This window comes from Phascolarctos cinereus, unplaced genomic scaffold (genome assembly GCF_003287225.1).
Source record: "Phascolarctos cinereus isolate Bilbo 61053 unplaced genomic scaffold, phaCin_HiC Scaffold_2;HRSCAF=192, whole genome shotgun sequence".
In the NCBI taxonomy this organism is placed as follows: domain Eukaryota; kingdom Metazoa; phylum Chordata; class Mammalia; order Diprotodontia; family Phascolarctidae; genus Phascolarctos; species Phascolarctos cinereus.
This window is the reverse complement of record NW_027555625.1, coordinates 296,446,327-296,518,415: the sequence shown is the minus strand read 5'-3', so window position 1 is coordinate 296,518,415 and position 72,089 is coordinate 296,446,327. Positions and strand designations below refer to the sequence as shown.

At 40.5% G+C, this 72,089-nt stretch overlaps 2 protein-coding genes and 1 pseudogene across 3 annotated transcripts; 2 read left to right on the top strand and 1 right to left on the bottom strand.

The window, feature by feature from the left end:
* Positions 1-16,143: 16,143 nt before the first annotated feature.
* On the top strand, positions 16,144-44,599 carry ZBTB34 (zinc finger and BTB domain containing 34). Of its 2 annotated transcripts, none has more exons than XM_020984947.2 (4): positions 16,144-16,240; positions 31,362-31,463; positions 33,252-33,336; positions 37,980-44,599. In XM_020984947.2, exon 4 carries the CDS (start codon positions 37,990-37,992, stop codon positions 39,502-39,504), a length of 1,515 nt encoding a protein of 504 aa, XP_020840606.1. In that variant the 5' UTR covers positions 16,144-16,240; positions 31,362-31,463; positions 33,252-33,336; positions 37,980-37,989; the 3' UTR covers positions 39,505-44,599. The 2 variants fall into 2 exon arrangements, with proteins under 2 accessions (XP_020840606.1, XP_020840605.1); XM_020984946.2 differs by having other exon boundaries at positions 31,362-31,480.
* A 12,409-nt stretch (positions 44,600-57,008) lies between these two features.
* Positions 57,009-57,607, top strand: LOC110207315 (adenosine 5'-monophosphoramidase HINT1-like; annotated as a pseudogene).
* A 4,113-nt stretch (positions 57,608-61,720) lies between these two features.
* On the bottom strand, positions 61,721-61,909 carry LOC110207318 (large ribosomal subunit protein eL39-like). Its single transcript, XM_078149076.1, has one exon. It carries the CDS (start codon positions 61,874-61,876, stop codon positions 61,721-61,723), a length of 156 nt encoding a protein of 51 aa, XP_078005202.1. The 5' UTR covers positions 61,877-61,909.
* Positions 61,910-72,089: the final 10,180 nt, after the last annotated feature.

The window sequence follows — 72,089 nt, the reverse complement described above, 5'->3', positions numbered from 1 at the left end:
AGTGAATGCTCTGCAAATATTGATTTATTTTGATAAGAGGAAAGGCTCATGAATCTCCACTCCCACAATCAGAATAACTGATTCACAGAATGCCTGAGCAAGAAGGGACTTGAGAGGTCATCTCAAAGGGACCTGAGAGGTCATCTAATCCAGGGTTTATTAAGTTGGGGTGTATGAACTTTAAAAAAATTATAGCTATTTTAATATAATTAGTTTATTATGTAATCCCATGTATTTTATGTTGTTCATTTAAAATCATTTTCCTAAAGGAGAGGCTGTCCATGGGTTTTACCAGACTGCACAAGGGGGTCCATGACCCAAAAAAAGGTTAAGGATTCTTGATCTAGTTCAGTCCTCTCGTTTTACATATGTGGAAACAGGCTCAGAAAAGTTAATCAGTTGTGGGAAAGTAACTGTGATGTAATAGAGAGTCCTAGATTCAGAGTCAGAAGACCTCAGTTTGCATCCTAGCTCTGTCATTTACTAGCTAAGTGACCTTGGGTCAGTTACTTATCATTCTCTGGAACCTCAATATTTTCTTATGTAAAATTGAGGCAATAATTTTTGCATGACCTACCTCGTATGGCATTTGTCTTATAAAAATATAAGCTATTTATTGTTGTTCTAATCAGATAAGGTCTTGTTTATTTTGGTTTCAGCACAGCCTTTCTAAGTCATGAAAGAAACAAGATTAAAAATCTAAAGTTGAGGGGAAATGGGTGTGTGTGTGTGTGTGTGTGTTGTGTGTGTGTGTGTGTGTGTATGTATGTATGTGTGTGAAATGCCAGTCCACAAAGTAGACAGGAACATTCTTTTTTTGGCTAAGAATTCCTTTGTATTTATATGGGGAATTAATTGAGAACTCCAGAACACTTAACACTGAAATGTACAGAGTTAACCACTTCCTCTTATCCCCTATGCAGTTAGCAGCAGAGCCAGAATATTGCATCTTCTTGTCTTTTGGAAAGAGTACTGCATGTGTAGTTAGGACCTGACTTCAAATCTTGACTGCCACATGCTATCTTTGAGAAGTTGGGAGAGTTCCTTACTTTCCCTGGGTCTCAGTTTCCTCCTTTGTAAAATGAGGGGGATGGTCTGGATGACTTCTTACAGCACTAAATTTGTGATCTTATAAATCACAGAATTCCATCTCAGAGTTGAAACAGACCTCAGAGGCAGCCTTCTGTAACCCTATCCCGAACAGCGGTAAACTTCAGCATCTCTGACAAGTGGTTATGCAGCTTCTACTAGAACACCTCCAGCAATGGGGACTTAGTCTGTCCTGAAGTAACCCATTTGCCTTTTGGACAGCTCTTTTTGTTAGGACTCCTTGTATGGAATTTAAATCTTTCTCCCTGCAATCTCTATCAATGGTTTGTAGTTTTAACTTCTGGGACTGAGCAGAACACACTTAATCCTTCTTTCATTTGGTAGTTGTTTATATCTTTGAAGATACTCCGTTTCCTTCAGCTGTTCTTTGTATGACATGGTTTCCAGTTCTCTTACCGTCCTGGTTGCCTCGTCCCCCCATTTTTTTTTTAATAAACTCTAGTTTGTCTGTATTACCATTAGGTTCTGACCAGGGTAGAAAGTAGTGGGATTTTCATCTCCCTATTATACTTTATACTTCAATAATGCAATCAAATATAGCTTTTTAGCTCTTAGATTATACCATTGACCTATACTGCACTTTCCTGGAGGTGAAAATCACACCATGGTATATTTCTGTGGTCTGACACTCCCCATTCCCATATCCCATTCACCATTCCTACTTCCCTCTGATATTATAATAACAGTTAATATTCTATGGTGCCTTAAGGTTTATTAGGTGGATTTCTCTACAGCAAGCTTCGTGAGACAAATGTACTCAACTTTATACTCTCAGTTTTACAGATGATGAAGCTGAGGCTGAAAGAGATGAAGTGACTTCTGTGGTGCCTTCCAACTCTGAAATTCCATTATTCTGTGACTGGAACCACTATTGGTCAGTGAGGTGATACAGTGGATAGAGTACCAGGCCTGGAGTCAGGAAAACCTGAGTTCTAATCCAGCCTCATACACTTACTTGCAGTGTGACCCTGGGCAAGTCACTTAACCTCTGTTTGCCTCAATCTCCTCATCTGTAAAATAGACATAATAAATAGCACCTACCTCCCAGGGTTGTTGTGAGGATCAAAGAGATAACAATTGTAAAGTGCTTACCCAGTACCTGACACATAGTAAGCACTGTATAAATGTTAGCTATTGTTAGCTATAATTCTTTGATTTGCATTTAGCTAGGGAACTGTTCAGGCAGGACATGCAGTCAGGTCTCCTTGCCCTAGATCCTGTGTTTTTGTACAATTTATTGAATGGTTTCAGCATTTGTAAAGCTCTTTTGAAAACATATCACCAACCAAGGCCCAATCCATAGGCCTTCATACAACTGTCATAACTGACATTTGCAAGTTTAAGATAAGAAACTGAATGTTTGCTTTCAAAACAAAGTATAGACCAGCTTTAGTGTATAATAGGTCACTCATCAGTAGCTGCAAGGGAAAATCAATACTCACCCCCACAGTAACTCTGGTTTTCTGCTTTACACTTCTTCCCTGCCCCCTTGAAAAACTGAAGCATATGGTAATGAGCTATATATTTTCTGTAATTAGTAAAATAAATTAAAAACACTGATTTAAAAAAAAATTTTCATTGCCTTCACTTTCTGATTCTCTTCTGAAAACTCTGCATTCTGGCTTCTGACCTCACTGTTCCTCAAAAATTGTTCCCTCCAAAGTTATCAATGATTTCTTAAGTGCTAAATCTAATGGCTTTTTCTCAGTCCTCATTCTTAACTTCTGTTCAGAATCTGACACTGTTGACCACCCTCTCCTCCTGGATATGCTCTTTCTTCTCTGAGTTTGTGTCATTTTTCTCTCCTATCATGTCACCCCCATCTCCAGTCCCCAGTGGCTCCCTAGTACCTCCAAGATCAAATATAAAACCCTCTGTTTGGCATTTAAAACCCTTCATAACCTGGCTCCTTAGTCCCTTTCCAGTTTTCTTACACCTTCATTATACTTTGCATTCCAGTCCATCCCCAGACTTCTGGCATTTTCAGTGACTGTTTCTTTTGTCCAGTACTCTCTCCTCATCTCTACCTCCTGACTTCCCTGGCTCCCCTTCAGTTCCCAGCTAAGCACTTAATCTTAATGCCTTCCCTCCAGTACTACCCCTAATTTATCTTTTATGTATCTTGTTTGTACATAGTTGTTTGCAAGTTGTCTTCCCCAGTAGGTTGTGAGCTTCTTGAGAGCAAGGACTATTTTTTGTCTGTTTTTTGTTTTCTTAGGACTTAGCACAATACCTGGCACATAGTAGTAGCACATAAATGTCAGTTGTATCTGTCTGACCTGCTCAGCCTTGCTGTATCTTCCTTCATGTCATACCCACTGTGGTGCACCCCAAAGTCCTATCCTGAGTCCTATTTATATTTCTTTCCCATTGGCTAACCTAATCAATTTTCATGGTTTTACATATCATCTTTAAGCAGATGACTATACATATCTATATATCCAGCTCTAATTTCTCTCCTGAGCTTCAGGCCCAAGTCACAAACTGCCTCTGGGCCCTTTGGAATTGGATTTCCCATAGGCACCCCAAACTCATCATGTCTACAAACTATTTATTTTTCCTTCCCAACCCATCCCTTTCCCAAACTTCCCTGTCATTGTTGAGGTTACCACCATCTTTTCAGTTACCCTAATTAGAAACTTTAGTGTCACCTTTGACACCTTGCTCTTATTCACTAGACATATCCAATCATTGACCAAATCTTATCATTTCTTTCTCCACAACTTCTCTCACATATATCCCTTTCTCTTCACTCACACACTCAATACTTTGATCCAGGAGTCCATCAACTCTCATCTGGACTATTTTAATAGCTACCTGTTTGGTCTCCCTCCTACAAGTCTCTTCCCTATTCCAATCCATCCTTTTCATATCCACTAATGATTTTCTTAAAAAATACAGGGCTGAGGGAGGCATAGCCAAGATGGAGGAGTAAAAGCAGTGACTTCCTTGAGCTCTCCCTCAAACCCCTCCAAATACCTGTAAAAATGGCTCTAAACAAATTCTAGAGCATCAGAACTCACAAGAAGACAGAGTGAAACAAATTGCAGCCCAAGACAACCTGGATGGTTGATTGGAAAGGTCTATTTCACCAGTCTGGGAGAGGAGCGCAGTTCAGTATGGGCCACGCGGGCAAAGACAGGGCCTCAGTGAACCTGGAGCAGGCCTCAGGGGACTGAATCAAGTGGGGAGCTGTGTTGATTTCCAGACTTCTCAACCCACAAATGCCAAAGACAACTTAGAAGGTCAGTAGGAAAGGTCTATCTAACCTCAGTGAGAGAGGAGCTCAGTCTGGCCCCAGTCCTGGTGCAGCCCTGAGATGGTGACTACTTCTAGGGCAGCAGCTGCTTCTGGAGCTCTCAGCCCACAGATGGAGGGAGGATCAGCAGTTAATCATAGGGGGATGCAGGGATCTCTTTGCTGGCACTGAGGTAGGAATCTCTTGCTTTGCCTGTGCTTGATCTGAGTCACAGTCCTGGGTGGTGGTCCTGGGGCAAGGAAGAGCACTGGCATGGTGGATTTTGTGGCAGCAGTGAAGAGTGAATCCTCCTCAAGTTCCAAGGCAGAAAAGAGTGCTTGTGGTCACTCATAGACCAGAGCACAGGCCAGGAAAGGAGTCAACACCTCATCCTTGATCATACCACCATGGAAGAACTGAAAATTTACAGGTCCCTAGAAGTATCTCTGAAAACCGCTGCTCAAAACCCCTGAAGCTTGGGACAGGACATTCTCCATACTGGAAGCAGACCCCTACCTTAACAAAGAGTTTAATAATCAAATAATTGGCTGGGATCATGAGCAAACTGCACAAAAAAAGTCAGACCATAGAATCTTTCTTTGGTGACAAAGAAGATCAAAACATACAACCAGAAGAAGAAAACAAAGTCAAAGCTCCTACATCCAACGCCTCCAAGAAAAATGTGAATCAGTCTTTGGCCATGGAAGAGCTCAAAAGGGCTTTTGAGAAGCAAGTAAGAGAAGTAGAGGAAAAACTGGGAAGAGAAATGAGAGTGATGCAAGAAAATCATGAAAAACTAATCAACAGCTTTCTAAAGGAGACCAAAAGAAATACTGAAGAAAATAACACCTTAAAAAATAGCCAAATGGCAAAAGAGGTGCAAAAAGCCAATGAGGAGAAGAATGCCTTAAAAAGCAGAATTGGCCAAATGGAAAAGGAGGTCCAAAAGCTCACTGAAGAAAATACTTCCTTAAAAATTAGAATGGAGCAAATGGAAGCTAGTGACTTTATGAGAAATCAAGAAACTATAAAACAAAACTAAAAGAATGGAAAAAATAGAAGACAATGTGAAATATCTCATTGGAAAAACAACTGACCTAAAAAAACAGATCCAGGAGAGAGAATTTTAAAATTATTGGACTATCTGAAAGCCACGATCAAAAAAAGAGCCTAGACATCATCTTCCAAGAAATTATCAAGGAAAACTGCCCTGATAGTCTAGAAACAGAGGGTAAAACAGAAATTGAAGGAATCTGCTGATCACCTCCTGAAAAAGATCCCCAAAGGAAAACTCCTAGGAAAATTATAGCCAAATTCCTGAGTTCCCAGGTCAAGGAGAAAATATTGCAAGCAGCCAGAAAGAAACAATTCAAGTATTGTGGAAACACATTCAGGATCATACAAGATTTTAGCAGCTTCTATTCCAGAAGTCAAAGGAGATAGGATTAAAACCAAGAATCAACTACCCAGCAAAACTGTGTATAATCCTTCAGGAGAAAAAAATGGATATTCAGTGAAATAGAGGACTTTCAAGCATTCTTGATGAAAAGACCAAAGCTGAATAGAAAATTTGACTTTCAAATACAAGACTCAAGAAAAGTATGAAAAGTTAAACAAGAAAGAGAAATCATAGGGGACTTATTAAAGTTGAACTGTTTACATTCCTACATAGAAAGATGATATTTGTAACTCATGAGACCTTTCTCAGTATTAGGGTAGTTGGAGGGAATATATATAGACAGAGGGCACAGAGAGAGTTGAATATGAAGGGATGATATCTAAAAAATAAAGTTAAGGGGTGAGAGAGTATTGTACTGGGAGAAGGAGAAAGGGAGAGGTAGAATGGAGTAAATTATCTCACATAAAAGAGGGAAGAAAAAGCTTTTACCATGGAGAGAAAGAGGGGGGAGGTAAGAGGGAATGAGTGAATCTTAACTCTCATTGGATTTGGCTTAAGGAGGGAATAACATACAGACTTAATTGGGTATGGAAATCTATCTTACCCTCCAGGAAAATAGGGGGCAAGGGGATAAGAGAGGTGGATGATAGAAGGGAGGGCAAATTGGGGGAGGGGGGTAATCAGAAGAAAACACTTTTTTTTGTTTTTTTAGAAGCAAACACTTTTGCAGAGGGACAGGGTCAAATGAGAGAATAGAATAAATGGGGGCTGGGATAGGATGAAGGGAAATACAGTTACTTTTTCACAACCTTGCTATTATGGAAGTGTTTTGCCTGACTACGCATGTATAATCTGTATTTAGTTGCTTGCTTTCTCAATGAGGGTGGGTGGGCAGGGAGGAAGGGAGAGAATTTGGAACCCAAAGGTTTAAAATCAATGTTAAAAAATTGTTTTTACATGCAACTGGGAAATAAGATATACAGGCAATGGAGTGTAGAATTCTATCCTGCCCTACAGGAAAATAGAAGGGGAAGGGAATAAAGGAAGAGGCGGGATGATAGAAGGGAGAGCAGATCAGGGAAAAGGGTATTCAGAATGAATGCCATGTTGGGGTGGACAGGGGAGAGATGGGGAGAAAATTTGGAACTCAGGAACACTTGTGGAAGTGAATGTTGAAAACTGAAGATAAATAAATTAATTTTTAAAAAAATACAGATACTGACTACACAGTAAACTCTAATAGCTCCATATTACTCTAGAGCAAATACAGACTCCTTCTATGTTTGTCATTTAAAGCTCTCCACAATCTTCCTCTTCCTTCCTTTACAGTCTTCTTGCACATGACTTCCCTTCCTATACTCTTTGGTCCAGTGATATTGATCTTATCACATCTCACACATGATATGCTGTCTGCTATCTCCATGCCATTACATTGGCTTTCTTCCAAACCTGGAATGCACTCCCTCTTTGCTACTGTCTCTTGGAATCCCTGGTTTCCTTGAAGACTCAACTCAAGTGGTGTTTTTTGCAGGAGAACTTTCTTGATCCCTCCAGGAGCTAGTGCTGTCCCTTCTAAGGTTATCTTATATCCATTCTCTATGCATGTTGTATATACAGATAGATATACATGTCTCCCTGATTAGAATGTGAACCCCTGGAGAGAAGAGACTTTTACTTTCAAATGCATATTTTCAGTGCTTAGTTTCCTGTATCTTTTTAAGAATAACAGTTTTATCAAGGTGAACAACCACACCTATATTCCTAAAGAAAAGCTAGAGCTGTTCACAGGTGGAGTAGAGTGCCTCAGGAGGTAATCATTTCCTCTCCCTAGAGAATGAGTATGTTACTTGACTATCAGGTATATTGAAAAGGGGCTCTGGCTCAGGTTTTAGATTAAACTGGAACTGAGATCCTCTGATGGATGGAGTCAGAACAGTCCCCTCAATGTGAAAGAATAAGTGGTCCTTTTATTTTTATAGTGACCCTGCACATAATTGGGAAGGATGTCTGTGTTCATCTTAGAACTTATTTCTAAATAATTGCCTGTTTTTCCCATTTCTAAGCATGGAGTTGTGCTATTCACTAGGTGAAATTTAATCACATCCTCAGAATACTTTGCTTATGGCATAGTAACAAAATGATTGCTAACTTTATTTTGTAGAACTCCTCCCCCCCTTTTTTAGGTGAGGAGAAGGAAAAGTTCCAAAAAAACCTTTTTGGCTGAGTCCAGACTTGTCATTTATTAGTGTAGTGAAATCCCAGTGAGGAAGCTGATCCCTGCAAATCAGCAGTTCTTTTGCAACTTATAGTCTTAGAGAGCTGCCTGAGAAGCTGAGGTTAAGTGACATGTCCAAGGTCACCTCACTGTTGTCAGAAGCTGCACTCAAATATAGATCTTCAAGACTCCACGGCCAGCTTTCCATCCATAATGTCTCTCTTGCAGAAACTTTGAGTACTAAGTTCTACAACCCTTTGAGATTTACTTTTTCTTTTGTCCTCTTCTGGTGCCTCATATCTCATGTTGATATGGAGTCACCTGGCATAGCTTTCATCACACTCAGAGTTTCTGTAAGAGAGACATCGTGGATGGAGGGTTGGCCTTGCAGTCTTAAAGAGCTACATTTGAGTAGTCCTATGGAAAAACCATTAATTATAGTTCTTTTACCTTCTAAATATGCTAAAATTGTATTCGATATTGTTCAGGAGCCACTATACAAGGTAGAAAACTTGTTCTGTTTGCTGAATTGTTCCTTGAGTAAAGAAAGCATTATTGAATGTAAACTGTCAGAGGTGGAAGGGACCACAGAGCTGGAGAGAACTTTGAAGCTTAGAAAATTAGAACAACAGGGTATCAGAGCAGGAGGGAAAGGATTTTTAGAATATATAGAAAATTTAAACTGGAAAGGATTTTAACAACATAATAACAGTTAACCTTTGCCTTAAGGTTTGGAAAGCCTTAAAATATTCTTAGAACATAGAATGTCTTTTGAAATCATGTTAGAATATAAAATGTCTTTTGAAATCATTTCTCTCAGCTCTCTCATTTTTTTGAAGCTTGGATTTATTAAAGGAAACATACCTTTGATTTCATTCAACAATTAAACAGATTTATTCAGTATCTCCCTTTTGCAAAGTTTTGTGTACAAAATGGCCCTTGCCTTCATAGAGCTTGCATCTGACTGGGAAATTTGTGTGCAGACAGATAAATATGAAGTAAGGAGGAATGGGAAAAAGCATTAACAATGGGGATAAAAGCAGATTTCACAGAGGCAAATGTAGTGAGTGAGGTAGAGAGAGTAGTCAAGGGTGACTGAGGTTATGCACCTGAGTGACTGGGACGGTGGTAGTACACACAGAAGAAACAGGGAAGTTTTTTGTTGTTGTTGTTGTTGTTTTAGCAGGGGGTGGTCATGGGAAAAAATGATAATTTCAGTTTTGAACCTGTTGAATTTAAGATGCCAGGGAGCTATCCAGCATGCAGTTGGTTATATGGGACTGGAATTCAGGAGGGAAATTAAGGAAGGTTGCATAGATTTGGTAGTCATTTGTGTGTAGATGATAATTGAACCTACAGTAACTTATGAGATCCTTAAGGGGTTTAAAGTGTGAATATATGGTTGAGGATGGCCTTTAGGGATACCCATGATAAGGGAGAAAAAAAATAGATAGTAAACAAGTATGAGAGACTGAAAAGGGTCAGTCAGGTAGTTGGAGAACCAGGGAAGAGTATTGTCACTGAAATCGAGTGATGAGAGAGGTCACAACAAATGACTTCTATTTCCTCAGTAAATTAGAAGGTGAGTGATCCTACTTGGGGTTAAGGGGAGAAACATCCATGAGCTTGATCGAGGAGAGAGATTTGGAACAGCTGCTGAAGGGAGTGGTGTAGAGAGTCAAGAGAGAAAAAGGATACCTGTACCATAGAGAGTGTCCAATTGAGATTTGATAGTATGAATTTGTAGTGAAGAGCACAATTGCATGTCTTCCTTTAGTGGTGCTTGGTAGAACAGAAGTAGGAATTAAATGAAGTGGATGATAGGGGTTACCCAGGGAAGAAGATTGGCAATTATCAAAAGAGAGAGTTGTTTTTCAGTTGTTTCTCCAGTGAGATATTTCACATTGTCTTCCATTTTTTCATTCTTTTGGTTTTGTTTTATACTTTCTTGATTTCTAATTCAAGACTGCAGGGCAATGTTTAGTTAAACTGGTCAGCTATAGAGTCAAGACAGTAGAATGGGAAGTGAGGCCAGAGCAGAGGTAATGGATTAGGAGAACAGAGGATGAGAAGGGACTGGATGTTGGAGTGATGATAAAGAATAGGTTTAGGAGGAGAAAGTTATAAGGAGAGATAGATGCAGAGAAGATCATGATTTAAAAATGAAATTTCAGATTTTAAAACCATGAATGGTCTCTCTGCATCAGGCTTCCTGTTATCCATCCATTTTCCACAAAGCTCAATGAGCTCACATTCTGGTGAGGGAGATGTCTACCTCTATCTGTATATTAAAGGTGCATAGAGGATAGATTCAAGATAACCGTAGAGGGAAAGCAGCAGATAAGAGTTTGCTAATCACAGGACAGAGAAAGAAAGATTGAGGTTTATGGTCTTAGTTTAAAAGTGGAAGTATCAGCTTCTATAGCTTCAAATAGTGAGAAACTAAGAGTGTAGGAAGCAGGAAGTTCTAGCCCCATTCTGTTATCAGTAGATACCTCTAGGTCAAATGGAATTCACACTTGGTCAAGGCCATAGCCTCATCCCAAGATGATCCCAACAATGTGATGTGGTAGCCGAAAAAGTTAATGCAATCTTAGATGACAATCTGGTATAGTGAAAAGAGTGTCAAACGTAATGTCACAGGACTCAAGGTTGAATCTGAACATTGCTGCTTGTTACTTAAATAACCTTTAAATTTTCTGAGGTTCATTTTCCCCATCTGTAAAACAAGAGGATGGGAATTATTAAATGACCCCTATGGTTCCTTCCAGCTCTGGATCTATGGTCCTATGAAGTATAATGTCCAGAGTGGTATATGAAGTTCTTGGTACTCCATTTTAGGGAGGGCATTGAAACTAAAACATTTCCAGGAGAGGTCAACCGAGATGATGAGAACACCAGAGACCAGGACTTAAGAGGATTGGTTGAAGGAATTTGGACATTTAACTCAGAGAAATACCAGGAGGAGCCATGATGACTATCTTCAGGCATCTGAAGAGCCCTTTTGTGGGTAGGGATTAGCTTGACCTCAGAGAGCACAACTAAGATCAGGGGGTGGAAATTGAAAGGAGGAGAGGCAGATTGAGGTTTAATGTAAAGGAAGAAACTTCCTAACAGTTACTGCGGTGCAAGATAAGAGCCGGCTGCCTCAAAAGATAGTGAGTTCTTTCCATCCCTGGAAGTTCTCAGGGTCTGCCTCACCACTCACTGAGGATGCTGCATAAAGGCTTTCCTTTCAGGCATGGACTGGACTAGATGCTCCAGCTGTGATATTCCAGGGTTCCATGCCCCGGAAGTGTAGTCTTCTTTCTGTTGCATTAAGCTTGGTGTTGAGCTTTGATTTCCTTTTCCTCTGTCTGCTGTTCACGCAGCACAGTAGGTTCTTCTTTTCTTTTTGAAAAAAGAGTTATGCAGACTACGGCCACATAATTTTTTTCCTTTCAATATTATAGATTATACAGGAATTATCATTGCCAGGACTGTGTTCCTTTTGGTCTTATGCACTAAGACACGGAAATAAGCTTGATCTCTAACGTTCCTTCTAGCATTTCTATTCTATGTTATAAATATTCTATTTTTATGATCCCTTTTCATTTCTATTATTCTATGTTCTAAGGGCCCTTCCTACTCTGACATTTGATGACTGATTCCAGTGGTTTTTAACTTTTTATCTACTCTGGTGGGATTTTATGTGTCTGTCAACTTTCAGGAATATTAGGGAAAGCAACAATTTTAGTAACAGATTCAAATGGAAACTTTTGCAACATAGGCAAATTTGGAAGCAGGTAGGAAATTCTAAACATCCTTCTTCAAGTCATCAGTTCCTTTGTAAAGCCCCAGTGAAGTCACGTTCTTCTTTCATAATCTCAGAAATTGTGGGGTTTTTTTTTAACTAGAGTTATCTGTTATGCTTGAAATGAGCAGGATTTTATTGTTTTTAGTTTCTTCATCTATAAAATGGGAATAGTTCTGCCACAGCTACCTGACTATCTTATTTTAGCTAAGCTCCTTGAAGTTCAAGGTGACAGGAAGTGATTGCTTGGAAAAGTTTTGACAAAGCAAGGATAGTGATATTAATTATAATAACAGCTAACATTTATTTATATAGGTCTTACAATGTGTCAGGCACTGTGCTAAGAGCTTTGCAATATTTGATACTCACAACCCTGGGAGGTAGGTGCTATTATTACCCCCATTTTACAGTTGAGGAAACTGAGGCCAGGAGAGGTCAAGTGACTTGCCCAGGGTCACACAGCTATTAAGTGTCTGAGGCCTGATTTGAACTCAGGTCTTTCTGACCCAGGCCTGGAGCTTTATCCCACTGTGCTATTTTAACTGCGCTCTCTCCCTCTCTCTCTCTCCCTCCCTCCCTCTTTCTCTGTCTCTCTCTCTCCCTCTCCACTTTATACAGGGAAGGAGCTGAGCATCCAAGAGCCTTGGATGTTAAGACCTGTTTCCTAAGGTTTAACCCGAACAAGCAAATACACACAAAGAGCCTAACAGACTGAAGTGACGTAAGAACTGAAGCTCAAGTGTCTTTTGCTTTGGCTACACATTTCTTCCCGGTGGTTACACAAGACTGACAAAAGTGTCAAACACGACTGCATAGCTCCCCCAAGGGAGTAAAATTGTGGCTGTGGGGTTTCTTCACCTGCATTTCTGGAAGAGAACAACAACCACAACAATAATGATAATAATTCCCATTTCTTCAATGCCTTGGAATTTACAAAACACTTGACTCAAGCCTGTGAAGGAGGCAAGGCAAGTATCAGATAAAGGTTAAAGGAAGTTGTGCCTTGCCTATGGTTACACAGCTGGTAAATGGCACAGGAAGAATTGGAACCTTGGTTTCCTGACTCCAAATCCACTAAACCAGGCTCACTGGAATGAGATAGGAGAGCTCACTTTGGCTAAATGGAAGATGGGCCTATGGAAACAGAAAGGACCTCCGATATCACTTATTGTATCTTCTCTGATGATGACTGTTAAGATTTGGAGGATGGAAAAATCATAGGATTGTTGAATTTAGAACTAGAAGGTACCTAACAGCTCTATCTGGTCTTATCATCTCTTTTATAGAAGAGAAAAGTAAGGCCCAGAAAGGAGAAGAGACTTGCTTAGTGTCACATAGTTACTAAGCAGGAGAGCCAGAATTCAAACCCTGTCCTCTTGACTCCAAATCCAGTTTTTCAGTGTCATAGAGTTCCATCTACCAAGGTATCTCATCTTACTCAATAATAGTGCTTCATATGCCCCAAATAAATAAAGAGGGAAACAATTGTGTAACACTTTATTTTTGCAGACAAAGGGGATGCCCATCAGTTGGGAAATGGATAAACAAATTATGGCATGAGAATGTAATAGAATATTATTGTGCCATAAGAAACAATGAAAAGGATGGATTTAGAAAAACTTGGGAAGACGTTATGAATGGATGCAGAGTGATCAGAACCAAGAGCACAATTTGTACAAGGACTATAATGTTGTAAAGTAGAACAAATTTGAAAACTTTAAGAACTCTGATCAATACAACATCCAGAGGACCAGTGATGACACATGCTTCCCACCTCTTGACAGAGATGTGATGGACAGTATGACACATACATTTTCAGAAACATCCAATATATGGGTTTGCTTTATGTCAGTGTTGGCACTGCTGCCACTGGCTCTGGAAGGACTTGGGGGCTACAGGAGAATTGTTGAATTCTACAAAATTAGATTGATTTACTTATTACTCAGCTGTTACAGCTCCCATTGACATACTAGCTCTCTCTACCCCAGAAATGCCTGTCATTTCTGTACTGGTAAAGAAAGCTGAGGGGAGAATTACACATGGTGTCCTCAAGTTAGGGGATGTGAGACTATTGATGTGAGAAGTTTTGCTGGCCAAGGAACCTGTCATGTAATTCAGCTCAGATTTATTAAGCACCTACTCTGTACAGAGCTCAGTGCTATTGCAAAATTCAGATAAGGCGTAGGCCCAGTCTTTATGGACTTTATAGTCTAGTAAGAAAGATAAGAGACAAATAAAGATATCTATGTTACACAATAATAACTTGTATATTAGAAATGCAGAGTGCTTTGTGAAATTAGAGGAGAAGAAAGGTTTATCAACTGAGGAGATCAGGAGGCTTTCTGGAGGAAGGGCCATATGTATTAGGCTTTAAATGATGTGTAAGGATTCAGATGGTAGGATCTGAGAGGGAACAAGTCATGTACAGAGAACAGCATACCTGTGTAAAAGGAATGGCAGATAGCCCAGTTTGACAGGAGGCAGAAGTAGTATGGCACAAAGCTGGAAAGGTTAAGAAAGTGGCAACCACATTGTGGAAGGATTTGGATAAAGAATTTGAACTTAATAAGAATTTCTGCTTGTTGGATTTTCTCTCTTCAGGGCTCAGCTCAGGGTTCCTTCTATTCCATGGAGCCTTCCCTTAAACTTTCTGTCTTTACCACCATCCTGCTTCTCCTCCCGTCAAGTCTTCTTTTCTTTTTTCTTTTTTTGCAAGGCAGTGGGGGTTAAGTGACTCGCCCAGGGTCACATAGCTAGTAAGTGTCAAGTGTCTGAAGCTGGATTTGAACTCAGGTCCTCCTGACTCCAAGGCTGGAACTCTTTCCACTGCACCATTTAGCTACCCCTCTTCTTTTCAATAATAATAATAATAGCTAACATTTATGTAGCATGCACCATGTACTATTATGCTAAGTGCTTTACAATTTTTATCTCATTTGATCCTCACAACAACTTTGGGAGGTAGGTGCTATTATCTCCATTTTACAGATGAGGAAACCGAGGTAAACAGTGGTTAAGTGACATGTTTGAGATCTGAATTTCACTTCCTGACTCTAGGCCCAGTTCTTTATCCCCTGAGCCACGTAGCTGTCCTTAAGTCCTTAAAATTCTCCTAGCACTTTTCCTTGCATCTCTCCTTTAGACTTATCTCACCTACCCTGTATTCTGTGTCCCCTTGCCCCCTCGGGCCCCCCCAACACATTGTCAGCTACTTGATAACTGCTGCAGTCACGAGCTTGGTGATACAGTATTTTCTGTCGTCCTGGGATCAGTCTAGTCAAGTTCAGAAGACTACTGTCATTAGTTTGGACACAGTGTGATATGTTTTTTCTCCCACAACAACTTTAGGAGGCCCATCATTTAAGTCAGAGAGGGGGTGATTTGGAGGAAGTATCCACACTAAAGAAAATCACAAATCCTTGACACAAGTAAAAGGTCTTAGCAAGCACTTTGCAGGTATTCCTGTTGAATCTGACAAAATATAAACACAGAAATTTTTTTTTTTTGGCTAGGCAATGGGGTTAAGTGACTTGCCCAGGGTCACACAGCTAGTAAGTGTCACGTGTCTGAGGTCACATCTGAACTCAGCTCCTTCTGAATCCGGGGCCGGTGCTCTATCTACTGCGCCACCTAGCTGCCCCTAAACACAGGATCTTAAGACTATGGGAAGTCCCCCTGGAATGTGGGGTCGGGAGGCTCCTTTGCCCTGTGGTGTCCCCGGGAGCTGTGACTGTGGCAGGGAAGGATGCTGCCCTGGGGCGGCATGGACAGCGCCCAAGAAGCCCGGGCGCTTTCCTACTGCAGCTGCCCGAGGCGCGCCAGGGGGGCTGGGGGACTTCCTACTCTTTCCAAGATCTGCAAAGGCCGGGCCCCTTCACAAGAGGAAAGGGAGGCCCAAGGAGAGGCCAGGGCTCGGCCAAGACCACGGCGGCTCAGCAGAAGAGGCTGCACTTGAACCCGAGTCCGAAGGCTCTGCTCGTGCCTCCGGGGCTCTCGGGCCAGGGCAGCAGGGCTGGAAGGAGCCTGGGGGCCACGAGTCCCACGTCCCAGAAAGTTTCAGCAACCTGCCCGAAGTCTCGGGCAGTCAACCAGCGAAGCCGAGCCCGGAGTCCCGGTCCTCGGACCCCAGAACCGCTGCGTCGAGATTCGGGTTCGAATCCGGTCCCCGCCTCATAGTGGGGCTCGGGACACAGCGTCCTCCTCTTCATCAGGGCGGCTCAGCGGCCCCGGGCCCTCGTCTCAGCCACCAGAAGCCTGAGCCGGCGCGCGCTCCGGGCCCCTAGCGGCGCCTCCTCACCCCGCCTCTCCCCACCCCTCCCTCCGGCCGGAAGCGGTGGTGCCCGAGGGGGCGGGGCTCAAGGGAAGCGCTTCCGGGTGGACGAGGGGCTGAGGCGGCGGCGGCGGCGGCGGCGGGAGCGGCTGGGACGGGCCCCGGGCCTGGCGGAGGTGGACGCCGAGGAAGCGATGTGAGAGGCCAGCGCCCAGGTGAGCCCCGCGAGCCCGAACGGACAGAGGCGGCCCCGGACCGCGCCGCTGGCCCGGCCGGGCGCTCCCGAGCTGGCAGTGATCCCCGGGGGCTCCGAACTGGCCGGCGGGGGTTCCGGGTCCGCCCCCGTCGAAGTGCGTCCCAGGCTCGGGTCCCCAGCTCAGCCTGTCCCCGGGGGAGGGAGGGCGAGGAGCCAGGATCCGAGCTGCTTCCCCAGTTTGCCCCACTTCCTCGCCTGCCACAGCCGTCCGCGGGGCGGGGAGGGAGGATGGGGAAGAGCGGGCGCCCGTGTTCGGGTCGGCCGGAGCCCGAGGTGGGGAGCGATGGCCGAGAGCGGAGCAGAGATGGACAGGACCGAGACACTGAGTGAGAGGCTCTGGGAAGACTTCTCGGAGGAGGTGGCACCTGGGCTGAGCCTTGGAGAAAGGGGAAGATGTCGAGAGGTGGAGATGAAGAGGGACCTGTCCTGTTTGTGCAAAGGCGCGGAAGCAGGAGATGAGCCGCGTTCGAGGAGTAGAGAAGAGTCTAGTTTGGCCGGAACCTAAATGGGAGAAGGGGAATGGTATGGGGGAACACGCCTGGAAAGGAAAGTTGGAGCCAGATTGTGGAGAGCCTTAAATGCGAAACTGAAGAGTTGCCGTTTTTATCCCAGAGGCTACTTTATGTTCTTGAGCCTGGAACCTTCAGGGTCAGGCCTCCGTTTTAGGGTGATGCTATGACACTGTGTGAAGGATGGATTGAGATTATAGGTGGGGAGACCGATTGAGTGGAGAGGAAGGTGAACTCGGGAGGTACTGTGGAGGTAGAGTCCAAAAATACTGGCAGCCGATGGGCAGCTCATAGACCTTCTCACTTGGTTTTTTGGTCTGGGAATCTGGGCTAGCGTTGATGGCTGGTTTATCCAAGGTGCCTAGGGACAGTTATCCAAGCGGGCAGCTGTTTCCTTGAAAGGGGGAATCCAGCACTCTTCTCTTTTCCCTGGGGAGTATTTAACCTTCCTGTGGGAAGTAAATCCATCTTTATAGATGGAAGGGACCTTTGAGATCTTGTTCCATCCCATCATATTACAGATGAGGAAACTGAGGCCCAGAGAGAGGATGTGACTTGCTAATGTGTCAGAGTTGGGCCTCAAATCCAGGTCTTCTGATTGTCAGTCCAGTGTTTTTTCCACTGCACCATGCTTCTTCCCCCCACCCCTACCCCAACCTTGTTGGGGAATCCTGTTTGAAAGTAGCAAGGGTTGGTTGTTTTTACTGTACCCTGGTCAGGAGCTCTCAAGTGAGACAGAGTTTCTGTGATTATAATTTTAGGTTCTGCCAAAAATCCCTTCTGAAAACCAATGCTGTGATGTATTAGCAACTCTTTTTTCCCCTTCTCCCTCACCTCCCCAGACTTATGCACATATCACAATGATTTATTGGTTACTAGATTTCTCACCTCTGTCACTTGCAGAGATGTTTACTCCTGGCCCAGGTCACAAATATCACATATTTCCCAGAGATGAAAATCATCCTGGTCATCTAACCCCCTGTTTTCACAAAAGTATAACTCTTTGTTTTGAAAGGCTGGAAGACCCATTTTAATTACATATTAATTCCTGCAGACTCAGCCTGTGCTGAAGGTCAGTATGTTAACATATTTTATCTGAATTGTCCAGGAGGTCATTACATCTTGATACTTTTTGCCAAGTAAAAACGATCATATTCTTTCTCTGAGTAAAATCTGTCCAAGATTGGGTGTGCCTTGTCACGACTTTATATAATCACTTTTCCCCTGATACCAGTCTGTCATTTTATTGTGAAGACTACCCTTTGGACATATACAGTGCCTAAAGGAATTGTAATGAGTGTTCTGGGTGCAGTTTAAGAGAGGTGGACATTGTGCAGCTAAGAAAAATTGTGTAATTTTACTGAAAATAGTTGTACTGTGGACCCTTTGCAGTAATCACAAAAAATTCCCTGAGATCAGAGAATTCCAGATTGCTAGGGTTTGGTATTTTTACTCCCTTTCTGTACTTTGTTCCAGTATAACTTGGAAACAAATTGTAGAAGTATTAAAAAAAAATTTTTTTCTACACCTTGGTTTTACCTTTTAATCTATCTCTGCCTTTCATCATATATTATCAGTCTGTCTTGTCAGGTCTTTTTTGAAAGCAGCAGTGAATCCTTCCTCTTGCCTTCTTGCCATAAGCCTTAGTCCAAATTCATTCACTTCACATCTGAATTAGTGTAACAGCTTCCTAGAAGTTTTTATGTATACAACCTACCTTAATCTGGCCTACTTTGTGTATACAATTTATACTCCTTAATCCGACCTTATACAATGCCAGATTTTCTACAGTTAATTAGCAGGTATTTGTCAAAGTCTTACTTTGGCATCAACAAACCTTTTTTTGTTTCCCTTCAAAGCCTAGTACAGTTCTGTGTATACGGTAATAAAAATAATACCTAGCGTTTACATAGCATTTTAAGGTTTGCGAAGAACTTGACAAATACTTTATTGGATCCTCACAACCCTGGGAAGGAGGTGCTGTTTATTATCCCAAATTTTACAGATGAGAAAATTGAGTCAGAGGTTCAGTGACTTGCCCACAGTCACAGAGCTAGTGTTCTATCCACTGTGCAGTGGTTAGAACACTATCCACTAGGATCTTTTCTTAAATTTTTTTTAAACTATGAACTTGACAAACAGTAATACACATGCACATTTCCATGTGTAAAGAACAGAAAAATGTCATTAGGCTCTTAATTCATGCTTATTGAATGAGTGAATAAATGAATGACAGCACTGTGCTACCTTCTACACCTGAGATTTCTCATCTGTCAAATGGGTTTAATAATTGCACCTACCTCACAGAGCTGTGAGGATCAAATGAAATAATAATGAACTTAAAACATTTAGCTATTACTAGTAACTGCATTGTGGTACACAAAGTAGTGTAACAATAGTTCCTGCCTTCAAGAACTTTATAGTCTAGTTGAAAGATGAGATATTCATTCAGAAAGATAATATAAATCAAGATCTGTTCCTACAGAGCCTATTAAAGCTTTATTTCCCAGTCTATACACCTTATTACACTGTTTAGTTTATTAAAAGAGTTGAATGGGGAATAACATGAGTGACATTGTAGTATAGTGGAAAGAGTAATGGACTTGGAATCAGGATTACCTGAGTTCAAGTCCTAGCTTTGACACTTTCTAGCTAGCTAACTCATTTCCTTAACTGGGGCCTCAGTTTATTCTTCTGTAAAATGGAAATCATAGGTCTTTGTATTACTTACTTAATAAGAATGTTGTGATGAAAACACTTTATAGGTCTTAAGGCACTATAGAAATGTGAATTATTGTCAATATATGTGAAAATACCACATACATGTAAGAGTGAGATTTTGCTTATTTTGCTTGTGTCCTTCTGGAATTCCCTTGTTTTCTTCTTCAGAGTTCTTTTAAGCCCGTATATTCTTACTTAAGTGCCTTATTGAGTCCACATAAACTATCTCCCTTTTCTGATTAAGAGATCACCACCAGTACCATTCATTTAAAATCTGTTAAATGTTTTATGTTATTTTATTTTCTAGTTGTTTCATGTGTTCTTGTCTCAACTAGATTGAAAATCTTTTCAGAGTGTATTTCTCCTATCAGCTTACACAGTGACGGACACATAGTTGGAGCTTTAAAAATACCTATTGATTTTATTGGCAAACATTTTTAAAAATTTAACTCCTTTCTTTTCTTACCTTTAAATGAAAAACCAACTAGCATTAGATCTCTCTTGCCTGGTGTTGCCAGTGTTAATTCTTCCTCATCTAAGATTATGAGGCTATTTCTTCCAGCTTTCACACTTTATGGCACAGTGAATGTTAAAATTAAGTGCTTTAATTGGCTAAGTAAATCATTGTTATTCATAGTGTAGACTAGGCTTTTGAGGGATGGTCTGTCACTTCAACAAATGCCCACTAAATCCTTCATGTGCAAGGGAGGATACAGAGGCAAAAATAAAATAACTTCTGCCTCCAAGGAACTCTCTGTTGTAGGAATATAGAACATGACACACATAGTAAATACAAAGGATATGAAATAACACCAAATAATTTTGAGAGGGAGAGAGTGCTGACAGGTGTTGTAGAGCACGGAAGGGCATGCCTGAGCTGTGCTCTGAGGTGGAGGTGAAAAAACTTCATTCCAGACATGGGGAGCCATTTGTTCAAAGGCACAGAAGTAGCATGTGGAATGTCGTGGATAAGAACCACTAGCAGTCCATTTTGACTGAAGGAGAGCAATAAGACTGGAAGGGTAGGTAAGGAGGTAAATTGTGGAGGGCTTTAAATGCCTGGCTAAGGAGTATCTATTTTATTCTAGGAGCAATTGAAGATGGCTACAGGGAGATGTTTGTTCATTCATTTTCAGCTCTGAATAAAGAAAACATTCCAAAAAATCAGAGCTGTGTAAAAATGGAATGAGATCTCTGGGAATGTCCTCCTTAATGGATGTCTTGAAGCAGAAATTAGATGACCACGAATCAAAGCTGTTGTGGAGGAGTGGAGGGAGGAGCTCTGCTCAGGTAACAGTTGGATTAAAAGACTTCCCAGGTCCCTTTCAACTTTTGAAATTCTCTAATTCAGTAAAATGAGAGTGTAGGTCTGCTAAATACTAGAAATGTTGTTTTTTAACAGTTGACTTATTGGGAAAATAGTTCCCTGTTTTTTCCTTTTTCCTATAATTCTAGCTAATACTTGATGAGTAGTTTTTATGAGTCATAAATGTATGCCTACCAAGGTATAGAGTAAATTGACTTTTGGAGTACTTGGGCCTCCGTTTGTCCATTATGGTGTCATTTTTAGCAGGTTTGTTTGCCTGTCAAGTAATTTGACAAAAACATTCAGTTTCACAAACCTAGTATTTTATTTATTTATTTGTTTGTTTGTTTGTTTATTTAATCAGTTTTCATCTTTGCCAAAGCTGATATCAGCCTGGGAATTTTAGATTGTTCAGAAACTCCTAATTGTGCTCCTTTAATGTTTTGTAGTAGTAATGGTTCATAGGATTTAGATCTGTAAAGGAGCCTTAGAGATCCATCTACTTCAATCTCCTTGCTTTAATCAAGGAGGAAACTGAAACCTAGAGAAGTAAAGGGAGTTGTCCAAGGTCACACAGATACTAGCTAGGATTTAAACCCAGGTCTTCTGACTCTAAAGCCAGTGCTCTTTACACTACCATGATACTAGAAGCCACCTTAGAGATTATCTAGCCCAGTGCCTTTAGAAATTGATTTTAGCTTAATAGAAGTCATCTTTAATAGAAATCCACATTAATTTCTAGGGGTTACCGTCACCTAGCTGATTCATATTCTTAGTAGGTGAACAGCTAGTGAGTGAGCCTTTCTGGTCCTTTTGTCATCAAAGGAATGAGTGTTGTGCTATATTTGTTAAATCTAATGCCTCCTAAAATGCCAGCTGTCATAGGGAAGGGGGGAAAAACCTCTTAACACTTTTATTTTGAGCACTGAGTTGATGATCATTTAAGAAAGAACCTTTTTTTTTAACCTGAAACAGGTGTCACTGTTTAGTGAAATAGATTTGCGAATTGTGAAATCATTTTTCCTGCCTCACTTTGATAATTATTCATCTTTATTATAAAACCAGGGGCTTAGGGGTGAGGTATAGGGAGAAGAAGTGGTAGCAAACCATTTGAACTGTAATATATTAAAACCCCTTAGTTTGGAATTCGTCAAAACAAGTCTTCTCTTTGTCCGTGGGATGCAATGAAACATCTTTAATATGAAAGCCACCAAGCCTAGAAAAACTGGTTGATTAAAAATCCTGCATGTGAAACATCCCAGAGTACCACATTACTGTAATATTCTTTACCTCCCCAAGTCAGTTACAGGTACTGGTCTTTCTTGTAGTCAGGAGTTTTAGAATATGACTTTTAAGCTCCACATTAATTTGAAAAATATTCCCTCTCTAAATTTCCAGTATTTCTGAACAGACCTGAAAAATGTTAACACCTTAGTAGAAAATATAACAGTTTGGATAAAAATGTACTTTCAGGCGCACATGAATTAATGCAGTAAGAACTCTAGATTTGTTTTCTTTTAAATTAGGATAAGCTCTTCATGAATATCCATTACAGCATGCCATTTTATTTATTTTTTGCTGCATTTTGGGTTGGGCCGAATCAGATTGTTGTGTGCAGCCCTGGTGGCAAACTGCTCCTTCTTTTTAACTCTGTAAAGTGTTTAGTTGCAGTTTGTGACCACTCCATTTTATTTGAGCTAGACTTAAGCAGAAATACCTAGAAAAGTTATTTTTATACATTTGTTAGCTTACATGTATGATGCTTGCCCTCTTGGACTCTTCTGTCTGGGGGCTTTTCTTTTTAAAATAAGCATTATGTGTAGGAATGAATCTTTGGTGTCCTCAAGTTTTATATACAGAAATCATAATAGCTGACATTTTGATAGTACTTCAGTGTTTATAAAGTGCAGTAAAACCCATTATCTCATTTGATTAATGACCCTTTGTTTGAGTTAATACACATATTAAGAACAATCCTTTGAGCAGAATATTTTGTACTACTAGGTAAATATCAGCAGGTGAATGGAAGACAGCAGGTACAATGTATAATATGGATCAGAAAATGAACATGAAGAATATAGAGGTTACATATAATGAATACCTCTTTGTACCTTAAAAATGAGCTTCCAAGCATATAATGCTACTTTTCATTCTTGTAAGTTTAACTGGAAGTTTTTAATGAAGTACAGTATTTTCATGGCACAAATCAGAGCTTTTAAGTGCAGGTAAAATGGGTTAAGCCGACTTGTATGCTTCTTATTGGTGAGAAGACAGCCATGACTGCAATATCAGATCCATATAGGTAACAATGGAAATTGAATGTGTTTAGAAAAGCAAGATAAAGTATCCTTGAGGTACTTATTCTGAGGTTGTTGTTTTTAAATAGTATTTTGTTTGATCTCAGGCCTGGGCTGCAAACTTCATTTTATATACTTTCCAACTTTCTCAGAAAATGCTGAAGAATTTCTGCTTATAAGTGCATGTCTTAGAAAGAAAGGAAAGATGAGGAATGATGAATTTGCAAGGACTTGGTGAGAGTGCAGGGAGAGCTGCTCAGTTACATGGACCGAGTCTAATCCAGGAATAGCAGTGATGCCTGGTGAGACAGAAAACACTGAATTTGAAGTCAGCAGACCTAAGTTCAAAGGTCAGCTTGACTACATGTTATCTCTTGTAACCACTTTTATCTCTGTTCTTCAGTTTTCACTATACCTTACATATACTTAATAAATGTTTATTGAATTGAATTTCTAAAAGGAGATGTGCTCTATGGTTCCTAACCAATCCAAAACCTATGATAGCTGTAATTTTCTAAATTTAAAGGGGCGCAAATGAAAGAGAAAGAGGCAGAAGGACGATTTTGACAAAGACTTGATTTTGATTAACCTCCACAAAGATTCTTCTGTGGCATGATAGTGAGTCTTGAAAGAAGAGTCAATAAAGTTTAAGTTCTGGTAGATTCTTCCTATCTGGAAAGTCTTTGAATATGAGCCAGGTGGTAAAATGCATCTTTCATTGGTGGACCAGTCTAACTAAATGCAAAGAAGCTCATTACCAGACAGTTAACTCACAGTAGATGAATTTTTTCAATATCAGCAACTCGATCAAGTCAAGTCATGGATTGTCCATGAGCAGCATCAGTGAGTGGAAGGCTCACATTGATGAAATTGTAAATCCTTGAAGCTTGGAGGTCTTCTTGACTAAAGAGAGATTTGGACTTTTTGGCTTCGTGGGGTAAGGGATGGGGCATGGATTTGGGAGTGAGCCAGACTTATCCTTATATTAAAAATTCAAAAATGACTTTCTTTGGGGCATGCATGGAACTGAGTTTATGGTTGGTAAAGTAGATTGAAAAAGCAGCCTTGTTATTTAATGTTACTTACTTCACACGCTCAACAGTACCTAAGCTGACCTTTTTTTCTCATATATGACAATACCAGTCCCATCTTGCTTTCACACATACTGTTCTTCCTTACCCCAAAACCTGGAATACATTCCCTCCTTACTTCTAACTCTTAGAATTTTCCTTCAAAGCTCAGCCCAAGTGTCACATTCTACAGAAAGCTTACCTAATCCCCCTAGCTACTAGCATTACCATATATATATGTATACACACACAAATACATACACTCTAATGTATATACAAATATATATGTAATTGTTGTTCCCCTGATTGACTGTATGTTCCTTGAGGGCAAGAACTTTTTTGGGGGCAGGGCATTTGTATCTGTATGTGGTAGAGTCTTCCTTCTAGGAATGGGCTTCATTTCCACATTGTAACTATAATATTTATTAAGTGTTTAGTAAGCAAGCGATTGATTGATTGATTATAAAAAATAGCAGGCTGGCCTACCTCTAGTTATGGTTCCCAGTTCTTGCATACAGGATTCCTCTGTATAATCTATAAATAATCCATATAGATTCCTTGCTCAGTGTAGCTGAGCCAATTGAAACTCTCAGTATTCTGCCCTTACTAAGTTGTAAGCTAGAGAGGCAGGGTAGCATAGTGATGAAATGCTCACTGGGATTTGAGTTCTAGCTCTAATACTTAATAATAACTCTTTTACTTAGAGCAAGTTTTAAACTCAGAACCCCACTTTTCTTCTGTAAAATGGGTGTAATACATGCACTCCCTGGCTCATAGGAGTATTGAAAGTACGTTGTAATCCTTACAGTGCCACAGAAATGAGTTCTTATACATTATCATAATATTGAAGATCATATTACTTTCCTAAACTCAAAAGGAGAACTTCACTTCACTCCCCTTGTTAAAGGTCATAAGTACAGCCTACTTATTACAAGCACATGCACAGGAATTAACGGAAAAACAAAATGTTTTTAAAAATCAGAAAAAGTGAATTGAAATTAAAAAAACCACTCACAACCCAGAGCTTACAGTGGGAAATTTTAAGTTCATTAGAATACTTAGGGAATGCAGCTAATCTGTTATCTGAGTTAAACAAAAGTTAACACTTAAAGCACCTTCTTTTTTGTTTAAATCCACATTAGAACTCCTTCTGAAATATGTGAATTTTCTTGTCTTATTATAGAATATGTTGAACGTAATTTAATATTTCTTTGTCATTTCTGGATCTTTTTCTCTTCAGTTATTTGTTATTATTTTAATTTTATTTTTTTAGGCAGTAGGGGTTAAGTGACTTGCCCAGCACAGCTAGTAGGTGTCAAGTGTTTGGTCTGAGGCCGGATTTGAACTCCAGTCCTCCAGACTTCAGGGCCAGTGCTCTATCCACTGTGTCACCTAGCTGCTCCTGTCTTCAGTTATTTGAAGGGCTGTCATGTAGAGAGCAGTGAGACTTGCTTTGCTTGGACCTAGAAGAAAAAATGAGGACCAAGTGGGGTAAAATTTCATAGAGACAGAGTGTAGCAATTAATCACAGTTGTTCAAAAGTGGAATGAGTAGACTTGGGACATAGTGAATTATCTGTCACTGAAGGTCTTCAGGTAGAGACTAGGTGACCACTTTTTAGGGGTGGTCTTGAGGGAATTCATGTTCAAGTAGTGATACCTCTGTGGTTCCTTCCATTTCTGAAATTCTGTCCTCCACAATAATCAGACGGCTAAAGTTATTAAGTTATGCCTAAAGCCTGGGGATACAGAGACAAAAAAACAAACCCCCAAAATGGTCAAGGAGCTTACATTCTAAATTGATGAGAAAGCATATGTCTGTGCATGTGTGTATTTTACAAAATGAATTCAAGGGCACTAGGTGGGGAAGAGGTTCTGAAAAAGCTTTAAGTAGAAGATGAGTTGAGTCTTAAAGGAAACCAGGGATTCCAAGAGTCTACCTCCTGGAGATGAGGGAGGAATGCATTTCAAGCATGGGGGATAGCTAGTGCATACAAAGGCACAGAGATGGGAAATGAAGGATCATGCATGCAGAAGAGCAAGTAGATCAGTGCAACTGAATCAGATAGTGTGGGGAAGGGCAGAAGTGTGTACCTAGACTGGAGAAATAGGAAGTGGTCAGGTTGTAAAAAGCTTTAAATGCCCCGCTAAGGAGTTTAAATTTGATCCTCAAGGTAGTAGGGAGCCACTGGAGTTTGTTGAACAGGGGGTGGTGTGGTCAGCCCTCCACTTTTGGAAAGGAATCCAGTATTTGTGGATGTTAGGGTGAAATGGGAAGAGGCGCAGAGACCAAAAAGACTCCAGGCCAAAATTGGTGAGGGCCTGAACTAGGGCATTAGTGGAGAGGAGGGGATGTTTGTAAGAGATATTGCAGAGATAAAAAAAGATAAGATTTAACACCTGATTGATTATGTGAGATAAGTAAGAGTGAAAAGTCTAGGAATACACCAAGGTTTCAAATCAGGGAGACTTAAGAGGATGGTGGTGCCCTTAACAAAGTGGAGTGTCTTGTTTGAGGAACAGCAAGACCAGTGTTGCTGGATCATTAAGTATGTGGAGAAGAGCAAGTTATAAGCAGACTGGAGAGGTAGGAGGGGACCAAGTTGTGAAGGGTTTTGAATGCCAAAAAGAATTTATGTTTGATTTTGGAGGTGATAGGGAACTACTGGAGTTTATTGAATAAGGAGATAACATAGGAAAATCTGGCACTTTAGGGAGAAAAATTTGACAGTTTTGGAAAGTGGGATTGTAGTGGTAAGAGAACTTAAGGCAGGGAGATCAATCAGTCAAGGCTGTTGCAATTGTCTTGGTGTCACGTGATGAGCCCCGCACCAAGGTAGTGGTGGCATCAAAGGAGAGAAGGTGGAGTACTGGAGAGATATAAAGGTAACATTGGCTAAGGCTTGGCAACAGATTGGTTATGGGAAATGAGAGAAAATGAGGAGCTGAGGATGGCAGCCTGAGTCCTTGGGAGGATTATGGTGCCCTCAACAGTAATAATGAAGTTAAGAAGAGGGAAAGATTTGGGGGGAAAGATGAGTTAAGTTGTTGAGTGTAAGATGTCTACTGTAAGATGTCTAGTTTGAAATAAGCAATTGGAGATGCAAGGTTTAGGGTTAGGCCTAGATAAGTAGACCCAAGAATAAATCATCAGCATAGAGTTTATAACTGAATTCATGGGAGCTGATAAGATAGTAAATATCTATTTTTAATAATATAGTGAAATAGTGGCAGCTAGGTGGCACAGTGGATAGAGCACCGGCCCTGGAGTCAGGAGGACCTGAGTTCAAATGCGGCCTCAGACGAATAATACCTCCTAGCTCTATGACTCTGGGCAAAGTCACTTAACCCCAGTTGCCTATTTTTAAAAAAATGTATCTATGTGTGTGTGTGTGTGTGTGTGTGTGTGTGTGTGTGTGTGTGTGTGTATATATATACAGATAGATAGATAGATAGATAGATAGATAGATAGATAGATAGATAGATAGATAGATCGTGAAATAGTATTCTATAGAAGGCAAAGAAAAGATAGCCCAGGACAGAGCCCTGGGTGACATCCATCTTTAAGCAAGTGTGACCTGGATAAACATTCAGCAGAAGAGACTGAGGAGTAGTCAAACAGGTAGGAGGAGAACTAGGATAGAGTAGTGTTAAGGAGATCTAGAGAGCAGAAGGTATGAAGGAGAAGAGGGTAATCAGCAATGTCAGGGGCTGCAGAGAGGTCAAGAAGGATGAGGATTGAGAAAAGGCTCTTAGATTTGGATGTTAAGAGGTCATTGATAACTTCAGAGAGATTGTTTTGGTTGAATGATAGTATTAGAAGCCAGACTGTAGTGATTAAGGAAGAGAGAGGAATGAAAGGAAGTGGATCCACCTATTATAGATAGCCTTCTCAAGGAGATTAGCTGCAAAAGGGAGGATAGATATGGGACTATAGCTAATGAGGATAGCTGGATCAGGTATTTTTTTGAGGATAGGGAAAACATGGACATTTTTGTAGGTAGTAGGGAAGCAGCCAGTAAACAGGGAGAAATTGAAGAGTGAGAGAGTTGGGAGGATAGAGAGGGTAGTCTTTTGGAGAACAGATGGAATAGGAAAACTTGTGCATGTAGAGGGTAGGAGAAAGGCTACTTCTTCATGTGAGACAAGAATGAAGGAGGACAGGGGTAAAAAACATCTGGGTTATGTGAGATGAAGAAGGAATTCTCTGTGAATGGTATCGGGTTTTTTCAGTGAAATATGAGGCAAGGTTCTTAGCTGAGAAGGTGGAGTGAGGAGGGGGAGCCATGGTGGTTTGAGGAGGGATGAAAGAGTTTGGAAGCACCACTGTGGTGAATGGGATAATGAGTTAATTAGGGAACTATAAAAGGATTGCAAGAGAGGGCCCAGCTGAAACTATGTAACATAAATTTGTAGTGGACCAAGTGAGCACAGTTTCCTGATTTTCTTCAACTTCATTCAGCAGTATAGAGTTTGAAGCAAAGGCAGCAGATGGGAGTCATCCAAGGCAGTGGCTTGCAGGGCAAGATCAGTGATACAATAAAGGGGCAAGGGACTTGAAAGAAGTGGACAGTATAGAGTTGTTGAACTAGTTCACTATGGGGTCAAGATGGGGAAGGGAGGAGAATAGTAGTGCAGGGGTGATGTGATGGCTTTGGAAAGAATTGAGGGGTCAGGGGATTGGAGATGAGAGAGAGTGAAGATTAGAAAGAGAGAAGAAGGTAGGGGCAATCTGCTGGGTGAGGCAGCAGGGAATGGGATCAAGGGTGGAAGTAGAGAGCCTAATATGGCTGGATCAAAGAGTATAGGGACTGAACAACAACAACAAAAGGAACATCTAGTTTGAGATTCCCCCCAGCTATAAATCTTATGATCCTATTAACCTACAACATCAAGTTGTTGGGTATAAAAGTTTGTGGCAAATTGTGCCTCCTGGCCCTATTAGTTTGATAGTGTGCTTAGAATTTAAAATATTAAGTGTAAGTTCACTACATTAGGACTTCAGAACCTTCTTATTAAAGAGTGTTACTTGTTAGCAACTTTAAGGGGAAAAAAAATCTTTGTATCTAATTTTCACTCTGAAAGGAAAGTGGTAATGTAAGCAATAAAGAAGAGAATTGTGACTTTCCTTTCTCATTTTTACCGAAAAATGGAATACCTCCACTAGGTGTAAATGGTAGTGTTTGTTTTTTTGCTAAGGGTGCCATTCTCCTGAGAAGACAGGGAAAGGTGAGTTTTCATTTCATAACCTGCTTCCAGTGTGTCTCTCTATCCCATCTGCGTGACATTGGACTCTAGATTCATCTTCTTAACACCCAACTTTCAGCATGTTGCTCCTCTACTCAGAAACCCTCAATGAGTCTCCATTGCCTCCTGAATTATGGGTAAACTACTGATCAAGGTATTTCACCCAGTGCGGTATCATGAAAAAAATACTAGACTTGGAGTCAGGAGATCTGGGTTTGAGCCCTTGTGCTAAAGTTTTACCTGAATGAGTTTCTTTTCTTGTTTGAACCTATTTCCTTAATTGTGAAATGGAAATAAGAATCCTTATACTACATAATTCACAGCATTGTTATTAAGAAAGTACTTTGGAATTTTAAAAACTGTGTGAATGTGAGCTACAGTTAATTTTAATAATAGTATGATTGTTAATATCACTTAAAATGGTATAGTGGAAAGAGTGTGAAATTTAAATTCAGAAGTCCTAGATTTCAGTCCTCATCTCAACCTCTAGAAACAGTATATCTATAATATATATATATATACATATATATATAATATTATATATATCTATTTTATATAGATATATATAGCATTAGTCAACATAAGTTTCTTTGAGACTTAACTTCCCCATATCTAAAATAGGAACAATCACACTTGTCCTACCTACTTTGAAGAGTTATTATAGTTCATTGTATCCATGTTTTATTTACCACACTATTGTTCCTACTTCTCTGTAAGTTCCTGGAAAATATGGTTCCTATTATATGTTCAGTAATTATTTGAAGGAATAAGTTTTCTCTTTTACTTCAGCTTTAGTTTTTGGGGATAGGCTAATAGGAAAGATAGTACTACGGTGAAACTTTTCTTAATGGTCCTGAAAAAAACTAAATCTAAACAGAAATTTAGTTGAAGTATGTTCAACCTGAATGGCTCCACTTAAACGTGACGTTTTCAAAAATGGATTTTACAAATTCTCAGAAGTAGAACAGACCCTAAAGATCATCTAGTTTAAACTCTGTCTGAGAGGGTGTCCCCTGTATAGCATCCCTGACAGATGATCATACAGCTGCTTCTTACAGACTTTCAGTGATAAGAAGCTCACCACCTCCAAAGGCAGCCCTTTCTACCTTTTAAAAACTTTTTTTATTGCAAAGTTTTTCCTATTATCAGGGTAAAGCCTACTGCTGCAGTTTTCACGCATTGTTCATAGTTCATTCCTTTAACAAATATTTATTTGTTGATCTCAGGCAAATCATTTAACCCCCCAAGTCTGATTTTCCTTACCTGTAAAATGAGGGGAATGGACCAGATGATCTCATATTCTTTTCAGCTCAAGATCTATTATCCTATAATCTACTATGTCCTGAATCTGTCTTTTGGGGCCAATTAGAACAAATTTAATTCTTGTTTAGCAGGAGTGTCCTTCATCATGTCCTCTCTAAGTCTTTTCTTCTCTACGCTAAATATTCCCAAGCACTTCACTGATCTTCTGGCATAGTCTGCAGTATTGTCACTATCCTGTCACCATACTCAAGCTTCTGAATTTGCTTCCTAAAATGTATTACTCAGAACTGAGTATGGTGCTCTAGATGTGTTTTGATCAGAGAGTATAGTAGTACTATTACCACCTTTGTTTTGGAAACTGCCTCTGGACTGGAATATAGCCTGCAGTCTTGTTAATTTTTTGACTGTCATAACCTTCTGTTGATTCATTGTGCTTAATGTACAAGATGATGTTGAATAGCAGCATTTTACATGAAGAATGCCAGTTAAATGAAGATGGTGGTTGTGCCATTTTATTTTAAAAATCTGGTGTGGTTAATCTGGAATTAAAACAGTGGGAAAGTTGGAACCATCAGAATTTTATCAATGGGTATAGACTGGGGAGAGCTACTAAGGAGAACTAAAAGTTTAAACAAGTGCTTGTGTGATTTTTTTTTCTTGTTGAACAGGCCAAAGGCCAATGATGCTGCTAGTGCCGAAGTGGAGAGAATGGGGAAAAGGATGTGATTTGAGGAAGGCAGAAGAAGGAAAGTGGCAAGGGAGGAGAGAAGGTAAACAGCCATTTGAGGTAAATGAAGGAGAAGAGGGAAACTGAGGGGGGAGGCAAGAGAAGTCAGTATTATATAAAACAATATAGGCAGATTTACTAGGAATTTTGCCCACCATTCTCATGTTGTAATAAAATCTTATTACTTTGACTAAAAACAAAACAAAACAAAAAGCTATGTAATGTACCTGGTGCTATTTTCGGGGAGGGGGACAACAGACTTTCTTGGGCAGTGAGGTGTGGATCAACTGGACACATTAAGCAAAGCCCTATTTATTCACTAATGGATGGATCCTCACCATATTTGAAGCTATTGAAATCAAGGTGGGAGCTGTCTTATCACAAGTAAATCCTCTGTCTTTATATGCACTGATGAGACCTGTTATAGCATTCACAGCCATATTACCAAAGGCTATGGCAACTGCTGTCTTGAAGTCTTAACATGGCTTCACATCTACCCCGTGCTGAATCATCACTTTCCCCGTCCCTGGCCATAGATCCATAGAATGCATGAGCCACATAAATTATTATTATCAGTAAAATAGAGGTACAGTACTGAGGAGGTGGAAGAAAATAGCAACAGAAGAGATTAAAGCTGTATTTTCCTGTAAATGATAATATTTCATATATATAATATGTATATATATACATGCATATATACACACATGGGTACATGCATGCATGTATGTATATGGCTTTCAAAATAGAAAGCAAAAGAATTAAAAGTAAAGTTGTGTTAAACTAAAGAAAGATCAGTGATAATGAGTGTGCACATTTGTGTACATTTTGAAGTGATCAAGAAGAGAAATGTAAATTATGCAAGAGTATGGTTATAAGCACAGACCTAGCAGGGGTCATAGAAATCATACAGTCCTATTTGTGTTATGATGTCAAGATTGAGAAAGGACATTTGATCAAGTTCTTGCTAATTTGGATTGAAAGAAAGCATTGGAATGCCTACATGCTCTCAGTATCTCCCAAACAGACCATCCAGACATAGCTACAAATTTTTAGGAGCAGTACGCTTGACAGAACTATGTACTACTCTCTATCTCAGGGTTGTTGTGAAGAAAGCAGTTTGTAAATTTGTAAACCTTAAAGCACTATCAAAATAACAAGTTACTATTTGGTGGTACTGTTACTGCCCTTACTGAATTTTCAGAAGGATGGCTTTCACATTTTGAAGTTCATCATGGCATTATAAAACAGAAAGACTATTGGACTTGGAGGCAGAAGACCTGCCTTTGAGCTTAGACATTGCCACTTCCTAGCTGCAGTCTTGTAAGGTTAAGTCACTTAAACTTTCTGAGCCTCGGTTTTACTTTCCATAATATATGGATGATATTATTCGTCCTAATTCACAGGAATTTAGTAAGCTGTAAACAACAGTATAGATGTGAATGATAGTAATTTGTTATTACTATTATTGATAACCAGCCTCCTCGCTTCCCTCACAAGCAATGGAGCTAAAATGCAACAAACTAATTTTGTTAATTACCATAGCCGATATCGTCTAGCCCCTGAACAGTTTGGTCACAGACAGTGTTGGCTATTGTAACCATACCCTTTCCTGGTAGGTTTTAGTGACTCAGTGCTAGTTAAGCACAGTTTAGGAAGATAAGCTTATGGGGTCTAATGATTTGGTTGCTCATGAAATTAAAATTCCAGTGAGTTGGAGAATATAAATTTCCTTGGAACTTTCAAAAGTTAGACTTGTTGCTTAAAAAGTATAAGGATGGACATGAGTATTTTTTTCCCTCTAATTTGTGTCATTCTGTCTTTGTATCTGCAGGGAAAGAATGTTTTAGAAGCATAAGTTTACTTGAGGATAGCAGACAATTCTCCAGCTCATCTTCATGAAGCTGAGTTAGCATCAGGTAATGTATTAATCATTTTCTTTATTTCTGTCATGACATGGCGTTGTCTTATAATTTGGGGATCTTGTAACTGTTCTCAAGAGTAGTTTGTAGGATGGCGGCCTGTAGCCTTGTCTTTCTTGGATAGTTCTGTCTTTATTGGATAGTCAGCACAGCCTTGTACCCTTTGGTATGGGAAATAGTTTGACTCCTCAGTGATAAGATAACTGGTATAGGAGCAGATAGTTCACATTAACCTCAGGTTAAGCTTTGACTTGGGTACTGTAGCACAGGACTCCAGGGAAGCAAACCCTGTTCTCAAAACAGGTTCTCATTCTCAAAACCATTCAGGAGAAGAGAACCTGGGCTTTATGGAGACAACCTCTGGACTCCATTTGCAAAGCACCTTTCTCACAACAACCCTGTGAACTAGGAAATATTAACAGCTACTCAGGTTTCTGTAGTGCTTTCTTTTACAAAGTTCTTTCCCCATAAACAATCCTATAAAGAAGGTATTGTTAAATATAATTACCTCCATTTTATGATGTAGAAAACTGAGACTGAGGGGAAGTAATTTGCCGTGATCCTGTAGCTTATAAATAGTAGAGCTGAGACTCTGAGGGCCCTTTCAGTAATGAAATTTATGTGGCTATTTCATTCTGTCTTTGAATGAGAGTCTCTTTTTGTCTGATCAAAGAGGCATAAATTTGGTCGTTAAAGTTAAAGGGAAACATCTGCTAAATTTAGATATGGAAAGGTTGGTGTGAAACTAGAGACATTGGCCATCTGGGACATTCTCATTTTAGTCCAAAGGAGTTGCATAGGTGACATTTCCATAGGGTTCAGGACCAAAGCATAGAATAGCTTAAGTATAAACTAATATAAAGAATACCAGATGTCTATATGTATTGATAGGGCCAGATTTCAAACATCAGCTGCTATTTACCACCTGTATGACCTTGGGCAACTCACTTGCCTTCTTTAGACTTCATTGGAAAAATAATAGGGTTAGACTAAATTATTTATAAAGTCCCTTCCAGATGACTGCCAGCCAGGGTGGCTGCCTGAATAGAGACAGACTGCTCAGCTCCCACATACTACCACATACTACTACAGCAAAAACTGGAAATTCACACTGGACCAAATAATGATTGAGAAATCCAATGAGAAACTGTAATAACTTTTTTCATCTCAGAAATGTATACCAAAAAAAAAAAATCCCAGCAAAAATGGACCAAAAAAACCCCCCCAGAAATGTACAGAAATGTCAGCCAAAACACTGTGGTCAGTAGAAAAGGGAACCACCAGTACTGGCCAGAGCCAATACTGGCAAACAAGTCACTATTATCCCAGTAAAACCAAAGAAATATGGTCTGCAAGGCTCTGTGTCCAGAGACAACAAGAAGGAAAAGCTCCCCTGCTGTGATGCCTGAGGATTGGGCTAATTTCCATCTGAACAAGCACAGAGCAACTTCTACCTTCTGCTAGCTGAATGTCCCAGCTTTGATGCAGAGAACCCCCCAGTGGAGAGATTCACAACCTTCCTTTAACATAAGGCCTTCCCTCTCCTGCTGCACCTGGTCTTTGAAGGAAGACAGAGAGGAAAGTCAGTGGGGATTGGGACTTTCTTTTCCCGCTTCACCCTTTTTTTGCCCAATCAACAGCCTTTAGAAGGAAGAGGAATAGTGAAATGTAGCTTTCCATCTGATGGTATGTCTTTTATCTAATACTGTACTTGTCTCCAGCCCAATCTGCAGCCTCCTTTGGGAAGAGGAGGGGTGTTTTTGACTTAATGATGAACATTCTCACACCTAGTCATATCCCACGTATCCCAATGGTTCTGAACTCCCATAGATGATCATCTTCTAAACTCTATTCCGTATTTCCCATTCCCCACCTCTCAATTCCTTATTCTCATCACCTTCTACCTTCCCACTCTAAAGTTTAAAAAAAAAATCTCTTTCCACTCTGCCTTCTAGAATGCCTGTTCCGTAGGTAACAAACTTCTTTGTTCAAAATCTTTTCTTTCCCACTACTTTCTACTACTCCCACTACTCCCACTACTAGCAGTTATTGAAACCTAGCTCCCTCATAAACACAACTTCCCTGGCCACCCTTTCTGTTTCTGGCTACACACCTTCCCTCATTCCCTTCAGCTGACTAGCCAAAGCCAGAAAGTTGTACTCCTTGAGCTCCCTATTGCCACTTTCATCTCTGCCTTCATCATTAAGTAACTTATCCTCCTTTGAAGTGCATGCTATTAGTCTCTTCCACCCAAAAATCCTGGTTAACTATTGTCTACAGACCTCCAACTCACTCTCGTTTCTTCCTCAATGACTTCAGTATGTGGTTCACAATTTTCTGTCCTCCTTGACTCCTGCCCTCATACTGAGGAACTTCAGTATATATATTGACTCTCCTCAAATACCTTAACCACTCACTTCCTCAACCTATTCATTTCCCATGACCTCTGCCTCCCCTTAACTACACAAAAAAATGGTCATCCTCTTGCTCTTAACATCACCCACAATTACCTCCGTGTTCCAGAATTCTGAAATCCCCTTATCTGACCTAACATTATCTGACACTTACTGGCTTTCCACCTCTCCCTCTGCCTTTCCTTGCAGAAAGCCTATTCTTCATCCATAATGTGATGTCCAGTCCCTTGACCCTTCTCTCTAAGGCCATCTCCCCTGCACTAGCCATTCTCTCCTCTTTTCTCCATCTTGACCCCATGTTGAACTAATTCAACTTTACACTGTTCTGTCTTGAATCCGTCCTTCTCCCGCAGCATCATTTCGCCACTTATACCCTCCCATGCCAGATCACTCCCATCCCCTCTCCTATACGTGTTCTGTTGAATGAACAAGGAGAAAATAATGCAGCTGTTCTGAGTGGGTACAATACAAATTTATATTACATAACCTCAAATGGCCCCTCACTGTTACCAGGCAATCCTGTTATTCCTCTCTTCTTACTTCAGTATCCCACTCTCCACCATAGCTCTTCCAGACCTTTTTCATTCCTCCTGAAGCTATCTGTGTCTCTTCTCCCCAACCCTCTCAGTTAAGAACCTTGCCTCATTTCAAAGAAAAAAATTGAGGCCATTCATTATAAACTCCCTTTTTCCCATCTCACATAACTTTTATGCCATCTGCCACTGTCTCTTTTCATCGTTGTCTCTCATGATGAGATGGCGTTATTCTTTACCAAGGCTAACTTCTCTACCTGACAGTTTCACCTTTGCCACACCTCTTGAATATGACCCCTTCTCTTCTCTGACACTGTCACCACTCTGTTGCAGGCCCTCCTCACCTCACACCTAGATCGTTGCAATAGCCTGCTGGTCGGGCTGCCTCCCTCAAGTCTCTCCCTACTCCATTCCATCCTTCATTCAGCCACCAGAGTTATTTTCCTGAGTCGCAGGTCTGACCATTTGCTTCCTACTAAATAAATTCCTGTGACTCCCTGTTATCTCCCGGATCAAATACAAAATCCACTTTTTGGCATCCAAAGCCCATCATAAACAACACATTACTCCCTGCTACGTACTCTTTACTCCAGTGACTTTGAATGAACACACAGAAACAACACAGTTAGGTGTTAACTATATCAGACTCAGCAGAGAAATAGAGAGTTGAGGGAAGGTAATACCAGTGAGGGAATAGTTGGAACTGGAACAAACTTCCTGATCTGGAAAGGAGGATTAAAAGGAAAAAATAAAAGCAAAGAATTTGAACCTAAAGAAGAAGGAAGGCACACTCGTGAATTAAAGAATGGCTGCTGAATAGTAGTCTATGAATAATAGAATATTATTGTGCCAGAAGAAATGACCAAATAAAGATGATTTCAGAGAATCCTGTCTAGTGTGAATTCATACTTCACATGAAGTATACAGAGGCAGGAAAACAATTCATGCAGTAAAAACAACATTGTATAGGAAAACAACTTTAAAGACACTATGATTAGTGCAATGACCATCCCTCCAGAGGACTTAATGATGAAGCATATTACCCATTTTCTGACAAAGAGGTGGTGGACTTAAGGTGTGGACAGACACATACCTTTTTGGACATGACTATTATGTAGATTTGATTTACTCATTTATATTTATTTGCTATATGGTTTACTTTTTCCTCTTCTTTTGATTTTCAGTGGGGTTAGAGGTCAGGGCACAGGGAATGTTAGCAATAGTGATGCCACGAAAAAGAGGGCCATTGAAACACTTTTTAAAATATAGAGAAGAAAGCACAAATAAACAGAACAGTTTTGAAAATGTGTGTGAGATACACACACACACACACACACACACACACACACACGTATATAAAACCAAGCAGTATGAAATAGTCACGGGGGCAGAGCCAAGACGGTGGAGTAGAAGCAGTGACTTTGCTTGAGCTCTCTCTCAGACCCCTCCAGATACCTGTAAAAAATGGCTCTAAACAAATTCTAGAGCAGCAGAACCCATAAAAAGACAGAGTGAAACAAATTTCCAGAAATAGTCACAATTTATGTTTTGCATGTATAGAAGTGCTCATTTTTTGATGTTTTAAGTTTAGAGTTTTTAAAACTTAAAAAAGTTAAATGAAGTCACTTATAGTTCTAAATCTTAGTCTTCCCTCTTTTTCCCTCCCTATTCCTCTTTCTCTCTCTCTTTCTAGATTACGCTTCATGTCAGTAGAAATGGACAGCAGCAGTTTTATTCAGTTTGACGTGCCCGAGTACAGCAACACAGTTCTGAGCCAGTTAAATGAACTCCGCCTTCAAGGAAAACTGTGTGACATCATTGTGCATATTCAGGGGCAGCCATTCCGAGCCCACAAAGCCGTCCTTGCTGCCAGTTCTCCCTATTTTCGTGACCATTCAGCATTAAGTACCATGAGTGGCTTATCTATCTCAGTGATTAAGAATCCTAATGTCTTTGAACAGTTGCTCTCATTCTGTTACACTGGAAGAATGTCCTTACAACTGAAGGATGTTGTCAGTTTTCTCACTGCTGCTAGCTTTCTTCAGATGCAATGTGTCATTGATAAGTGCACACAGATCCTGGAGAGCATCCATTCAAAAATCAGCATTGGGGATGTCGACTCTGTTACCATTGGTGCTGATGAAAACTCAGAAAACCGCAATGGAGTTAAAGAGAGCAGCTTCTTTGCCAACCCAGTAGAGATCTCGCCTCCATATTGCTCTCAGGTGCGTCAGCCAACCGCTGGCAATGATCTACGGATGGAGGCAACTCCAAGCAAATCTCTGCGTGGCCGCTTGCAAGAAGAAGGCCACTCAGACCGAGGAAGCAGTGGGAGTGTCTCTGAGTATGAGATTCAGATAGAAGGTGACCATGAACAAGGGGACTTGATTGTGAGGGAGAGCCAAATCACAGAGGTGAAAGTGAAAATTGAGAAATCAGACCGACCCAGCTGTTCAGACAGTTCTTCATTGGGTGATGATGGCTACCACACTGAAATGGTAGATGGTGAACAAGTGGTGGCAGTGAATGTAGGCTCCTATGGTTCTGTGTTACAGCATGCATACTCCTTTTCCCAAGTAGCCTCTCAGCCATCAAGTATATCAGAAACTTTTGGGAACCTGAGCAACTCCAGCCCATCCAGGTCTATGCTAAGTTGCTTCCGAGGGGGCCGGGCCCGCCAAAAGCGCCCCTCCTCTGTCCATCTGCACAGTGATCTGCAGAGTTTGGTACAAGTATCAGATGGTGAAGCTCTTGTGAATAATCCTGGGTATGAGAATAGCCCTCGGGAGAGGAGTGCACGAGGCCACTGGTATCCATACAACGAAAGATTGATCTGCATTTACTGTGGAAAATCCTTTAACCAGAAGGGGAGCCTTGACCGGCATATGCGACTCCATATGGGGATCACCCCTTTCGTATGCAAGTTCTGTGGTAAGAAGTACACACGAAAGGACCAGTTGGAGTACCACATCCGTGGCCATACTGACGATAAGCCTTTCCGCTGTGAGATCTGTGGGAAGTGCTTTCCCTTCCAGGGAACACTCAACCAGCACCTGCGGAAAAATCACCCAGGTGTGGCTGAAGTCCGCAGTCGCATTGAGTCCCCAGAAAGAACAGATGCATATGTAGAACAGAAAATTGAAAATGACGCCTCCAACTCAGAGGCAGGGCTGGATTCCAGTATGGAAGTTCACACAGTGTCTAATGCCCCTGACTAAGATTTAAATAAGTGCAACCCAAAAAAAGCACACTCATCAATGCATTCAAAACATTTTTGCTATAGGTAACTCTTAGCCCAGTTACTGACCTGACCACCTTGAAACCTAGTAGGTGCACAGTAAATTTTCCCAAGGTTTCTAAATAGCACACTTTGCCATTTTTGTTCTTTGCTTCCAAGGAGACTTGGATATATGTGTGTTGAAAGAGCTTAGAATCCGAAGGGCCGAAAATACAGGGAAAACATGGGCTGATGCTGTTCCTCTGGATGAATTATTTCAATCCCAATTCTGGCAGTAGCATAGCTAAGCCAGCTGGGTTCACCCTTCCTTTACTACCCAGGGGCACATATTCTCTCTCTGTGTGCATGTAGGTTTTTATGCATGTGCATGGAGAGAGAATAGCATGTCCAGATGATCTGATGATTACCTTTTAGAGTTGAAAATTACTTTTTTTGGTAGTTAGAAAATTTATACATATATATATATATATAATATATATATATAATAAAGCATTTATTATATATATTACATATATACATTCTTAAATTTGCTTTTATTCTGGTTGAGGTGAATGTAAGAGGAATATGTAAGTTAATATAGTGTGTACAGGGCTTTTTGACTCTTAATCTCATCTCTACCTAATATATTTTAAGACCTTGCTCCTTTATCCCTTGAAGAATGTTGTTTGGTTTTCTTATATATTAATCATAGCGTCCAAAAGTCAGCAAAGCAAATGATACTGTTTTTTATAACTCCACTTCATAACAAACACATAAACCAAATGCCATAAATCTATTCAACTCTAGTTAGAATTGTTTGGAATTTTTGTTAGTTGTCCAGTTGGTAAGCTGGATGACATGTGGTGCTGCCCTTTTTTACACAGCTGTAATGTAATTATCCAACCCTAAAGTAACAGTGGTTTTAAATGTTTTTACTGGCCTAAGAATCTACCTTCATTTCGTACTGTAGAAACCTAAATACCAGGTAACTAAATCAAATCACTCTACAAGATGAGTCGCTACTCTCACTAAAGGAAGAGGGGGTTGTAACTCTGACTATATCTCCACACAGTGTTGATATATATATTTTTGTTGTTGTTTTCTCCAGACAGCCAGTTCAGGTGCATAGTAACTTTCTATATTGCGGTTCCTTGTGAAACTGCGAAACTTGGAAATTTGTACTTTTTGTAAAGATATATTCTATGGGAATCGCAAGCAATATGTCTATCTTGTGTGCTACACAAAGCCACAGTGGCTTCCCCATTCTTTCAGTGGCTAATCAGTGTTTCCTGCTTAAAGAAATCAACCATAAGAAACCCTCTTTAAGATATTTTGTGTGTGTCACCAAATATTTGTGTGTCACCCATTTTCGTTTTATGTGGTGCTACTTTTATGTTGAATATCAGTTAGGTCAGTATAATATAAAAAAATGTGAAACCTAATGGTGATAGTGAATTACAAGCAACAGGTTTTCGTTTTTGTTTTCGTTTTTGTTTTTCCTCTCTCTTTTTAGTTTGCTTGAAAAAGAGACCTCAAAATCTTGTGCTGGCAAACACATTACTGTATAAGAACAGATGTGATCCCTATTTGGAGATTTTTTTATTCATTAGGAAATGTTTTTAGTTCTCTACCGAGTGCTCATGTGTGCTTATAGTGTACCAAAAGATGCTCTACACAAAAAAGTTGATTTGGTTTGGTACTGTATATTCTGGTCAATCAAGAGTGAGTCATAAGTCATGAGCAGGTGCTCTGGAGGTTGCCATGAGGATGGCAAGCCTTCCATAAGCTCTCTTCTGGAGTAGTAACTTAGCTCTGCAGACTTGCTGTGGAAAAACTTGTCAGCTGAAAAAGAGTAAAAAAAATTTTGAAAATGAGCTGTGATTTAGTTTACAGGATTACTAAAAAATAAAAAATATATATACATATGTATGTATACATACAAAAAGTATATGTACATATATGTTTGCTGGTTTGCAATGCTTTTGTGGCTCTTATAAATTAAATAGTGGGTTTTTGTTTTTAAGACAAAAAAAATTCAAGCCCTCGTCCATAATGACCCCTTGTGGGGTGTGGCTGTGTGGTAGCTGCTTTCTTTAAAACACAGTGTCTGCTAACCTTATAACCAGCTGCACTATGGATCAGTGTTACTACATACAGATTACACTATCAATCCAGCTGCTCCAGAGGAGCAGTCTTTAGCTAAATCGGGTATATAATATGCCTTTTTTCCTCTTAAAACTGCCTAAATAAGGGGTTTGTTCTCTCCCTGAAGCACTTGTATAACTCCTATTAAAGCTTGTGCCTCACGGGGAGACTGGACTCTTAAGTGTTTACCCAATTAAATACATTCTGGGGTTTCAGGTAAATGTTTGTGATGTTTTTTCTTACATGAATGAATTTTTGTTTTGTTTTGTTTTGTTTTTTAAAGAAATTAAATGCAAAAAAATTGTGTTTTGATACAACTAAGTATGTGACAAGAAATGGCCAAATCAAGGACACAAGAGGTCAGGCTCAGGGAACCCCCTTCTCTTTTCAGGCTTGGAGCCCTTGGGTGGGTTTCCATAGCATTTTTTGGTGAACTAAGGCAGGTTAGGAGAAGGGAAGTTTGGGCGGCACCTTGTATGTCCTGGCTCTTGTCATTGTGTCACAGTCTTAACCTTATTTAAATGGAGTTCTTTGTATTTGTAAATCTATTAAACTGGTTTGAGTTTACCAAAGAGTGACTTATCCAAAATTGTCTCTGACAAAAAATATATATACATTGCTTTGATTGTACAGTTCAGGTTCAAAACATTGTAATGGGACTGTTAAGGGGCAGGAAATTGATTCATTTTCTCGATAATAATCATGATTCAACATATTTGCAAGTTCCACTTGCCTCCCATTCATGTTGCTAACACTTTACCCTTTCCACTGCTAGCAGTGTTAAGAATGAATTCTCAAGCCATAACACAGTACTGTAACCACTCAGCAATGCTTTGGAGAACACAGACATCTAGGCCAGCGTAGGGCTCCCTCATCCCTTGGAGCATTCCTGAGGTCACCTTCCCCAGTGTGAAGTCTGGTAGAAGACGAACTTCCGATCTGGCAGCAGCAGTTAAATTGTGCCTTGTCACATGAGGATGTGCCAGAGAGGTTGTCATGACCACAACCTAGACACATTGTCTACCTGAAGTTCATGTCATCTCCTCAAAGAAGAAATACGCTGAGTGGTAACTGCTTAAAGCAACTTTTTTTTAAAAGTACAGTACCTATTTCTGTACAGTTTGGGGTTAACACAGTACTGTTTTGCATTTCATTTATAACAGATGCAGAAGTCAATAAAATACTACAAGTGATATGTGAAATCTTTTAACAGTCAAATATATCCTGAATTCATATAGGCTTGTTCATAATTGAGTCTCTTCTTGAGCTAGCTTTTTCAATAAATAGACAATGTGAAGACAGTGACAGCATCCTTTTCTATAGCTATTTAACCTGTTATTACAAACTGTGAAAACAAAGAATTTTATACTTTTGCTAATGTTTGTGGTTTTAAACAGTTACTTTGGTTCTCCTAATCTGTTCTCTACCGTATCATTTCTATAAAACCTGTAAATACATTTAGAAATTATATTTGTAAATACAACATATTATATGTTTCATTTATTTTTAGTGAGTGGAAAGACTCATGATTGGATTCTGCCTTTAATTTTTGTTGTATTAGCAGAAAGGATACTGTCAGTTCACTGTTAAGCAAAATATACTGTAGAAGTAAATTGATTTCTAGGATTCTTCCCAGGCATGAGTAGGAAACTCATGTTTTCCAAAAACATAACCAAGTCTTCACTTTGCTCTTTAGCCCGAATGGTAAGGCCTGTGTTATAATTTAAAAAAAAAAAGCCCAAAGCATGGGAAGAACTTGCAGAAATACAAAATAAGGGCTGGGTAGGGGAGGGTGAGAATTTATGTGAATGAGCTTTACTTTGAAGAAATCAGTGTATTTTATTTGAATAGCTTTTTATATTAGTTACTGTGATTCTTTTATTACGGTATTCTGAAAGGGTTTCCTGTGAAGCCTCCTGAAAGGGACTCAAATATGCAACACCGAATCTATTTTCCAAGGGAGTGTTCCCCTTGGATGGTGCTTCTAGACTGGTCAGGGTTATTTATTAAATTTTATATATGAAAAGTATTTGGGAATTGTGTAAATTCTTTATATAAATCTAGTTCATAAATCATAGATTTCATAATTGCTCAGTGCAACTGAACTAGAGGTTCAGGAAAGTCATTCACTTTGTTCCAAGTTTATAATGGCTATTGTGCATTTCTTACATATCTTGTTCAAAAAGTGCCAGTGTGATTTAGCTGCCTCTGCCCAACATGGGACTCCCCAGGCCAGGCAATGACCTGCTTTCTCAGGATTCTTGAATCTGTGTGAAGACTGCTCGGCCTAGCTGAAAGGGAGCCAGGGACGCCCCACACTGTCCCAGGATTTTGATCAAGTGGAGCAATGAGCCTTGCTTAGGACCCCCTAAGCATCTGCCTTTGTGGTGGCCACAATAAACCTCTTACTGTCCTTCCTCAACAAGTATGCTGTGAATTCCATCTTTGGACTTACGTCCAAGGTCTTGGTTGTTGCCCTGACTGTGTAGTAAGAGGTGAGTTAAATTGGTTTGTTATCAGAATAACCATTTATTAATGTGAAAAGCATCTCTGGCCACTTTTCTTGGTAGGGCTAACATTCTCCATTATAAATGGTGGAACAATCAGAATGATTTAACTCTCAGTGTCATTATCTTGCAATATAAACTGGTAACCTCACAAGTCCCCACTTCATCGCCACATGAAGTAATGAAGCTAGCTAAGCTGATGCTGTCAGGACAGTAACTTGCCATAAGGATTCTTTTATAAGCATGAATTTAAACTATTTATTCAAATGCTATTTTACTCTTGTACCCATTGGGTTTTAGATTTGTGACACGGATACTTCAGTGCTGCTTAATTTTGTTTGGATGAATTCTTGGTTCTTGCTTGTAAATGGCTTTTTTTATGGTATCAATAAAGTCAATGGAAATTGCTGTTTGTAAATAAAAATTGCTTATAGAGCAAAAGTAGCATGGGCTGACTTTTTATATTCTTCCTGATTGTCCCAAGTGTCATTTATTCTGACATCCATTCATTGAACAAACCTGTTTTAGGAGCTAACTGAAGAGGCAGGAGAAAATTAAAGTTTTGGTAAAAGGGGTTCCTTGTTCTCGTGGAACCTACATTCTGGCAGAAGGGTTGATGGGACAAACTGAACTAAGAATGGTTTTTACATTTTAAAATACAATAAAAGTTAAAAACTGTAAAGACCATTCAGGCAGCATTTGGGATTTGATGGCTGACACCTGTAGTGGAAAGGGAAGGGAATGAAACAAGCATTTATATAGACCCAGTGTTCCAAGCATTTACGAATACCTTATCTGATCCTCACGACAGCCCAATGATGTAGGTACTATTATTATCTGTTGTGGAAACTCAGGCAAACAGAGGCAAGGTGACAAGACCAGGGTCACATGGCTAGTAAATATCTGAGGCCAGATTTGAACTCTGGTCTTCCTGACTCCCAGCCCAGTGCTCGATCCACTATGCCACCAGTGTTAAAAAATGGAGCTAATACTAGCCTGGATTCTGGTTGTATCATTTCCATTCCACGATCCTGATGTTTCCTTGTCTGCAAAGTGGAAGTAATACTGCTGTTTGTATTACTTACCTCATAGTCTTATCCTGAAGGAAAGCGATTTTTGAGCATTAAAGTACTATAGAAACATGAGCTACTAGTAAGGCGTTACATGGAACCATGTAAAGAAGTATAGAACAAAATGCATCTACTGGCCCTGACACTGAAAAGGTTTTGATTTTCTGAAGGTTAAGCCATTGTCTAGGGCTTAGAGAAGAGAAGCATGACCTACTGTTTGTTCTGCCATGAAGTGGTAGAAAGCACTGGTTATGAAATCAGAAGAGTTTGAATCTTTGCTCTTTCAACTACCAGTTGTTTAACCAGCTGTTTCCCCCTTTCTGGGCCCCAGTTTGCTTGTATAAGAAGAATATTAAAGTATTTCTTCCGGTTCTAGGTCCAATGACCTTAGTGTTTTGCAAAGTTTACTGATTGCCAAGGGTCTTGGCTTTACTTTGGCACGTATACTGCAGTGTTGGAGCATGGGTCTCAACAGGACAACTATTTCATCGTCCTGTCACAGGGTCAAATCCTCCACAGACAGAATAATGATCTTTTTTCCCCCAGTGGAGACTCTACTTACTTCATCTTAAGGTTCTGTGCCCCTTATTTAAGTCATTCATGTCTAACCTGATGCTTTCACCTCCTGGAGGTACTTCACTTTTTGTGTTGAGTGAATGCACAGTCACTGATGATCCACTGATGAGACACATACGTATATGCATACATTCACATATTATTTGAGAGAAATTTGTGAATGAATCAATACTTATAAGGATCCAGTATTTCCTAGACTAATTACTATCAACGAAACTAGAAGCCCTATTACACCTTAGTCTTTGTGAGTTGGTATGACCATAATAATAATAATAATAATAATAATAATAATAATAATTGATGACCAAACTAGTAAAAAGCCTCTTCCAGCAGCTCAGCTAGTCCTCAGAGGACAATCCGTTTGCTAGATCTGTAAGCAAATGCTTACCAACTTGGTTGGACTGGCCAACTAGTACCTGTCCTGGGGCCAAGGACAAGAAGATTTCACATAGAAGCGAACGTAGCAGCCTCAAAGAAGCACAGTCCAATGTATTCTGGTAAAGCATTCAAAAGCTCCTCTGTCACTTCCACACTACTGGGAGGCATTGGTGGAGGCCTCTAGGACAGTAAATGGGATCCATGCTGCAGACAAATAGTTTGTGTGGAGCTTTAGAATCATGGGACTTTTCTGCAGGTCAAACTTCATAATTAATTCCTGGGCTAAGTATTGACATTAATTTACATTCCTTGAAATTTGTGACTGAGTGGGGTGGAGAAACCAGATTAAATACTTCATACAAACCACACATGGATACATTGAGTGCCAGTCTATAAATGAATATAGCTTTATGATTGACTGTTAAGCTATCCAATATTTTAAGGGCATGTAGCACACCAAGTTTTGAGGATTCCTCTCCTGTTGAGTGCAGTTCTCTAGTTAAGGTTACAGAGAACCTCTGAAAGGAGCATTGTAGGGGAATAGGGCAGAAGACAATCAAGATGCCTGGAACTGAGTCTTGGCTCTGCCAGTAAATGGCTGAATGACCTTGGTCAGATCATTTCCCCTCTAGGGTCTTAATCTCTCCATCTGTAAAATGACATATCAAAATAGAAGGCCCCTGAGACCCTTGTTCAGTTCTGATGACCCATGTTCTAAGATGTCTTCCTAAAGTGGTAGAGTGGGAAGACCTGGGTTCAACTTCTGCCTCTGACACTCACTACCTATAAGTGACTTCAGGCAAGTCACCTAACTTCCATGGGCCTCGGTTTCTTCATCTGTAAAATGGGAGGATAGACTAGATAGTTCTAGCTCTATAATTCTATGATATAACCCTGACAATCTATGTTCTAAGGTATCCATCATAAAATATTCCAAGATCTTGGGTCTAAAGAATGGACTGTTTATGGCCAGGTACATTCTTCTCTTGGTCTTAGGGTCACCTATAATGGTGATTCTTCTGAGATTGTGCTGTTCAAGTATTTGTAGACATACAGCATAGCTAGCTAGCGTTTATACAGTGCTTTAAGGTTTGCAAAATGCCTAACATGTTATAAGAGTAGGTGCTATGGTTTTTTCCCCTCATTTTACAAATGAAGAAACTGAAGCTAAGAGAAGTTAAGTGACTTGTCCAGGGTCACACAGCAAATGTTTGAGGCTGGATTTGAACTCAGGTTTTCCTGACTCCTGGCCCAACGCTTTATCCTAGCTGCCCCATCAAGGGAATGCTCACTCAGATGCTCAACGGGATCTGTTATTACATCAGAGTATCAGATCAGATCAAGATCTTCAAAAAATGCAGATTAGAACCCATCCATCACTGTTCATCTTCTGTGCTTCTTGTACATGTCCTCCCATAAGTTTGACATGGTGGTCTACCCAGTATGCTAGAGGCCTTCCTCCAATTTGTCATTCCAAGAGAATAGCACTGGTATTCAAGGAAGGTCTTCTGTAGCAGCAAGCTGCTTAGAATCATTGAAAATGCTTCATGATTTCCTAAATGTTTCCCAGCCTAATGTTCTCTTCCTACTCAGTTCTGGACCCATGTCATTAATCATTGGTAGAATTTATCTGAGACATGCACTAATAAACTGATTTGACATCCTGTGTTGTATAATGGAAAGAACATTGATTTGATATCACCTGGCATGAGTTCAAATTTTGGCTTCGCTGCCTATGTAACCTTGAACAATGTAATAGCTAGTATCTCTATGATGCTTTAACATTTGCCAAGCCCTTTACATATATTATCTTGTTTGATCTTCATAATAACTTTGTGAGGAGCTATTATTATTCCCATTTTACAGATGTAGAAACTGAGGCTGAGGGAGATTAAGTGACTTGTCCAGAGTCACAACTAACTCAGAAACACTCCGTGTTTTTGAGTTAGGATTTGAGCTCAGAGGTTTTTGACGACAAGTGCAACATTATACACTGAGCCACTTAGCTGCCTCAAGCAAGTTTCTTAGCCATTCCTCCCCTTATTTGCAAAGTGAGAGGTGTGGACTAGATTAGGGATTCTTCACCCTGAATCTACAGACCAACGATTCCCCCCCACACACACTTAATAGTATTTTATTTTTTCCAATTACATGCAAAGATAGTTTTCAACATTCACTTTTACAAGATTTTGAGTTCCAAATTTTTCCCCTTTGCCCCTTCCCAAGACAGCATGCAATCTGATATAAGCCATACATGTATGATCATATTAAACATCTCCACATTAGTCATGTTGTGAAAAAAGAATCAGAACAAAAGGAAAAACCATGAGGGAGAAAAAACAAAAAACAACCAAAAAGGGAGAATAGTATGCTTTGATCTGTCTTCATACTCCATAGTTCTTTCTCTGGATGTGGACAGCATTTTCCATTGTGAGTCCCTTGGAATTGTCTTAGATCATTGCATTGCTAAGAAAAGCTAACAGACCATAGATTTCAAGGGGGTCCATGAAACTGGACAAGAAAAAAAATCAGATCTTTATTTTCACTCGTCCCTAACTGAAATTTAGACTTTCCTTCAATTTTGAATGCAGGCAACAAGCCTGAGAAGAATATGTAGGCTTTGGTAGACTGGCAAAGGGGTTCAAGACTCCAAATTAGTGAAGAAACCCTAGCTAGCCTGGATGATCTTTACGGTCACTTCCTACTCTAAATCCTATCATCTTGACTTTCACATGTTATAATCTGGGTAATATTATGTCCTTTACAAACTTCAGTGTTTTTTTTTTCCTCTCTAAGGTTTGGTAGGTATATCTGTACAATCAATCAGTGAACATTTATTAAGTACCTACTGTGTTCTGGGCACCACTCTAAGCACTGGCAATATAAAGCAAGACAAAAGCCAGTCCCTGCCCTCAAGGAACTCACAGTCTAACAGGGGAGACAACAAGCAAATTGCTATGTACAAACAAGTTCCATATGGGATAAATTGGAGATAATTAAGAGAGTGACTGCTAATTTCATTGAGAAGACTGAATGGATGTTCCAGGGATGGAGGTAATCAGCCCAATTTCATCCTTGGATAGCAACATCTGAAGAACCTTGCTATCAATAGGGAACCTCTCTCCTTTGGGAGTTTTCTTGTAGGACACCTTCCATGGAACAAGGCAAACACTTTGGGCAAGTATCTATCCTTTATTTTATGCCTTGCTTAGTGGTGATATTCAGTGGACCTTGAGCAAAATTACTTCTGCAAAATTAGATCCTGAAAATTGCCTTTTGTCTTCTGAGAGTCCCAGGTGAGGCAGGCTCAGAAATAATGGCAAGATGAAGATGTTATCCATTGATCTCTGGGAAACTGATTATGACTGATCTTTTGACCAGTCCCTTTCTTTCTCAAGTTGCTTGCTTCCATCTTCGTACTCCCGGGACAGTTCTAAGGTATGCCTTCCTCTGACAGCCACTGCCCCCTTACTCCTTTCCTTTTTCTTCTCTGTTAAAATGTCTTTTTTTTTTTCCACGGAGGTGGAATTAAAGGATTAGCACTACCTCTAAACATCTCTCACCTCTGTACTTTTCTCTCTATTGCTAATATTCTGCACATTCCCTCACAACCATCACTCACCTCCCTCAGACTATTGTAATAGTTTCCAACAGATCTTCCTTTTATCTCAGACATGCATATGTCCCCTTTCAATTCATCTTTCTTATGCTTCCAGAATCATGTTTCTTAAACCTAGATCTGGTCCTTTTACAGACCTGCTTAAAAATACTCAGTGATTAAGCAGCCACTAATTGCCAGGCACTGTGCTAAGTACTGGGGATACAAAGAAAGACAGGTATTTAAGACCTTCCACAGTCTGGCACTATCTGCTCTTTACTTTTCTGGACTTGCTACACCTGCATGCATCCTATGCTCTAGTCCAGTGGTGGGGAACCTTAGGCCTTCTAGGTCCTTGGGTGCAGCCTTTTGACTGAGTCCAACTTTTACAGAACAAATACTTTTATTAAGGAGATTTGTTCTATGAAGTTTGGGTTCAGTCAAAAGGCTGCACTTGAGGGCCCAGAGGGCCACGTATGGCCTTGAATAGCCAGGTTCCTCACCCCTGCAGTCTAGTCCAAATCAAATACTCATGTCTTTACCTTTTATCTAGAATGTCCCTACTCCCCCTCTTCACCTATTGAATTCCTACTCATTTTTTAAAGCCCAACTCAAATGCCACCTTCTTCAGGGAGCCTTCACTTTCCCCACTTAGAACCTCAACACTTTGCTTGGACTTCTTTTGATAAACTTATGTATTAAAATTAATTGTGTGTTTGTCACATCCTCCTACTAGACTATGACTGCTAGACTAGACTTCTACTAGACTTTGGGGGGGGGGTCAGAATAGTTTTTTATCTAAATTATGACCCTCTCCTAGAGCTGAGCACCGGTTCTTTATAGAGTAGGCTTTTGGTGCGTATTTATTGAATTGTACTGAAAGTTTAGTGCTGACTCAGGAGCTACATTTATCCCTTTTGTGTGATTATAGAGATTGGGAGAAAGGACTCATTCTCTTTTGCTCTTTGCTGGTATTAGCATTCACATCTCCTTGCAGATCTAACCATCATGCCCCATTCACGAGCTCCTCTCTTCAACCTATCCATCCCATTGGGAGCTCCTTCTCTCACTGAGAGTTGGGATATCCCACTAATTACTTTCATCCTAGAGGGGCTCCCTGCCTGCCTGGTCTGTCACTCTTGCGGCTGGAGGAGGCTTGAGTGAATTTGCTGGTTTTACACCACTTCCTTCCTATCCTTACAACATACCTACTTGTGCTTGCCTCTTTCCTCACCCCCACCCTCATCACCTTTCATGGCCACTGTCTTCCTCCTCACTGCCTACTTCTTTGCCAACCCCTATCCTGTTGCCAAATTTCTGGACTCTGCACCATAACTCAGCTTTATAGATACTGCTGCTCTCAATCTTCTATTTAATGGACTATTTGTAGCACATACTAATCTAGAGTTGTCTTTGCTTGAACCTCTCTTCTGCTTTCTCTGTGAGTTCAAGAAGCAAATTCATCTTTTAAATCTATGTAGCATATTTAGGCTCTGGGCTCACTCTCCCAAACCTAACTCCACTGAAAGGTTGGATACCCAGAGCAAGGAGGGTTGGGGGTGGGGAGACTCTGAGGGACTATGAGGTTCTAATGCTATTATTCTTTGAGCACCCACCCAGTGTATTTCCCTTAATAGCCTTCAAAGAGTTATATAATCTCAGTATCAGTCATCCAGCCAGTGGATGATAGCACTCCAATATAATTTTGACCCATTGGTTATCTCCTTAATAGCATAACTAATTAATATCAATTTTTTTTTACAAAGAGATAATTGCTGAAAAAATTTCATCTGTTTTTGCCTTTTGTATGTATATTCAATTCTGGCTCAATAGCAGTTGAAAGGCTTTTCATTACCACACAATAAGCCGACAGGAAATAGAGGTTCTGAATGCTCTGAATCAGAGAGGTAAAAGACTGACCCATCATCTTGGACTTCGGGAAGCAGATTCACAAAACCTTGCCAGGGGGACATGGGCTGATACTACACAGAATAGACTATATGTGCTACAAGGATTGTACCCTCATTGACCAGTCCACTCATTACATAAATATGCAATATGTGTGTGTGTATAAGTATAAATTTAATAACCGTTAGCAGAAACAGATAAATATATAAAACAAAGGACCAAAGATTGTGCTGGATCCTTAGGCTTTCACAAGACAGGACCAAGTTCTGCCAGCACTAGTTTATTTGATTCCTATCTTCCATCTAGGGCTGTTTATCGCCTTTTGTTTATTTGCACAGATCTATGTGGTTATGAAGCAATCCATATTCTACTTCCGCTGTTTGTTTTCAAATAACCATTCCATCTCCTTAGTAGGTTTTGCGAAGAGGAAAGAATCCTTTTCTTTACCATTATTGGCATCCTGATCCTGCCCAGTTCCAGACCAATGACCATCTCTAGGAAAAGCTAGAAATAGTCTAGATATTTTAGCTTTTTTTTTAGTAAATACTTTCTACACTTTCTTCAGTACTTGATCGCTTTTCTTTTTTGCCCAGTGGTACTCCTGACAGAGAGGAAATCCAATTTTGAGATTCTGTGATTCCGGAGATCAAAATGGAAGGAGGAGTTGAATTTAAGCACTATGGCTTTGGGCAGGGAAAGTGCTTAGGGCAGGGATGGGGAACCTACCCCATTCTGTCAAGTTTGGATTCAGTCAAAGGGCCACACCTGAGGACCTAGAGGGCCACATGTGGCCTTGAGGCCGCAGGTCTCCACCCTGGCTTAGGGGCCTCCCCAGGACTCTGCATACCATACCAGGACATAGCCTAGGTACACCCATACCATGTGTCTAAAGATACTTCCATATGTGATTCCCCACAGTAGACTCTCACTCCCACCTCCTCAGTGTGGGGTGCTCATCTGCCTCAGACCCCAGACCCTTTGAGCAGCTTATCACCCTTTTCTATGGGTCCCACTGACTGAACTGAGAGCGGACTTTTGAGCAATATTTGAAAGTTGGAGAGAAGCAGATTTCAGACTCCTAATTTCTTAGCTATTTGAACAAAACAAAAACAAAAGAGATTCTTGGAATCTTCTAGTAGAAGCTGTCAGAAGGGTCTTGGTCACGTATTGGTTGGACTAGATGGCTTTTGAGGGTCCTATTAACTCTGCCGTTCTTTGACCCTGATTTTGCAAAATTAGGTTCTTCTTAATCCTGGCTCTGCAACTAACTTGCTCTGTGACTCCTGGCAAGTTAGTGCATAATTTATCCCTCTAGACCAGTGTCCTTATCTTTGTTGTTCTTCAGTCATTTTCAGGCATTTCTTACTCTTTGTGACCCCTTTTAGGGTTTTCTTGGTGGAGATACTGGAGTGTTTTGCCATTTTCTTCTCCAGCTCATTTTACAGATGAGGAAACTGAGGCAAACAGGGTTAAGTGACTTGCCCAGGGTCATACAGCTAGTATGTATCTGAGGCCACATTTGAACTCAGGAAGATGGGTCTTCCTGACTCCAAGCCTGGTACTTTATCCACTGTGCCCCCTAGTTGTCTTTATTTACAAAATTCTTTTTTTTTTTGAATAGATGATCTCCAGCATCTCTTCTAGCACTAATGGCCTATATTCTATGATCCAAAGTAAGGGTGGGGAACCTGAAGCCTCAAGGACACAGGTGGCCCTCTAGGTCCTCAAGTGCAGCCACCACACTTGAGGACCTAGAGGGCCATATGTGGCCTTGAGGCTACAGGTTCTCCACCTCTGATCTAGGGGATGGCCACCACCTTGGGTCCAAGTTACATATGAAACACATGGGGATACTTGATGGAAAGAGGGGAAGTCTCAGGGGGGATGGGATAGCAATCTTCAAGGAGATCACATGGGAGAGGGATTAGACATGTTCTGTTTAACTTCCTAGGGCAGAAAAGAGGCAAAACCCCTTCCTAATGATTAGCACCTTTCCAAAGTGGAATGCATGGCTGTGGGAGAAGCAGCATGATAGTGGAGTAGAGGTAGGTGTCAAACAGGTGGTCCATGAGACCCACAATACTCTTAAGTACTGCCTGAACCTGATTAAAATGTAACTGGGAAATATTTAACCAAATAGGGAAAAAATACGATAAACCATAGATAATGTCAATATGTAGTTTTCCAAGTCCACACGTGGCCCACAGAAATCCTTAGGTTTGAGTTCGTGGCCCTGTTTCTATTTGAGTTTGACACCACTCATGTAGTAAATAGGGCACTGGACTTGGAATCAGAAAGACTTGGGTTCAAAGACTCCCCAGGCCCTTAGTAACTGGGATCTTGGGAAAGTGAATCAGGCTCTCTGTGCTTCAGTTTCCTCATCTGTTAAATGAGGAGCAGACTCTCAGGTACCTTTCAGCTCTAAATCTGAGACCCTGTGATCCTCTGGGTGTGCCCCTCATCAGAGGTCTTCAAGGCAGGGCTGACTGACCGCCTGCCAGGAATGTAGCAATAGGGATTCTTTTTCAGATACAGATGGGATCTCAGCGCGGGAGCTGTTGAACTCCCTGAAATTCTGGGATTCGGTGTAGGGAGGGATGGTGGTGAAGGAAAGAGCAAGGTGCTCTAGAAAAACATAAGAGGATCTTTCCTGACCCCAAACTACCTCTGAGGAGAAGATTGGTGCAATTTGAACTGCCCTCAGGGCCGTGGAGGGATAGAGTAATAAAAGGGCAGAGAATCTTTTTTTTTTTTTTAAATTAAGCAGGTCTTGGGGAGCAAAGTTGCCTAGTGGATAGAGCTGTGGGCCTAGAATCAGGAGGATCTGAGTTCAAATCCAGCCTTAGACTCTTAGTAGCTGTATGACCCTGGGCAAGATACTTAACCTTTGTCTGCCCCAGTTTCCTTAGCTGTTAAATGCAGATAATAATAGCACCTATCTCCCAGGATTGTCATGAGAATAAAAATGAGATAATATTTGTAAAGCATGTTACAAGCCTTAAAGCACTATGTAAATGTCGTTCTTATTATCATTATTGTTATCATTATGGGTGGGACTGGATATATCTAATCAAGGAGGAGAAGGGGTCTGGAAAGGACAAAGGGGATATGAATGGCTCTGTGTGTGGATGCATCTGAGGAATGGAAAAGGGGATGAATCTGTCTAACAGGAGAGAGATGAAGCCCCTGATTTTCACTGGAGGCATTTATTTATAGGAGGCTGGAGAACTATTTGTTTGGAATGTTACAGAGATTTGTAGAAGTAATGTAGTGCAGTGGACAGAATGCTGGGCTTGGAGTCAGGAGACTCGAATTCAAATCTTGCCCCAGACAATACAAGCTGGGTAATCCTGGATAAGTCACAGCTTCTTTGGGTTTCCTCAGCTTTAGAATGTTGGAGGTGGGGGTTGGACTCAAAGGCCCTTTCCAGCTTTGTATTTAGATGTTCTGAGGAGAGTCTCTTACAACTGTGAGATTTTGTGATTTTATGAACATTTTGAAAGGTCTATCATGGTCAAAAAGGTGTCAAACTTATTTTGCTGGATGCCAGAAGGCAAAACTAGAAGCACTTGGTAAAAGCTGCAGAGGCTCATTATGAGGATAAACTTCTTAACACTTAAAAAATTTTTTGGATGGGAAATATGATTTTATTGGTAGAGGGAACTCTCACCGAGTAAGCTTCCTTTACTGGTGTGGGGAATTTTACGGAGCATTAAGGCATTAAATCACTCACTCAGGGTCACTCAGCCAGGATGTGGCAGTGGTAGCAGAGGCCATCCCCCAAACCATTATACTTCTAACAATTAAGATCACTGAGAGGTAGAATGGGCTGCTCAGGTGACACTGGGCTCACCATCACTGGAAGTGTTCAAACAGAGACTGGAGGACTACGTTTCACAAATATTGTAGGGGAGATACCTGCTTCAGGCCTCATCTGGATTAAATGGCCTCTCCCTTCCCTTGTGGCTCGTACAGTCTTGTGATCCTTGATTGGAGAGGATTGTGCTTCTGCATAAGGGAAGTGAGGGGAGTGATGCTGTGAGCATAAATGAGCCTGGTGAGGAAGAAGCAGAGGCCCGGAGATGGCACAGAGGGAGAGAGGGAAGGATGACGGTTGGGCTGGGCTCTCTGGTTTCTCAAAGTTTCTAGAAGAGGGGAAGGAACTAGGTGGGTTATTAATACCTGGCCCAAGGCCAGAATTCTGAAGTGTGATAGGCACTTGTGGACTTCACAGCCACTTACAGCATGTCTGAATAGACACTAGTGATCCCAAACAGACATGTTTGAAGTCCAGTCCAACGTTGTTCATAACCAATCCCTGTTCTGGCCAAGTCCTGATATATATACCCTGATTCTCTGAGACCAAACCCAGGCCACATTCTTAAAAGGTCTGCTGTGGGAAGGGGGCAGAGATGCTTGTGTTCATGCCCCTGATTGATTACTTTGGAAGGGTGGAGGGTGTGTGTGCGTGTGTGTGTGTGTGTGCATGCGTGTGTGCATGTGTATGTGTGTAAGTGTGCATATCTCAAGAAGGCAGGACTTCAGACTTTGCAGAGCATTTGTTACTATTGTTCCAGAATGGGTCCGCTTTGTTCTGAGGGGGATTCTCAAGGAATGGACTACATTTCCCAGAGGATCCTGCTGCTCCCAGATAAGAAGTTTCAGGGTACCTTGGTATGTGGTAGGAGATTTAGTCCCCCAGCTGGCCTGAGACAGGAACCTGATAAAACAGTCATGGAAGAAACTGGCTATATCCTGACTTAGTCCGGTGGCCAGCTCTATATCTTGTGCTACCAGATTGTATGGAAGAGGGGTGCAACAGCAGGGATGAAGGATGGGGCATTCTTTGGGGTTGGAGTTTGTCTCATTGGAGGGGCTGCTTGGTTAGACTCCAGGCCCATAGCGTTTGGGGTTTGCTCCTTCAGCTCGTCCCTCAGTGAAAGCATAGGGGGTGGGGTAAGAGGAACAGAGGGGATATTTGTACCTGGATAGATTTGATTTGGAGTCTGGCATATCCAAAAAGAGCCTGAAAAGGCTATGGATGCCATATGCAGTGATATATAAAAGGTCTTATGGAGGGAAACTGCAGGATTGGAGAAGGGTCAATGTTGTCCAAGCAGATCTTGAAAACTCTAGATCAGTGAGATTGATTTTGATTTGGGGCAAAATTCTAGTATGTGTTAATGTAGAGGTGGTTATAGAATGTCTAGAAGAAATAAGCAGTGATCACAAAGAACCATTGTGACATCATCAAGAATGGGTACATTCTCTGCTGCCCCTGTAGCTATTACTTGTTTCCTCCTTTCCTCCTCTCTCTCTTTCCAATTCTCTGCTTTCTAGAGCTGGTCAACAGACACTCTTTCAGTGATGGCAGATGAGATCAGCAAACCTCACACCAGCTATCTGAGAAGAGACGTGATCTTTGGGAAAACAACTCATGAGGAAATCCCAGCCAACATAATTTTTGAGGATGACCAATGTCTTGCTTTCCATGATGTTTGCCCATAAGCCCCAACTCATTTCCTAGTGATACTGAAGAAACCCATTCCCTAGACATTTGTAACAGAGGATGATGATGGAAGTCTTCTTGGACATAATTGTTGGCAAGAAATGTGCCAGTGTGGGGCAGCTAGGTGGTGCAGTGGATAAAGCATTGGCCCTGAAGTCAAGAGGACCTGAGTTCAAATCCAGCCTCAGACCAAACACTTGACACTGGCTGTGTGACCCTGGGCAAGTCACTTAAGCCCAATTACCTAAAAAAAAAAAAAAGAAAGAAAGAAAAGAAAGAAATGTGCCAGTGCTCTGGGCCTGAAGAGGGGATACCAGATGGTGATCAATGAAAGTGCAGATGGGAGACAAACAGTCTTTCATATCCATCTCCATGTACTTGGAGGCCATCAAATGAAATGGCCTCCTGGATAAATTGGTGGTATAAGGAAGAATTTCCCCTTATCTAGGCAGTAAGCAGGTTCATAGCTTACAACATGCTAAATTCAATGTACTTAACTGTTTTCTGTGAAAGAGGAAATTGAGAAATCTCTTTATGATGTATGCAATAGAGGCGCAGTTGACTTTTAAAAAAATCATGTCAGACTAATCTTGCTTTCTTTTTGATAGGGTTTCTGAACTAATAGGCTAGGAGAATGCTATAGAAATAGTTTAACTAGATTTTTTTTACACAATGTTTGATAAACCAACTTATGTGGCCTGGACACTGATACAATTAGATGGATTTTGGACCGATTATATGGTAGTTCTCCAAAAGCAGTCATTAAAAATTTGATGTCAGTTTGGAAGGAGACCTCCAGAAGAGGCCCTAGGATTCTATATGTGGTCCCACACTATTTAACGTTTTTGTCAATGAATGATTTGAGTAAAGGTATAGATGATTTGCTGATTGGATTCACAAATGGCTCCAAAGCCAGGCCAAATAGCTAACATATTATGACAGAGTCAGGAACAAAAAAAAAAAAAGAACTTGACAGACTAGAACACTGGGAGGAAATTAATAAAATGTGATTTGATAGGGATCAATGTGATGTCATATACTTGGGTTTAAAAAACTAAACTGACCAAAATTTTCAACTCAAAAGCATGTGGAAGTGATTGGTGATAAATCAAAATAAATTAATAAAATTTAAAAAAACCCTCAAATGACCGATAGCTATCTTCAAGCATGTATGGGGCTGCCATGTAGAAGAGAATTAGCCCCAGATGGCTCCCAACAAGAGCAATGGTTGGAAGCTGCAAATTAGCCAGTTAACAAACATTTATTATATGCTTATTATGTACTAGGCACTGTGCTAAGGGCTGGGGATACAAAGAAAGACAAAAACATGGTCCCTGACCTCAAGAAACTCACATTCTAATGAGGAAGACAACATGCAAAAAACTTCACATAAACAACATCAGGAAAAACTGCCTAACAATTAGAGCAGTCCAAATGTGAAATGGGCTGCCACAGAACCATAGAAGAAAAAACAGAAAAAAACACGCTTGCATTTTAGCCAAATCTGCCAAGAGACACATAATTTGATAAATGTGTAAGCATCTGCTTGGGGAGAAGTTCTGACCAACAAAATTCCTTCTGCTAAAACAGAAAAGACTCCCACGCTCCTTCCCCCAACTGGAATTTCATAGGAATTGGGGGAAGCGGAGATGAAATTCTACAACCATGGTAAAAACAAAAAGACATCATTTAATTTGGATTTTTAAAATTACTAAACAAAGAGATCAATGTTAAGGCAGGCATCTTGGGAGAAGATGTTTTCTCAAAACTAATGACCTTAATCACTCCCTCTTTAAGCCTGATCAATGGTAAATAAAAGGGGTATTTAGTTAAATATTTCTCCCTTTGGTTAAAAAAAAAAGATATTTCCACTTTCAGTTTGACCACACTAAACTATTACATATGATCTAGCTATGGGTTCATCCTTCTTTGGGAGTTAAATATGCATCCTATTTGGATGAAATGTTTTATTTAAGGGAGATTCACTTGGTCTTTATTTAAGGTAGAACAAGGACTTGGGACTAGAATACTAACAATATTGGTTCTTAATCTTCAGAGCATAACTGAGGCCTCAGTGTTGAAGGCTTCGGTGGGAGGTAGACTGTAGTGAGTTCCCACTCATTGAAAGTCTTAAAGCAAATACTCTATGATGACAAGTCACTTGTCAGGTATGAGGCAGCTAAGTGGCACAGTGGACAGGGCACTAGGCCTGGAGTCGGGAAGACCTGAGTTCAAATCCAGCCTCAGACCCTTACTAGCTATGTAACCCTGGGCAAGTCACTCACTTAAGCTCTATTTGTCTCAATTTCCTCGACTATGAAATGAGAATAATAACAGTAACTATGTCCCAGGGTAAATATTTTATTTCCCCCCTACTACATGTAAAAACAATTTTTAACACTTGTTTTGAAAAATTTTTGAGTTCCAAATTCTCTTCTTCCTTCCCTTATTCCCCTCCCCCGACATTGAAAAGGCAAGCAATTTTATTAGTTTATACACTTGCAGTCATGCAAAACATATTTCCATCCTAGTCATGTTGTGAAAGAAAACACAGACAAAAAAAACCCAAGAAAAATAAAAAAGTAAAGAAAAAGTATGCTTTAATCTGCATTCTGATTCCATCAGTTCTTTCTCTGGAAATGGACAGCATTTTTCATCATAAGTCCTTCAGAATTGTCTTGGATCATTGTATTGCTGAGAATAGCTAAGTTGTTCACAGTTGATCATCATAAAACATTGCTGTTACTGTTTACAATGTTCTCCTGGTTCTGCTTATTTCACTTTGTATCAGTTCATGTAAGTCCAAGTTTTTCTGAGAGCATCCTGCTCATCATTTCCTATAGCACAATAGTATTCCATCACAATCATATACAATAACTTGTTCAGCCATTCCCCAAATGATGTACATAACCTCAATTTCCAGTTCTTTGCTACCACCACTGAAAGAGCTGCTCTTGTGCATATAGGTCCTTTTCCTTTCTGGGTTTTAAAAAAAATCTCTTTGGAATACAGACCTAGCAGCGGTATTGCTGGAGCAAAGGGTGGTTTTATAGCCCTTTGCTCATAGTTCCAAATTGCTCTACTCTATGGTTGAATTGTTCACAACTGTACCAACAGTACATTAATATCTCATTTTCCCCACATCCCCTCCAACATTTGTCATTTTCCTTTTCTGTCATATTAGCTAATCTGACAGGTGTGGGGTGGTAGCTCAGAGATGTTTTCATTTCTCTAATAGTGATTTAAAGCATTTTTTCTTATAGCTATTGATAGTTTTGATTACTTTATCTGAAAACTGCCTGTTCATATCCTTTGACCATTTATCAATTGAGGAAGGGCTCTTATTTCTATGAATTTGACTCAGTTCTCTTTATATTTGAGAAATGAGGTAAGTTTATCAGAGAAACTTAATTTTTTCACAGTTATGATTGCTGACTATGTATTTCCCTCCATCCTATTTTCCCCCGTCTATCATATTGTCTCCTTTCACCCTGTCCATTCTCAAAAGTTTTGTTTCTTTTACCCTCCCCCAATCAGCAACACCCCACCCCCCTTCTCTTATCCCCTTCCTCTCCTTCTTTCCTATATGGTAAGATAGATTTCTACATCCAACTGAGAGTGTATGTTATTCCATCTTTGAGGCAATTCTTTTTTCTTTTCTTTTTCTTTTTTTGTAGAAGCCCTTTATTAGCAGAATTGCATCTTCAGACAATTGTAAAGCCATTCACCTGGACCAGATCTAGTTCCTAACAAAGGTTGGGCTTTCCCGAACACACAAATAACTGACAACTTTGAAGTTGCCAACACTTAATTACCACCTCCCAACAAGGAATGAAGGCGGCTTATTGTGTGAAATAAGCTGGGGTGGGGTGGGGGAAGGGGGGTCAACAGGTTGCTTCTCTGACTGTGAGTTTGATAAATGAGCACAGTCAGCTGCACACAATCTGTCTGAGACAGCTCCAGATTAGCAGCACTGGAGGCTTACACTGAAGGCTGGCGAATCTTAGATCCCCGCAACAACCCTGTGAGGTAGGTGCTCTCTTATAACTCCTTAGAACACAAAACAAAACACAGAGAGGTTATTGTGATGACTTGTTCAAGGCAGGGCTTGAGCTTGGTTCTTCTCCTTGACAGGAGTAACTTGTTTCATTATGATCTCTGCCTCTTAAGCATAACCTCAAACATACAAATGCTATGCAGAGATGCAGATAACAGTAATTTAAACTGTATCACAATACACTGTACCCAAACGCCTGGATGCAGTTTATGAAAACATTTAAGGGCAAGACAAATTGAACAGTTTGTTGGGGTTTGGGTTTTTTTGTTTGTTTATTTGTTTTTGATGTCTGCGTCTTGGCAGACAACTTCCAACATGGGAGGGCAGTAGTGGTAATTTACTTCTTGTTGGAGGCAATAAGGCGACTGAGTGATGGATGGATGGATGGATGGATGGATGGAAGGATGCCGTGGTAAGGAGGGGAGAGGTGGTCTTGGTGTAGAATGTCTTTCATTGTGCTGGCCATTCTTTATAATCCAAGCTTGGTTCTTCTCCAGTGTCTCTTTTTTGAGTAGTGCCTGATCTTATTTCCAGTTTTCATTTGAATCTGTTGAGGGATGGGATGATTCTGCTTCTGTTTCTTGGTCAGGAACCTCTTGATTCTGAATGTTTTATGAGAGGACATGATGATGAGATGACAGTCGAGCTTCCACCACAATGGCTGGATGGGGGATAAAGCTGAGTCAATTCTGATGAGAGTAAGGTTCAATTGCTTCCTCCACCTCACTCATCTTCCCCTCCACTGGAAAAGCTTTTTTTGTGCCGCTTTTATGTCAGATGATTTACTGCGTTCTATCTCTCCCTTTCCTCTTCTTCTAGTGCATTTCTCTTTCTCATCCTTTAGTTTTTTTTTTAAGATAATCATCCCATCTATATTCAACTTTCACCTGTCCCCTCTGTCTATGTATACTCCTTCTAACTGCCTAATAGTGAAAAAGTTTTTAGGAGTTACAAGTATCATTTTCCCATGTAGGAATGTAAACAGTATAAACCTTATTAAATCCCTTACAATTTCTCTTTACTGTTTACCTTCTTATACTTCTCTTGAGTCTTATATTTGAAAGTCATCTTTCCCATTCAACTCTTGTCTTTTCATCAGGAATATTTGAATGTCCTCTATTTCATTAAATATCCATTTTTTCCTCAGAAGGATTATACTCAATTTTGCTGAGTAGGTGATTTTTGATTGTAATCCTATCTCTTTTGCCCTCTAGAATATTATATTCTAAACCCTCCAATTCTTTAATGTAGAAAATACTAAATCTTGTATTATCCTGACTGTGGTTCCACAATAATTTAAATTATTTATTTTTGGCTGCTTGCAACACTTTCTCCTTGACCTGGGAGCTCTGGGATTTGGCTATAATTTGGCATCTGTTTCAGGAGGTGACTGGTGGATTCTTCCAATCTATCTTACCCTCCGGTTCTAGAATATCAGGGCAGTTTTCTTCATAACTTCTTGAAAGATGATGTATAGGCTCTTTTTTTTTATCAGGGTGTCCAATAATTATTAAATTCTCTCTCCTGAATCTATTTTCTAAGTTAATTGTTTTTCCAATGAGATTTCACATTTTCTTCTATTTTTTCATCCTTTTGATTTTGTTTTATTGTTTCTTGATATTTCATAAAATCATTAGCTTCTACTTGCCCAATTCTAATTTTTAAGGAACTATTTTCTTCAGTGAGCTTTTGTACCTCTTTTTCCATTTGGTCAATTCTACTTTTTAAGGAATTCTTCTCTTCAGTGGATTTTTGTGCTTCTTTTACCATTTGGCCTATTCTGTTTTTTAAGGTGTTATTTTCTTCAGTATTTTTTGCGCCTCCTTTACCAAGCTGTCGACTCTTTCCTACATCACTTTCATTTCTTTTCCCCATTTTTCCTCTGCCTCTCTTATTTGATTTTTAAAATCCTTTTTGAGCTCTTCCATGACCTGAGACCAATTCATATTTTTCTGTGAGGCTTTGGACATAGCAGTTTTGACCTTATTGTCTTTTTCTGAGTTTGTGTTTTGATCTTCCCTGTCACCACAGTAACTTTCTATAGTCAGGATCTTTTTCTGCTGTTTACTCACATTTCTAACCTCTTTCTTCACTTTTAACTCCATGCTAAAGTGGGGCTTTGCTTCTGAAATGGAGGGGGCACTGTCCCAAGCTTCAAGTTTTTTTTGTGAAGTTATTTTCAGAGATAATTTTGGGGACCTGTGAATTTGTGGTTCTTCCAAAGTGGTATGCTCTAGGGAAAGGTGTGTTTACTACTCTCCTGGCCTGTGCTCTGCTGTGTGAGTGACCATAAGCACTGTTTTCCACCCTGGAACTGTGACTGGGGCTCCTGCTCTACTGTGACTACAAGCTCTGGTGAGGTAGTGCTCCTCTTTGCCCTGGGACTGAGGCCCAGGACTGCAACCCAGATCCTTTGGCGTTATCTCTCTCAAAGCTGGAAGCCAGAGGCATCCAAAGCCCAAAGAAACTCTGTCAAGTCAATTAAAGAAGACTTAGAGAGACCTGGAAAAACTAGAACTCTTCTGCTTTGGACAACTCTGCCCCTCCCACTCCCTCATCTCCATCTACCCCCTCAACTCCCCTCTCGCCCCCCCCAGAGACACACACAACACAAGGTAAGGCATTTATCTCCCTCAGTGAAGAGAGAATCCCATAGGCAATGCAACTGAGTCCTGCCCCCAGTGCCAGCAAAGGGATTCCTGTAATCTCCTTCTGACCAGTTCTCTGTCCCCCTTACCACCTGTGGCCTAAGAGATCTAGAAACCACCACTGGTGCCACTCATTCAGTTGCCCCAAGGCATGCTCCTGTTTTGCTGGGGTGGCCTGTGCTGGACTGCGCTCTACTCTCACCCTGGCACAACAGACATTTTTTGCCACCCTTTTAAGTTGTCTTACATTGGAAAATTGTTTCACTCCATCCTTTTGTGGGTTCTGTTGCTCCAGATTTTGTTCTGAGGTTTTATATAAGGCTGTTTGGAAGAGTTTTGGGGAGAGCTCAGACAAGTCCGTGCCTTTTCTCCATCATCTTGGCTCTACCCTTCCACCTCCCAGGGTAAATGGGTATAATTACAGTACCTACCTCCCCGGGTTGTTGTGAGGATCAAATGACATAGTATTTGTAAAGAGTCTGGTACCATATAAATGTTTATTCCCTTCCCTTCCATTTTGTGGTGGGGATTCCTTTTGGTTATGAGTTGCACTGGTGGGCTGCTACGTCCCTTCCAAACCTAAAATTCTAATGATTGTCTCTGGAGTCCCTTCCAGTCCTTAACCTATGACCTAAGTCTAGCCACAGACCAGTCAAGAGTGTGTATGGCTCAATGTGGTCCATTCTCACTACAAAAGAAATAGTTTCTACGTTAAGTTCACACAGTGAGTGGAATATAGTAGGTGTTTAATAAACATAAGCTGACAATTAAGAGTATCATACCTGTCAATGTATTGGCATACTCCTATAATTCCTGCTGCTGAGGAGGCTGAAATATTGTTTGAGCTCAGGAATCTGGTGTCCACATCAAGTCTGGCAAAAGTATGGCGATCTCTGGCCCGTACTAGAAATGGAGCAAGTAAAAACTTTAGTATTGGTCAGCAACGGGATTGAGTCTTTGAGTGGCCACAGAGCTTCTAGACTGGTCAAGAAAGATGTCTTAAAAAAACAGTGTAACTAAACTACTCTTTCAAACTCTCTTATTTAGGTTTGTAGAACCACTTTTCTTCCCGTTTTTCAAGTGAGAGATCCCTCTTTGACAATCACTCCCGTTCTTTTAGCTTCAGTCTTTTGGCTTTGTCAAATGAGAGGGTTGCATTATATAATCTCTAAGGTACCCTCCAGCTCTGATATTTTGAGTTTTGAGTTTGGGATGACTTTGTCTCCCATAGGGAGCCAGTCCAGTTTCAAGATCCTTCAAAGCACATATGATCTCTTGGGTCTATTCCTTTAGTAAACACTTATTGCTGACTCCACTGGGCAGCATCATAAAACAGATGAAAGTGCCTGGTTGCATTCCCTGAGTAAAGAAACTTCTTCATGGAAAATATTTGAATACTGAGGTAACTCTATTTTCATTTATTTATTTATTTTCCCTTTCTATCACTTTATTTTTTTAATATAAATTTATTTATTTTTAGTTTTCAACATTCACTTCCACAAGTTTTTGAGTTCCAAATTTTCACCCCATCTCCCCCCTCCCCCCACCCCAAGATGGCATGCATTCTGAATATCCCTTCCCCTAGTCTGTCCTCTCTTCTATCTCTCCCTGCTTCTCTTATCCCCTTCCCCTTCTATTTTCCTGTAGGGCAGGATAGACTTCTGTACCCCATTTCCTGTATTTCTTATTTCCCAGTAGCATGTGAAAACATTTTTATAAACATATGTTTTTAAAACTTTAGGTTTCAAATTTTTTCTCTTCCTCCATCCCCACCCACCCTCATTGAAAAGGCAAGCAACTCAAGATAGGTTGTACACGTGCAGTTATGCAAAACACTTCCATAGTAGACATGTTGTGAAAAACTAACTCTATTTCCCTTAATCCTATCCTGCCCTCCCATCTATTCCATTCTTTCTTTTGACCCTGTCCCTCCTCCGAAGTATTTACTTCTGATTACCCCCTTTCCCAATCTGCCCTCCTCTCTGTCATCTCCCTGCTCTCTTGTCCCCTTCTCCCCCTGTTTTCCTGTAGGGTAAGACAGATTTCCATACCCAATTGAATGTGTATGTCATTCCCTCCTTAAGCCAAATCCTATGAGAATAAGATTCACTCATTCCCTCTCACCTTCCCCCATTTCCCCTCCACTGTAAGAGACTTTTCTTTTCTTTTCTGTTTTTTTTTTTGTGTGTGAGATAGTTTACCGCATTATACCTCTCCCTTTCTTCTTCTCCGAGTATAATCCTCTCTCATCCCTTAATTTTATTCTCCAGATACGACCCCTTCATCTTCAACTCACCCTGTGCCCTCTATCTATCTATATGTACATACATACAATTTTTTTCCTTCAACTACCCTATACTGACAAAGTTCTCATGAGTTACAAATATCATCTTTCCATGCAGGAATGTAAACAGTTCAATCTTAATAAGTCTCTTACGATTTCTCTTTCCTGTTTACCTCTTCATGTTCCACTTGAGTCCTGTATTTGAAAGTCAAATTTTCTATTCACCTCTGGTCTTTTCATCAAGAATGCTTGAAAGTCCTCTATTTCACTGAATGACCATTTTTTCCCCTGAAGGATTATACTCAGTTTTGCTGGGTAGGTGATTCTTGGTTGTAATCCTATCTCCTTTGCCCTCCGGAATATTATATTCCATGCCCTGTGGTCCTTTAATGTAGAAGCTGCTAAATCTTGTGTTATCCTGATTGTGTTTCCACAGTACTTGAATTGTTTCCTTCTGGCAGCTTGTAATATTTTCTCCTTGACCTGGGAACTCTGGAATTTGGCTACAATATTCCTAGGAGTTTTCCTTTGGGGATCTCTTTCAGGAGGAGATCTGTGGATTCTTTCAATTTCTATTTTGCCCTCTGGTTCTACTATATCAGGGCAGTTTTCCTTGATAATTTCTTGAAAGATGATGTCTAGGCTCTTTTTTTGATCATGGCTTTCAGATAGTCCAATAATTTTTAAATTCTCTCTCCTGGATCTATTTTCCAGGTCAGTTGTTTTTCCAATGAGATATTTCACATTGTTTTCTAATTTTTCATTCTTTTGGATTTGTTTTACAGTGTCTTGATTTCTCATAAAGTCACTAGCTTCCAATTGCTCTATTCTAATTTTTAAGGAAGTATTTTCTTCAGTAATCTTTTGGACTTCCTTTTCCATTTGGCCAATTTTTCTTTTTAGGGCATTTTTCTCCTCATTGGCTTTTTGGACCTCTTTTGCCATTTGGGTTAGGCTATTTTTTAAGGTGTTATTTTCTTCAGTATTTTTTTGGGTCTCCTTTAGCAAGCTGTTGACTTGTTTTTCATGATTTTCTTGCATCACTCTCATTTCTCTTCCCAGTTTTTCCTCTACTTCCTTACTTGCTTCTCAAAATCCCTTTTGAGCTCTTCCAAGGCCTATTTTTTTTCTTGGAGGCTTTGGATGTAGGAGCTTTGACTTTGTTGTCTTCTTCTGGTTGTATATTTTGATCTTCTTTTTCACCAAAGTAAGATAATATAGTCTGACTCTTTTTGCTCTGCTTGCTCATGATCCCAGCCAATTACTTGAGTTTTAAACTCTTTGTTAAGGTAAGAGTCTGCTTCCAATGTGGAGAATGTACTGTCCCAAGCTTCAGGGGTTTGTAGCTGTTTTCAGAGATACTTGTAGGGACCTGTAAATTTTCAGTTCTTCCAAGGTGGTATGATAAGGGGTGAGGTGTTTACTCCTTTCCTGGCCTGTGACCACAAGTATCCTTTCTGTCCCATAACTGTGAGGAGGGGTCCCTCTCCACAGCCACTACAAGCCCCTCCATGCCAGCGCTCCTCCTCACCCCAGCACCTCCACCCAGAACTGTGACCCAGATCCAAACATAGGCAAAGCAAAAGATTTCTGCCTCAGCACTGGCAAAGAGATCCTGTAATCCCTCTCTGATCAGCCACTGGATTCCCCCTCAGTCTGTGGACTGGAAGCTTGGGAAGCAGCTGCCCCCCCCCGGGCCAGCTCTTGGGGAATGGAGCTGAGACCCCGCCTTCCTTCTCAACACAGAAACAGACTTTTCCCACTGACCTTCTAAGTTGTCTTTGGCATTGGTGGATTGAGAAGTCTGGAAACCTCCACAGCTGCCCGTGATTCAGTTCTCTGAGGCCTGCTCCAGGTTCCCTGTGGTCTGCTCGCGCGCGCAGCGCTGCGCTCCCAGCCTGGCGCAATATACTTTTCTGATCAATCGTCCAGGTTGTCTTGGGCTGGAAATTTATTTCACTCTGTCTTTTTGTGGGTTCTTCTGCTTCAGAATTTGTTTAGAACCATTTTTTATGAGTATTTGGAGGGGTTTGGGGGAGAGCTCAAGCAAGTCACTGCTTTCACTCCGCTGTCTTGGCTCCGCCCTGAGGTAACTCTAGTCCCAAAGCCCATTGCTATGAGATTCTCTCTTCACTGAGGGAGATAGATGCCTTACCTTGTGTTGTGTGTGTGTTGGGGGGGGTGGAGTTGAGGGGGCAGATGGGGATGAGGGAGTGGGAGGGGCAGAGTTGTCCAAAGCAGAAGAGTTCTAATTTTTCCAGGTCTCTCTAAGTCTTCTTTAATTGACTTGACCAAGTTTCTTTGGCCTTTGGGTGCCTCTGGCTTCCAGCTTTGAGAGAGATAATGCCAACCCCACTTCAGTTTGCTGAAAAAAAAGACTCTGGGAAGACGTCACCATGAGAGGAGCTGGCAGTCTTCATCATGTATCCAGCTTGCTACATTAGAGATTTTGGGGAACTTCCCCTTGAGTGAGATCTAGGAATTACCTCACTCCCAGTGGGAAAGTTGCTTCACTATGTATTGTCTAGTATACATTCCCTTATGTGTTCTTTCTCTGATTTCTGTTTTGTTACCAATTTGGAGAAATGAGTTTTATGGATTCATTGTAGAACTGGTATTTTGTGGGAAAGGCGTTAAGCCTTGGATATAAAGCTTGGGGTCCTGCTTTCCCCAATAATGAAACAACATTTGGAAGTTAGATTAAACCTGAAAACACAACACCTAGACTAATACTATTTAAGGGAGCAGATAGATTGAATTCTATCCTAGGAGGAGAACACAGTGGCCAAGCTCTTGGCCCCAACCTCCTGCTTCTCCTGACAGGAAATAAAATCTCACTTGAAGAAGAGTAGAGAGAGAAGGGACTGGAGATGTTTATTCTGTCTCCCTTTGAATCACACAATGACACTCCCATGCTACATGTAGGGGACAGCCCTCAAACATTATCCTCTCTTTGCCCCCAAGCTCCTGCTTCCTTCAAAACTTCAGTTCTTCAAAACAGGCTCGTTTCACCTTTAATTTAGCTATAGCTAAGTTAAATGACTAGCTGTGTAATCTTCTGCTAGTCACTTTACCTTCATGGGCCTCAGTTTCCACCTTTGTAAAAGAGATAATACTTGCACTATCTACCTCATAGGGTTGTTGGGAGAAAAACACTTTGTAGCAGGCAGTCAGGTGGCTCAGTGGATACAGCACCTAGAACTGGAGTCCAGAAGACCTGAGTTCAAATTTGGCCTCAAACATTTAGTAGCTGTGTAACTCTGAACAAGTCATTTAACCATGTTTGCCTCAATTTCCTATTTGTAAAATGAGCTGAAGAAGAAAATGGCAAACCACTCCAATATCTTGGCCTAGAAAACCCCAAATGTGGTCACAAGAAGTCGGACACAACTGAAAATGACTGAACAACAACAGTCCCAGCCTTCACCACACCATGCTCCTTGCATGCTTCCACTTCCTCCCTCCTCCCAATTTCCAAATCTCCTTTAAGTGTTGTGTTCCACCATTAGAATATAAGCACCTTGAGGACAGGTACTGACAGGCTTGTTAACATTTGTATTCCCAGCACTAAACACTGACAATGGATGAGACCCAATTCAGCCACATAAATCAGACATTTTACTTGACAAAGAGGGGAGATGGAGTCAGATTACTCTGAGCACTGTTCCAGTTATGCAAAGCATAGCCACATACTTTTACAGGTTTCTGGATGAGTATTACCCTGTCAACAAGGAAAATATCAACAATGACTAGAACATTTTTCTGGGTTTGGTTTTATCCTGGATCAGAGAGGAGAAACAATTCCTGGTAGATAGTGTTTTATAAACACTTTTGGTAGCTGAAGTCACTAGGTCTTTTGCTAATACAGTTTCTTGTTCAACATGGAATCAGTCTTGCTCTCTTTTCTCAACACAAAGCTTAAAACACTAATACTAATCACTTAATATATGCTTATTCTATCTCTTATCTCTCTATCACCTATTATTTATATAAAAACATTATAGCTATGTGTGAGGTATTATTGTTTTAATTGGAATTTAACATGCTATTTAATTCTCACCTGGAGGTAAATTTTGATATATGAAATCTCCAAATTGGAAGGGACCTAACAGACCATTTGATATAATCCATTGCTGTGTAAGAATCCTTGTCCTCAACAAACAGGGAAGTCCTAGCTCAATTTTATGTGTCTACCTCCCCATCCACTTGATGAGATTATGAGGCATGGACCTTTGTCAGAAGGGCTTTTCCCATGGACCTAAACTTGTGTTCTAACCTCTTGCTAATAGGACACAAGGAAAATCTCTAATTGGTCCTCAGTGACTTAGACTGCCTCTAAGATGATGGGAAGAGGAGAATTAAGGGAGGCAGACCCTTGTCAGAAGTGATGCCCTGTCCCCTTTGTTTATAAAGATGATCTGTGGGAAAAGTTCAGCTTTTCTTTTCTTTTTTTTTTCTTCCTCATCCCTTCCCCTTCCTTGGACTTCCAAACAACAGCAAAGGATATGGAATTTCTTCTCTCACCTACACCCAGGAGCAGAAAATGGCAACTGGGAGTAGAAGCACATGAGGAGTGCGGAACTGGTAGAACTGAGAGGGGAATGCATAGACACTGACTTTCTGGCTCCCTTCTGCCTCTCTCTTTCTATTTTCCTTTTTCTTTCTTTCTTTTTTTTTTTTTTTTTTTGGTGAGGATATCAGGGTTAAGTTGACTTGCCCAGGGTCACACAGCTAATAAGTGTCAAGTGTCTGAGGTTGGATTTGAACTCAGGTCCTCCTGACTCTAAGGCCAGAGCTCTATTCACTGCACTACCTAGCTGCCCCTCTCTTTCCATTTTCTAAGCACAAGTCAGAGACTAGCATTCCTGAGAACAGTTGTGACTAGCAAATTCTAGGGCAGCAGTTTGGTACAATGGAAAGAGCACTGACTCTGGAGTTGATATTCAAATCTTGCCTTTGACATTTACTATATAAATGACCTTGGGAATATCACAACTTCTTGGGTCTCAGTTTCATCTTAAATTGCAGGCATTGGACCAGATGGTCTCTGAGGTACCTTTTGGATTTAGATCAAAGATTCTAGAGCTCCCAAGAGTTCTCCTAAGCTTGAGACATTCTAGGTTTAATAATTGGGGTATCAGCCTCCCAAAGAGAAAAGATTTTCTGAACATCTTGCTTCTTTGAGAATGAAGAGATCTGTCCTGTAACTGAAGGACTAAAGCCATGGTAGGGGATAGGGGTGGAAGTGAGAGATATGAACTTTGACAATCTTGCTATCTTGTGAGTTGCTTATACAGAGTAGGTCCTGGGTAAATGAGGAGTCTTTGTTCATTATGTCATTACCTTCTGTCAGAATTTAATGAGCTATTTGAGTGTTTTATCTTTCTGTATTTGTTTATGGGCTCCTGGGAGTCCTTTGTATCTTAAACATTTTTCTGGGATGGATGAAATGAGAGATATCCCCTACCTAAAGCTCATGTTATGCATTAAGTGCCTTTGTGGGAGTTAAGGACCCTGTTAACTATTCTGGGAGAAATCTAGACATAAGCCATACTTATTGGTTCATGAAATTTCCCAAGGCTTTTCTGATTCAGGACAATGGCTATGGGGAGATTGTGACCCCTTGGAATCAGTTTCCAGTATTGAACTGAGTCTATGTGAATCCAAAGTCCTGGGGAAAGGGAGAGCTAGAGAAGAGATGTAGGTTCTATGATACATTTTGAATCGAGTAATACAACATATAATTGTATAATAATTATAGATTTAGCTCTAAAAGGAATTGTGGAGGTTATTTGGTCTAACTCCTTCATTTTATAGATGAGTAACTCCTCTGAACTAGATTAAAATGTAATTGGGAACTATTTAACACAATATGTAAAAATACAATAAAACACAGATAATGTTAA

What these genes read in the sequence shown, in the direction of transcription:
- ZBTB34 (XM_020984947.2), top strand. Translation starts at nt 37,990, where the DNA reads ATGTCAGTAGAAATGGACAGCAGCAGTTTTATTCAGTTTGACGTGCCC.
- LOC110207318 (XM_078149076.1), bottom strand. Translation starts at nt 61,876, where the DNA reads ATGTCCTCTCATAAAACATTCAGAATCAAGAGGTTCCTGACCAAGAAA.